At 39.4% G+C, this 66,699-nt stretch overlaps 2 protein-coding genes, 1 long non-coding RNA gene and 1 pseudogene across 3 annotated transcripts; 2 read left to right on the forward strand and 2 right to left on the reverse strand.

Annotated features, from left to right (window-relative positions):
• Positions 1-2,512: 2,512 nt before the first annotated feature.
• Positions 2,513-15,067, reverse strand: LOC112202572 (annotated as a pseudogene).
• Positions 15,068-15,380: 313 nt separating this feature from the next.
• LOC112189613 (methionine aminopeptidase 2B-like) lies at positions 15,381-27,318 on the forward strand. The gene is given in 13 exon segments (XM_024328954.2): positions 15,381-15,536; positions 16,106-16,240; positions 17,133-17,169; positions 17,250-17,438; positions 17,872-17,971; positions 18,065-18,210; positions 18,301-18,392; positions 18,513-18,607; positions 20,604-20,700; positions 21,200-21,289; positions 21,292-21,342; positions 21,454-21,671; positions 26,912-27,318. Coding segments are annotated over 12 exon segments (1,359 nt in total). The 5' UTR covers positions 15,381-15,536; positions 16,106-16,107; the 3' UTR covers positions 27,023-27,318.
• Positions 27,319-51,153: 23,835 nt separating this feature from the next.
• On the forward strand, positions 51,154-51,903 carry LOC112177791 (probable non-specific lipid-transfer protein AKCS9). The gene is made up of 2 exons (XM_024316049.2): positions 51,154-51,524; positions 51,631-51,903. The coding sequence occupies exons 1-2, from the start codon at positions 51,215-51,217 to the stop codon at positions 51,645-51,647; spliced, it is 327 nt and encodes a 108-aa protein (XP_024171817.1). The 5' UTR covers positions 51,154-51,214; the 3' UTR covers positions 51,648-51,903.
• Positions 51,904-62,694: 10,791 nt separating this feature from the next.
• LOC112182824 lies at positions 62,695-63,611 on the reverse strand. Its single transcript, XR_002929568.2, has 3 exons — positions 63,527-63,611; positions 63,331-63,429; positions 62,695-62,990 (listed from the first exon to the last, which is right to left on the reverse strand). It is a non-coding gene; the product is annotated as an uncharacterized LOC112182824 (long non-coding RNA).
• Between the last annotated feature and the right edge of the window lie 3,088 nt (positions 63,612-66,699).

Genomic DNA, 66,699 nt, shown 5'->3' on the forward strand with positions numbered 1-66,699 from the left:
GAACTGTAATTCGAAATCCGTGGAAATAAGCATATTTTGGAATCCAATTATAGTCGCGCCCCTAAGAGAGGGCTCCAAGAGCGAAACCTTAATCTTAGGGATACTTCTGGACGTTTTGGTCCATATAATCACTCTACTTGGGAAGGTACACTACAACAGAAAACCTCATTTACGAGGAACTTATTCCTCGCTGAAAACTGACATTTCATCGCTGTAGTTTTTCTACGAGGAAATTTTTTTTGTCTTCAATTCGTCGGAGAATGCTCGTCAAGAAAAGCTTCAGTGACAAAAAAATAATTTCCTCGCCAAACTCGTTTCGCGATGAAATTAATTTGTCTCGTTGTCATTCTTTAGCGACATTTTTTTTCCTCACCCAAACTCATATTTTTTTCTCGTTAAAAAAGTTCAAGGATTAGAAAATAGTCGTTAAATATGTTTTTCGACAGACTAAATTTCGTCGCTAAATTAATTATTTTCTCGCTAAAAATAATTAATAATTTAAAAACTATAAATAATAAAAAAAATTAAACTCCAGTTTTTGGGACGAAAATCTTTTCGTTGTTATAAATAGCTTTGGGCGAGGAAGTTTTTCCTAGTTATAAACTGTTTTCAGCAAGTAAATTTTATTTCATCGTAACATGTATCCTTCAGCGAGAAAAAATTTTCTCGCTAAAGATACTCAACAACGAGGAAAGCTTTTTGTCATCAGTATAAGATCTAAAGTCTACAGTAGGGAAATATTCTTTTTGTTGCTGTTGTCTACTTATTACAATAGGACCTGTTGGGATACATATCAATTATTTTATTTCACAAAGAGGATTCTTATTCAAGACTAGTTAAACATTCAACAAAATAATATAGGAAATAAAAGCACATAGCAAGGATTTTGGAACAAAAGAAACTTATATTGCAGCAAACATGGTTTACATATGGTCTATAGTACACAACTCTCTTGGTAGTTCATCATGCTCAGACTTGAAGGAAACGATCCAAACCTATATTTCAATGGCAAAAGTACATTGTGGACCAAATTTGCAGCAATTTGATATTGGTCAAGGGAAAGAATGCTGAAGTTGGATACAGTAGCAACATCTTTACTCTTGTCAAATTTGCAGGTACCGCGATCAGTCCCACTGTTTTTAAGGGTAGTCCTTCTCTTGCTCCAAACCACCAGCCTTGACTTAGTCCACCAGTATAGCCTGAGTCACATGAACCGTATTCTTCTGGATCACACTGCAAAATGTACAGGCTCATAAGATAATGCCATGCCATCATAGCAATCAAGTCAACTATAGTGCATCATGAATCCATTAGAGATAAGAAAGCAACCAACTGCCTAAACAAACACAGATTCTACCACCAGTACTGAAAACTTTGCAGATATTACAAAATGAATGTATGTGAATCCTACTTGAAATCCCAATAGACATAAAAAAAAATTTAAAAAAAAGAAAAAGAAAAAGAAGCACCTAAGTCCTAACAAACAGGGTTACGAAACAAACAGGATTACGAGGAGACTCATAATTAGGCAGGAAAAGGATATACAAAAAAACCATCTCAATCAACATTATGCTTTCTGTTTGATCTTCGTATGCAGAGTGCAGATAAAAACTTCAAAAAAGTAAGTAATTCCAACCAACTTAAAATATGTAATGTCAAAATGTACACTCACTCAACCATCTGGAAAAGTTCAATATCTTGAAGTAAAGATACATCGTAGATCTACTTAATATTCCATCAGCAACATACTAATATATACACGACGGAGATTCAGATTCTACCACTGCCGAATTAGCTAGGATTAAAGCCTTAAACTCAGTTAAGAAATTAGCGAAAGCTTTAGCCTTTAGGTTTCGCGGATAACAAGTTCAATACTTTTAAGGATAAACATATATAAGATTGTAAATTATGAGCAAACCTCAGATCACAGTCCACAAGCTGCTGCTCACTGAGACTCACAAGCTCCCCTGTTGTCAAATAATGATCTCCTTCCAGTGCAAGCTCCCCTTATCTACAAGTAATAAATCATCCTATTATGTGATTCTTGTTCCTTCAATCAGTGTGAATTGATCGAGGTAAAACAATATTATGCTGTGTAATTTGGTAGGAAAAGAATAAGGAGTGATCTTTGGCACTGATGAGTGCATGAACAATCAAAGGATGCATAGGTCAAAACTTAAACAAAATAGAAGTCAAAAAGCTTAAGAATAAACAATGAACGCCAACTTAATTGAGAATATATGATATATAATATGAAATAATCACAAACAAAAAAGAAACCAATTCTTTCTCTCTACTCCTATTCTTGTTCAAATGGGCGTGTCAAGTCCTAAACCGATAATGTCACTGAGAATTAACCCACCAAAATACCAAATCACCCAAACTACACCAATATCCGAAAACCCAAAATGCAGGTGTGGGAATGTAAACTGACCTTGTGGAAGTTGAGACTCCAACCTAAAATGTGGAACCGAAATATGGCAGCACTATTGTGGAATGGACAAGTGTGAGTCTATTTCTCCAATGCCCTCTTTCGACCTCGAGACCTACTAGATAGAAACATGCTGAAATTTGGATGGACAAGTGTGAGTTTCCCAGCCGCTTCTTGTTTTGAGAGCTTGTCCCGAAGCTCTCTTAGTTTAGCCTTCTTTAAATTCAAGACCCCAAGAAACTAGAAAAAGGGAAGAAGTCAGTCAAGGTCTTCAAGACAAAATTGCAGAAAACTACTCAAAATTGCATAAAACTACTCAAAGTATTTGATTCCCAGAAAAAACAATAATTCCAGCCAATTAAATGTTTGATCAAATTGTAATTCTGACGCACATTTGGAAGAGTTAAGCAATTAGTTCAAAACCAAGGAATATTTACCAAACAATTTCTCCTAGTGCTTAAGTATCCTATCCATCCAACTCGTTAGACATGAAGAAGTCTTTAACTTCAATGATTATAAAAGAGTAAAAAAGAAATTGACAAGACGACAGCTCAACGTAATATCTTCAACATGGCACCAAATGCAGCATTAGGGTTTTCATCTACAAGCATTATTTATCATCTGATTAAACACTAGACTCAGAACCATTGCCAGAACATTCTTCATGACTCATGTGGGAAAACAAGTTTCGTGATGATGTGGTGATTTTTAGCTGTTTTATATGGCAGGAGAAGTTTGAAGCTCTATATATATATATATATATATATAATAAATAAACATTTTGAAAACACACAGAGAGAAATCAATGAACAAATCATAGATATGAAAAACTTAAGCTACACCTTTGCATAAACTGCGGATTCAAACTCCATCTTCTCATTGGCAATCTTTTCACTCTGTGTTAGACACTTCTCAGCTTCCACTTTCAACCTTTCAAATGATTTGAGTTTTTCTCACAACTTCTTCCTATACAGACAGACATACACTAGCATGAATGAGACAAACAAAACAGTTGCACTCTCAAATGTACAAGCAGTACAACACTGACTCGAATATGAAAGAACTTCACAAACAGAAGAAACTTCAATTAGTTACTTCTTAAGAGTTTGCCACACCCGGGGCCAACTTAGTATATTGATTCTTATCACTATCCCCATGACTGGTAAGAGATATTCTCCAAAGTATCATGTTACATGAAGAGAAGTCGTCAACTACTAACAAAAAAATCTCCTTTATGATTGATCTTGCCACCTCTTCCCAGGAAAATTGGGAGTCTATATTTAAGCTTTTGTTGAAACATTTAGCTCCTAGGCAATATAAATCAGCATATCTGAGGTTAAAAAACTCAGTCTAATGTAGCATACTAGCATTAACTTCTCCCCTAAACCCGATGCATCATAAGTAACGTCAAATAGGCACAACTTTATGCCCTTTATAACAATGTTTGTGAAACTATCAGTCTGCACACACACATACACACGATGCGGGTGACATGGTGGAAGACCCAAATGGGTTTCCTCATAAACAAAAAATTCTTCACAAAACTTAGATGAGACATCAAATTCTAAATTTTCAAAAGGAAAGTTTAAGTTTTTGATTTCTAATTCAATCTTATTTGTCTACCTGCCCACATCACATTCATAAAACACACTTAGAACAACATTATGAAATGAATACCATAAGCTCAACAATGACTATGCAAACACTTACACTTAGCCCAACATTTGCATCCATCAGAAAATCCAACACTGTAGCTGTTGTTTCCTTACTGTTAGGGGATGGTTGACACTTCCACCGCCATTCTAGCTTCGTCCCTTCCTTCTCAAAAGTCCATGACAACTGCCACACAAATAATCACCACAAAAAATTTAAACTTCCCCAAAAATAATCTCAAAGTCTCAATCTTTTTTATTTGATTTGTGAGCACTCACCCTTCTGTGACCATTGCCAGCGTCAGTGAATCCGTAGACAGAATCAGAGTGTTGAAACCCTATATAGCGCTCGGCTAATAAGACGTACTCCGATTCTGGCTGGTCCCACTGGGCGGCTCGGTCTCTAACCGTGTCTTCGGAGGCATGGCAGACCCAGGCGTTGAGGCCGTCAGTGATGGAGAGGTCGAAGCGGGACTCCAACCATGTGCCCTTGACGAAGATGGGTTTGTGTGGTTGATTGAGATCTCCCCGATCGCCATCAGGAAGCCTATTGATCACCCATGAATTCTAGTTTTTCAGTTTGCCCCTAAACCCCAGCCGTCAGCCGAGCACTCAGACACATTTCTTCTGTCCTTTAGGGATTTTTGTTTTGTTACTCTTTTCACTAATTTTTCATTTTTATCTTTGGGCGCATTTTTGTACAACAATATTGCCGCTTGAACTTGCAAATGTCCCGCTTTTTATTATTATGTTTTCGACACCCGCCTTCTCTAATTCTTTTTCTTACCTCAACAATATAAAAATATAATGTTTAGGTTTAGGGTTTAGGGTTTAGGGTTTAGAGTTTAGAGTTTAGGGTTTATGATTAAGAGTTTAGGGATTAGGGGTTAGGTTTTAAGGCTAATGTTATGATAATGGCTAACTAAATGATTATTTTGTAAAAGGTTTTGCATATACAATCTATGTATGAAGATCTAAATATTTTGCATAGATAATCTATGTATAAAGATCTAAAGTTTGAACGGTTAGATTCTCGAAATTAAACTGCATAGTGTGTAGCATCTAGAGTACAACCCCTTATGCAATCATATTTCACGGTCGTCATGCCATCTGTCAACCAAGAGGACATACAAGTGACGACGGTTGACCAATACGATCGGATTCGAAAATATGGTGAAATCGGCTAAATTTTTTACCACACTTATAATTTATTGTAGTAATCTCATCCAACGGTCGGTTTTCCCATTTTGTTTTAATTGATAGTGGTTGCTCTTTGAAGTCTATGATATATAAATATAAGTTTATAAGAGTAACTAAGTTTGACATAGTTGATCGAATTCGAAACGAGAACCAAATTGGATGGATTTTTTACAACCACCATAAAACATTACAATCTCTCCATCAAGCGGTTGGTTTCTCCAAATTCATTTTCCACTTCATGGTTGCTTTAGAATGAACCTCAACAATTTAAATGCAATGTATAAGTCAATACAACTTTAGGAGGCAAATTGATATAGGCCAACGTCTTTATAATTAAAATTGAAATTTTTATCTTATGTCCACGCACATCGATCGATGGAATATTTACAGACGTGATGTAAAAAAATAAACACGTTTTGCAGTCGTCATGCCATCGGTCAACCAAGAAGACATACAAGTGACGACGGTTGACCAATTCGATGGGATTTGAAAATACGGTGAAATTTGCTAAATTTTTTACCACATTCATAATTTATTGTAATAATCTCATCCAACGGTCGGTTTTCTCATTTTCTTTGAATTGATAGAGGTTTCTCTTTGGAGTGTATGATATATAAATAAAAATTAGAATCTTTAAATATTTATTTGTAAATAAAGCCAGCAAGTCCTGGCCCAACAAAGCCCGCAAGGCCCCCGCTTTATATGGACGGGCTTGGATCCTTCGATTTACAATAAAGCCAGGCTTGCCCCGGTCCGTTATTATTTAAAAATGTAGTAAGGCCTGGCCTGACTCGTTGATGAGGCCTAATGCAAAGCACTTTGTATAACACAGACTTTTAGCGAGGAAATCATACTTTTATCACCATTGAATTTGACGGGTTTTACATAATTTTTCGCAAACTAATAATGACGAAATCGTTATTTCCTCACTAATTGCTTCTTTTGACGAGGAAATAGTTCCTTGTAAAACACGGACTTTTAGAGAGGAACCAAACTTTTGTGCCATTGAGTTTGGCGGGTTTTACATAATTTTTCGCCAAACAAATAACAACGAGATCATTATTTCCTCACTAATTGTTTATTTTGGCGAGGAAATAGTTCATCGTAAAACACGGACTTTTAGCGACGAAACCATACTTTTGTCGCCATTGAATTTGGCGGGTTTTACATAATTTTCCCCCAAACTAATAGCGACGAAATCATTATTTCCTCCCTAATTGCTTCTTTTGACGAGGAAATAATTCCTCATAAAACACGGACTTTTAGCGACGAAACCATACTTTTGTTGCCATTGAATTTGGCGGGTTTTATAAAATTTTCCGCCGAACTAATAGCGACAAAATCGTTATTTCCTAGCTAATTGTTTCTTTTGACGAGAAAATAGTTCCTCGTAAAACACGGACTTTTAGCGAGAAAACCATATTTTTGTCGCCATTGAATATGGCAGGTCTTACATAATTTTCCACCAAACAAATAACGACGAAATCGTTATTTCCTCACCAATTGCTTCTTTTGACGAGGAAATAGTTCCTCGTAAAATTCAGACTTTTAGCGAGGAAACCATAGTTTTGTCGCCTTTGAATTTGGCGGGTTTTACATAATTTTCCGCCAAACTAATAACAACGAAATCATTATTTCCTTGTTGAAAGTCGTTTTCGCAATGAAAAAATTCCTCACCTGAGTCTCATATTTCCTCGCTAATAACATGATGATTTAGGAGACCAAACTATGGTCAACTTTAGTGATGAACCGAAACATTCGTCGTAGAAAGTGGTGTACAGTGAGGAAAATATGTTTCTCGCAAAAAGCGTAATGACATTTAGTGAGGAATTGAAATATTCCTCGTAAAAAGTGACATTTACTGAGGAAAATAAATTCCTCGTAAAAAAATTGGTCGCTAAAAAGACTTTCTGTTGTAGTGGTAACTGCCTAAATAGGCGAACACGGAACCGAAGAGGTAAACGTGGAAAGAGAGAGGGAGGCAACGCCTCTGGCCATGTTGGTGGCGCCACCAACACTAAGAGCCATCTAAATGACGCTTTCAAAGCGCCTCAATCAATGGAGTCTGAGCAAAGAGATGTATGTTCTCGATGAGGAGTATCCGGTCATTGGGCACACATTTGTAGAGCTCTTAAAGAAATTGTCACCGCCTACAAAGCATATTGTGAAGCAAGAGAAGCTCACTATCTGGAACAAGAAGATCAAGAAGATGATTTAGAGTGAAGGTTTGAAGACTACAAATCTGGCTGGGATCAATAGATCGCCAATTCTGTTTAAGTCTTTCTTTTTCCAAGAGATGTAATAGGCAATTGCCATATACTTTGTAGTAAATGTCATTGGTTTAGTTTTTCTTCACATAGGCTCATCCAAAATGAGTGTGATGTCTAGGAAGGTTTTGAGATATGTGGTACTTAAGCGAGCTTTGCTCCACCGACATCTCTCTACTCACCTGGTCATATTTATTTTAGAGTTACCGAAAGAAGTCAAACGACTACCTTTATTTTGCATTAGCTAGCATTTGGATTAGATTCTTCTAATGGTTAAGAGACAATGATGTATTCCGTTGGCTTATGAATAAAATTTCGAGTTCTTTTCATTATGACTCCATTTTAATTATGAGCATATTACTTTGTGACTACGATGGCTGGGTCATCAGTATTAATTCAAGGACTTGGAATAGTCCAAGTTCCCTTGCCAAAAGGCACCTTGATTACTGTCGCAGAAACTCTCTACGCTCCTAGGGCAAATCGCCCCTATGAATAGCCAACGGATTCCATGCGAAAACATATGTAGAGAACTGAAATGAGTTCCTTTGCAACACCTCTAATGATTGCGAACAAAGGTGCATCTTAGAGAAGTTTATGTGTCTCTCTAGTGGACTCTATGTCACTATCCGAGCTATTAAATCCAATAAAAGTTATGAGAGAATATCTCTTGGATTTAGACACATATTGACTTTGTCACGACAGGATAGGTCATCCTAGTCATGATATGATGATCCGTCTACTAAAGACTTCACATGAACATCTATTTTCTTGAGCGAAATGAAGCAAGTTGATTCCTGGACTAAGTGTGACCACCGTCGCTGCCATCCACCACCAGCCAAGGGTTGGCATAGTCCTTATCCATGACGCCATGGATAGCGTACATCATGGTGATGACGCCCCAGGTGATGTAGCAATCACCAACTTTGCTTCAAATAGCGTTTCAGACGCTTAGGCCCAACCAAAATCCTCATTGATTACTTCTAAAGCCTCTCGCTCGTTTTACAAAGCCTGTTCCTTAGGGAAACTAGGACTGAGACCGTCCTATGCAAAGGATATGAAAATACTAATTTTGTTCTTACATAGAACCCATGGGGATCCTATGGACTGATTCAACCAACTTGCGGACGTTTAAATATCACATGATATTGGTTGACACGCAAACACGCTGATCACATGTTGTGTCATTGTCTACTTGTAATGCTGCTTATGCTACACTCCTAGCAAATATAACAACGGGCTCACTCCCCGGATCATCCTATTCCATCAATTGAACTTGACGATGCTAGAGATTTTACATCGAAGACTTTCGATGGTTATTGCACTAGGACTAATGTTGGACATTATATTCCCATGAACACACCCAAACGGTCTCGCGGAAACGACTACGATGGTAGTCCGGACATTGGTAATGCGCACCAATTTCCTTATACCCGCTTGGGGTGATGCAATATCGCATGTAGGTATGCTAATTCGTCTATGACCCACCACCACTCGATCTACCTCTGCGTTACAGCTAGTGACTGGGTATAAGTATAGTACTTATGTATCTTTGAGTATGCCATTTATGTGCCAATTGCGCCGCCACAGCGCCCTATGATGGATCCTTACAAACGAATGGGCAACTACGTTGATTTGAGTTTCCAACAATCGTCCGCCATTTAATGCCCTTGCATGGCGATCTCCTTACCGCTAAATTAGCGGATGTCACTTTGATGAGACAATCTTCCCGTCGTTAGGGGGAGATAAGAACATGGATGTTTAGCAGGAACGACAGAAATTGTCATGGTTTGTCCCCACTATGTCTCATCTCGATCCCTACTAAAGTGACGAGATCACACATCTGCTGCAAATATGCCTGCAAAGAAGTATGTCCCTACGAGAGGACATAGCGCCACCCTACACGGAGGTAGGCATGGCGCCAACGCCAAAGAGAGTGGCACTCTGGTGTTACAGGCCATGGCCCCAGCTAGGATGCGTGGGGGGCCCGTGAGTTCGAATGATACTTTGGTACATTCCAATCCTTTGATCATCAAGACTCAAAATTCGTCTCATGAGTATCTTCCGGGTGATGGTTATCGTTGGGGGACGCTTCAACGTCAGAACTTATTCTTGAGAATATAGAGCTCTTTGAAAATTACACTAGTGTACATGAGACGTGGGATAGAAACTCCATCAAAATTGATGATGTAGTCACGCATTTCGTTGCGCATGAGTTTGTTGAGTTTGATGATATCGAACCACGCTCCGTTGATGAACGAATGCCAACGTAGAGAAATTTGGCCTAAATGGAAAGATGCGATCCAAGTTAAGTTGGATTTTCTAACGAAGAGGAAGGTTTTTGAACCAATGATGCCAACACCTCCTAATATTAAACCTATTGACTAATGGGTCTTCGTTAGAAAGCGTGGTGAGAAAAAGAGATGGTAATCTCGCCTTATGGCGCAAGGCTTCTCACAAAATGCCCTGAAATCGACTACGATGAGACATATTCTCTCGTAATGGATTTCATTGCACTCCACTACCCTGTCAGTTTGGTAGTTTCTGAATAACTGATTATGCAGCTTACAAATGTGGTCGCTACGTATCTCTATGGGGATCTAGATACGGAATATACATGAAGGTTCATGGTGAACTTCATTTACCTAAATCAAGTGGCTCTAGACCACGGAGCTTGTTTACAAAGAGGTTGAAATGCTCACTAAAGTGACTACTTGATTGGGAAAGGATATGCCCGCGCGTTTCTATTACAAGTTTCGGATTCTATCGTGGTTCATGTTGCACATGATATTCATTGGAATCCCTTAAAGAGTTAAGGGAAACTGCTGAACACTTGAAATCCGAGTTTGAGATGAAGGATTTTTGGAAGAACATGATTATATCTTAGTTTGGAACTTGAACATCGTGTTGATAGATGCTTCGGCATTTTGACAAGTTCAAGCCTTCAAGCATCCCCATGATCGTTCGTAATCTTGATCCTAAAAAGGATCATCTTCGTCCAAAGGATGATGACGAAGATGTGCTAGAGGCAGGAGTGCCTTACTTGAGTACAATAGGCGCATTATTGTACTTAGCTCAATGCACAAGACCGGACATCTCATATGTTGTGAACTTGTTAGCTAGGTATAGCTATGCGCCAACGTGACGCCATTGGATTGGTGGAAAAAGAAATCTTTCAGTACTTAAGATGTACGATTGATATATGCTTGTTCTATCCCTACAGAGAGACGATGGATTTGGACCCATCACACACCAGGATCGCCGCCAACACTAGTCTGCGTCCACTATCCCCATCCCAAAACAACATGTGTTTTGGAAGGTTTTGCTGATGTTGGGTATTTCTCTGACGCACAACAAAGGTCATTCTTAAACTGGTTAAGTGTTTACCATGGGTAAAGACCGTGATATCTTGGAAGTCTACAGAATAGACCCTAGTCGCTATATCTTCGAACAATGTAGAGATTATTGCTCTTCACGAAGTGGTTCGTAAATGTATATGGATTGGATCCATAATTACGCATGTTCGAACAATTGTAGTTTGAAGTCTACCACAGATGAGCCTACGAGCGTATAAGATAATGTTGCTTGTTTTGAACAAATGAATCAAGGCTAAATCAAAAGCGACAAACGCCAAGCATAATCAGCAACAACAGACTCTTCTCAAGATCAAAGTGAATTAGGTTCAATCTGAGAACAGTGTGGTAGGCTTGCTCACTAAAGTCATTTCCTAAATTCCACTTTCGAGAAACATGTTGGTAGCATTGTTTGCGAAAGTTATCCGAACTCTCATGACCATTGTCATCAGGGGAGATGTCTACATGTATGGTCTCGAAACGTGAAGGGTGTGTTGTGCTTTTTTTCCCTTTCGACCGAGGTTATTTTTTCCCACAAGGTTTTTGTTACTCGGAAAGGTTTTTAATGAGGCAACGAGAGGAGCACCACGTTTGGGCGACACAAGGGGGAGTATTCAAGTAAATCCTTATTGATGTGTTTGGCCTAAACTCTAGGTTACTTGACCTAGTAGTAATAAAGTTTAATTAGATAATCTCAGAGAATCTTAGAGATTCCTATTCAATGTATGATTACTTTCCTTGTATGATTCGGATTCTATGCATTGTAATCCTCTATATAAAAAGGCCCCTATTATCAATGAGAATAGAAAGCAATTCTCTCTCAAATATCGTTTCCCTAAAACAAGTATAATGTTTATGAATATTATATTACAAATATGTTAATTTAATTAAATAAGGTAAAAATCTTAATTTTAATTTTTTATCATAATATTTAAAAATTATTCTTATTATTTGATGATTTTTTTTTATAAAAAAATTCATAATAAATTTGTTTGTCTTGTTGTGTCGCCATATATGACAAACAATCAAATTATTTAGAAGATATTTTGATGTGTTGTGTCGACATATATGACAAACAACTGAATTTGGATGTGATTTCATGAGCCACGTGTCAATCTTTAATTGGCTGTCCAAATTATGGTTGAGTCTTTGTCTCCCACGTGTCATATCTTATATGATGATATCATTTCAAATTGTCAATAAATATGGGGTCATTGTCATCCTCATCTCTCACAAGTTCACAAACACTTTTCATATCCGAATCCTACAAATCTCCATATTCTTTTCCTTTTGATTTTGTCAAACTGTTTATGCAATGAATCATTTGACGAAATGTTTGCTGAAAGATCAAGAAGATGCCATCCATCATAAGAAACCGTCGAAAAGCCATGATGATGTCTGTCACAGCCTTGCAAATCCAAACTATGGAAGATGAGGATTCACAATGGGGTAGTTCTTTGGAAGGTCGTAACTATAAGGCCAGGGATCGAGAGCTTATGGATCTTCAACTCAAAGCTCAATATTTCACGGATCCGTGCAGGTATGAACCGAACATATTTCGTAGGCGATAAAGAATACAACATTGGATCTTTGACAGGATGATGTGCGACATAGCCAACTACGACCCATATTTTGTTCAGAGACGAGATGCTAGTGGGAGAGTTGGCTTATCCACTAAACAAAAGCTGACATGCGCTATGAGGATGCTCGCGTATGACATAACAGTTGACTTCTGCAATGATTACCTAGATATTGCGAAATCCACTGCCACTGAGATTTTAGAGCACTTCACAAAAACAATCTAGAATGTGTACCATGAGACTTACCTCCGCCGACCAATACAGGCAGATTTGTGACGGCTGCTCTACAAAACTGTAGAAAAGGGATTCCCAGGGATGGTCGGGAGCCTTGATTGTATGCACTGGCAGTGGAAAAATTGTACCAGCAGATGGGCAAGGCAGTATACTGGCTACAAGGAGAAACCGACAACCATCTTGGAGGCGGTGGCTTCCTACGATACTTGGATTTGGCACGCCTTCTTCAGACTTCTAGGTTCCCTGAATGATATTAATGTCCTTAGATGTTCACCGTTGTTCAATGACTTATGTCTTGGTGAAACTCCTCAAGTGAGCTACCAGGTAGGTAATAGGTGTTATGGCCAATGTTATTACCTAGTTTATGTCATATACCTTAAATGGGGGTCATTTGTATGAGCAATTAGAAACCCGAGGACGCCATAGACATAACATTTCACAATGATGCAGGAAGTATACAGAAAAGACGTGGAGAGAGCATTTGGTATTCTCCAAGCTCGTTGGGCAATCATAAGAGGACCAGCTCGTGGGTAGAGTAAATATAACCTTCAATACATTATGATGACGTGCATTATCTTGCACAATATGATTGTTGAAGATGAACATGATGAAGATGCAGCAGAGCCATTTGATCCGAATGATATTCGAACCAGACTAAAGAAAGCAGGAATATATGCCTGACCAGAAATTGACACCGATGTTCATCGCAATCCGCAACAACTAAATCAATTCTTCCGTCGTTATAGGAAGGTTAGATGTCCAGTGATGAATAAAAACCTTCAAAACGATCTAGTTGATCACCTATAGACCATGAAGCTACAAGCTGATCAGAACCACCAATGAGGAGTTTTAAATTTATTGCTTTCAATAAGTGGCCATGTTGTCATGATAAGTGGTCATGGCCTAGTTTGGTTGTATTGTCGTGTTGTGTGATTATACTTTGTGTGGTGTGTTTTTACTTTGTGTGATCATGCTTTATTATGAAAACAAAAGTTCAATGCTTTATTACGAAGATGATCTACTTATGAAGATAATATTTATTTTCATAACTTAAAACACAAACATTGTTCAAAGCAACTAACAAATAGCAACAACAACCACAAAAATATAAAATTCAAACTAATAAACCAATATTGATTACATCCAAGATGTCTCATGAAGTGGAGCATAAGTGGTCAAGCTTGAGTTGTCTTCTTAAGGTGGTGTAGGATCTTGAGATTGTTCCGGATGCTTGAGGTTTTTGCTTCCTTATCAATTATTTGTTGTTACTTCCTCTCCCAATAATTCCTCTTTCTTGGGATGAATGTTGATAGATCCACCAGTATCGTGCGAGCATCTTCAGCACGTTGCTCAATTAGTTGGCATTCCTTAAATTGTTGTTGTCTTTGTTGGTATTGTTAGCCAAATAGTCACCCTCAAGTATAAGAGCCAAGTTATAGTGTATGAATTATGAGTAGGGGATATCGTACCCAAGAGATTGAAAAATTACACTCTAGCTAAGGAAAATCTAGAGGATACTAGATGAATATGCAAATGTACAAGTCATAAACAAGGGCTCACAAGTGAACCAAAGTTCATGGTGAATATATGCAAGATGGTGTAGTGGTTTGATTTTTGGCTTTGAAAATGGTTTCGAATCAAATTAACACAAAATGCAACTTGAAATGTTAACTAAGCTATGTTAAACTAGATGTGATAAAATGGATGGAAGTTAGAGCTGTAGGTTGTTCACCATAGCCTCCCTTGCATGCATTGATGTTCAAACTATAAGTAATGCAATCCCAAGTATCCAATTACCCTCTTAGCATTCGGATAAGACTACGAAAGCCTAAACTCCTTTGATTTTATCAATTTCCACCGGATAAGTGCAAAACTAACTACCCAAGAACAAGTTATATTACCGGATAAGTATCAATTACTTGCTCCTAAATTTGACAATGAAAAAATCATTAGGAAGATCAATGAGTTGCCAACCACCCTTAACCTGCCATTTTCTTCTTAAACCTCTCAGCATGAAGTCAAAAGTGTTGGTAGAATTAGGTTTTCCCATGAGTTTCACAATCATAGCACATCGCCATTCAAAATCAAGCTTATTATGAACTTTAGTAGAGAATGAAACGTTCTGGCCATGTTTACCTTGTGAGTAAGAGCAGTCATCATCAGTAAACTCAAAATCCTCCGTCATGGTTTGTCTATAACGATCCACCGGATTCTTGAGTGTGCTAGCATACGTCATCTGAGGTAACAAGGCAGAAGGAGTCTGCATAGAGGAATCCAGATCTTCCACACAAAGAGCCTCTAGATCGATGCTAATGTCACCGCCATTCTTCACTCGCTTACGTTGAATCGACATCGGAGTCGTATCTCCGCCGCTTCCCAGTGGAAGGGCGGAGGAAACAAAGGTTGGGGAGCCACCAGAATGATTAGGTGAACCGGAGAACGTCGGAAAGAAGGAAGTCAACGAGGCCAATCTGAGCAAGAATTAGGTAGCGACAGAGAGTTTTAGAAAAGGCGCGTGAGGCACGTTCAACAATGCTTCTTTATTATAGTAGCACTGAAAAAATTTCTCGGGCCGAGAAATTATTATTTACATAGTAAAAACAAAAGAAATTATTTACACCAAAGAAAAAAACAGAGAGGAAATTATAAGAAATTACGACGCCGTTTGCTGTACAAAAGGCTTTAGCGTCAGTCGCTCTTGTTTTACATAAAGCCCAGAAACGGCTGTTTGAAGCCGTCGTCGTCGTCTTCTTCTTCCAGTTCTTCATCCTTCTCCTTTCTCTCCTCACGGCATCAACAATCATCACTCATCTTTTCCAAAGGTAACATCCATGCCTTCTTATCGCCCGTACGTGTGGATTCAATTAAGTTTTGAGTGTTTTTCATAAGAAGAATGATGTAATACGGTCCTGTAACCAAAACTAGTGTTTCGCATATTTGCCAAAATTTTTGAGGAGAAAAGATTATATCTTTGTTCACTTTTGCTTGTTTTGGTTGATGGGTTCAATTTGAGGATTTTATTTAGGGTTTAGCTGGGTTGAATTAGGTTTCTTGTTTCCTCTCTGTAGTGTCGGTTGATTGCGTTTGATTCTTCAGATTTTGCTGGGTATGTTTTTATTGTCATTTCATTTTGTAACTGCTTGTTTACATTAGCTGTTGCCAATTGAGCTGAGTTCAATTATGGATTTTGTCATGTCATTTTACTGTTAATTTTTAGATTGACTTACAGTTAGCACGGTTAAATTGGGTTCAAAATGATCTGTTTTGCTATTTTTCTCTTTGATTGATAAATTTTTCTCCTACCATCAAGGTTCACAATTTTTTTCTCTTTAATAGGGTGTTCTTTTGTTTTGTATGAATTTAAACTTGAAGGCTTTTTCCATTTAATTAGGTATGGCAGGGGAAAAATTGGATGAAAATATTCCTTGTGAGGAAAATGGGACTGTAGAATCTTCGAATGGCAATGGTAATGGAGAAGCCGCTCAACAATCTCCAACTGTTGAGAAAGATGAGGATGACGACAAAGGTTATATTTTCATATTCAATACCACTGCCATGCAACTCTTATTTCCTCTTTTTCTTTGTAACGTAGACTGATGGGTCACTAGGAGAATGCAGATGGACCTTTGTGAAATCATAGAAACGTAAAGGATGGGCTAAATGATACTAGTTGTACTGGTTTGTTAATAGTCAAACTCGGCGAGGTATCCTGCCTCAGATAGCAACTTTTCTGATTGGGTTTGATAATCAAGTAACTTGAGTACATCCTAATAAGCTATCAGTTTGGTACAGATCAGACTTGGCCTATTCCCGAAAGTAGTGAAGGCCACATTAAGTATGTAGACCACTACTAGACTTTATGCCAACCATCTATATATTTCCTCCTCGTTTGCAAAATTGGTACCATAAACTCTGCATGCAACCACCTTTATTCTTCATCAGGAGTCTGGCTCCACCGTACAATCTTCCCTGCCATTAGAAGAGAAGATAAAGTGTACAAATCTTGGATTGTATGATTGATGTAATTCATTCTAATGGTCCTATTCGAGTTACCTTAAGTCTTGTCCATGTCTTGACTGTTCATACTTTTCCAATTATCCCAACCAGGTGAGACTAACAGTTTGTTTTGGGAATTTGCCATGCAAAATCAGGAAAAGTATGTTTTAAATTATAAGGTTTTCAGAACTCATCACATCTTCCACTCAGTCACAGGTTTTGTACCTAAGAATCCCTAGGGTGGCAAGTGGGTGATCCTCTTCCAGGGTTAAGAGTTCCATAGTATCTCTGCCTTATTATAATCGGAAGTTCTTAGTATTGTGAATTAACTTTAATAGTAAGTGGAGTTCTACCTTTGCTGGACAGCTTTATTGTTTTATACTCCAATTTGTTGATGTGTTCCTAATGTTTTCATTGTGCAGATGTTTCAAAAAAGAAGAAGAAGAAAAATAAGAGCAAGTAAGGAGCATTTCTGGTTTTTATAAGTTTATTCAGAACAATTTCACTAGAAAGCTGATAATGTCTTTTCTTATGTGCAGGAAAAAGAAAGCACAGGCAGAGCATACTGATCCACAATCTTTAAGTGGGCAAACTGATCCACAATCTACAAGTAGGCAAACTGCTCCACAATCTACAAGAAGGCAAACTGATCCACCTTCCATTCCTCTTATTGATCTGTTCCCACATGGGGAGTTTCCTGAGGGCGAAATTCAACAATACAGAGATGAGTGAGTATATGCTGTTTTCTCGCAACTTTACATATTTCAAAGCTTTTAGGCACTTTTCTAGGGGTTGTGATTTTGTAATCCACTAAAAATTATGGTCAAATTTGTAATGTTCTCTGCAACTTAGAATATGATGATCAAGAATTTGTTTTTTGTTTATTTTTTTTGTTTTGTTTTGTTTTGGGGTGGGGGGAGTTGATATAAGTGCAGTGAAACTGATTTCCAATCTCAGTATCTGATTGAGGAATTCATTGGAGATGCATGACCAGAAGCATCGAACACTCAGTAATGGAATATACTCTTATTAGATTTATTATCCTGTAAATTAATTGTATCCCAGTTTTCTAGTTTGCACAATACTTAATCGTTGTAGGTCTTGCATTTTTGTTTCATATTTTATTGAAGATTTTAGCTCAAATTTTGTATTGTGTTTCAGCAACTTGTGGAGGACTACTTCTGAAGAGAAGAGGGAGTTGGAGCGCCTTGAAAAACCATTATATAATTCAGTTCGTCGAGCTGCAGAAGTTCATCGCCAGGTGCAATTTCTTTATGTCAATATGTTGCTTCTTAAGTTATAATATATCCTGGAGAGGAAACCAACTGGTGGCTTTTTGGTAACTTTTAAATAGGTACGGAAATACATCAAAGGGATTTTAAAGCCTGGAATGTTGATGACTGATTTGTGTGAGACTTTGGAGAACACAGTCCGTAAGTTAATATCCGAGAATGGTCTGGAAGCAGGCATTGCATTCCCCACAGGATGCTCTTTGAATTGGTAATCTTTTTTAATATGTCAGCCATGAATTTTATTTCGTCTATTGTCCTTCATATGGTTGTATTTATATTCATTGCTCTGTGTTATCAGGGTTGCTGCTCATTGGACCCCAAATACAGGGGACAAGACGGTGCTTCAGTATGATGATGTGATGAAATTAGACTTTGGAACTCATGTTGATGGTAATTCAATTTCAACTGCTTGACTGTATTTTGATGTCTCTTCAGAAGTCACCTCTTGGTGGTGAACTATCTTACGCTTTGAAGGGCAAGGCATCATCCGAGTTATTGTTGACTTTACAGGTCATATAGTTGACTGTGCATTTACAGTAGCATTCAATCCTATGTTTGATCCACTACTTGAAGCCTCACGTGAAGCAACAAATACGGGTATCAAGGTACTCTTACCTCCTCAGTATTAAACAAATGCACTTTTGAAGATATGTTCTGTTAAGTGTCAATTGACCCCATCTCCATACAATTTCTACAAGTCCATCAAAATCTGTATACCTGTTTGGTTGAAGTCCACGAAAATTATTGCTTGTAAAGTAGTTGTTTGTTGTTGTGAGTTTGGGGATAGGATGTTTGAGTGGATAATATGATGAGTAACTACAAAATGACTCAAATGATCATAATCCAAGAATGGTAGGTATCCATTACACAAAAGTCTATTAAAATTCATTTGTCAAGATTACATCATATATACTAACTTGGTTGAAACATATGTGCAATCAAGTCGTAATTTTTTGGCCTTCTTTTTTACACTGTTAATGAGTCCCCAAGTATTCAGTATTGTGGTGATCAAGTCTATTGAAAACCAAAGGGGAGATTACAAAGGTGTGGGGGTTGATGAGCTTTTGGAGAGCTAGGTTCTTATCATCCTTATGGGTTTCCATTTTTAGTGAATTCAAAATCTACATCCTCTCTTCTATTGTTCAAGACTAAAAGGCTGCTATAGCTTAGTTTTCAGGCTGTGTCTCCCCTAGGCTAGTGTCACTAGTGCTTTCTTGTTCCTTTTTTTTTTGCTGATGTTTTCCCCTGTTCTTTTCGGCTGTGAACTTCTTGTCCACAGCTCCTGTTCCTCTTTCACTTTCACTGGAAGGTGTTTCTTTTTCAGAAATAAAGAGAGGGAAAAAAAAAAACCAAAGAGAAGAAGGCATTCCTAACACTCATAAAAGGATGCGAGATACTGTATCAGTGATAAACAAATTTTGACTGGCAGTATTTGGTATAAATGAGAATGGGGATGGTAGATAGGGTGGGGAGGGTTGACAGGATTGTGTTTTTACAGTGGGCATGCTGAATACTGGAGGGGAGGAAAGATTGAGATGTTGTGAGAATACCATTTTATGTGGGCATCCAGTAAGATTACCTTCAGTCTTTCCTATTTCTGTGCTTTTTTAGTAACATCTCTTTTGAGTGGTTTCTCTGTCTTTCTAAGAAAGTAGTCTTCATGTCACTGACTTTTTGAATCATTCTACTGCTCTGCTGGGGTATTATAACTAGCTTATTAACTAGATTTTTATTATAACATGCAGTTTAATACCCTGTGGTATACATTCTTTTTAAGTGTTTCCCTGTTCTATTTTTGATAATGTCAAAACCTTAGAACCTGTTTCATTGTTACCATACGTACATACTTTAAGTGAGGAAGTGGCGCTAGTGGGTTCCACAACCCAACCACTATTGATTGAAGGGGATTTTGAGCTTTTAGATTTTTTGCAGCCTTTTGTGCCCAAGACCACCTAGAAAGCATTGAATAAACAGTAAGTATAGTGCATAAAAATAGAAAGGGAGCCAAGAAAAAAAAAGTGAAATCCCAAAATACACTTCAAGAGATCGTGGGTGCCACTAAAGCCAGAGCATTACTTAATGTGTGATCAAACTGACGGCCAGGTAACAATGAAGCAATGTCAATACTTTGGTGTTAACATTGTCAAAATTTGAGCAACAGGGATTAGGCAGACCATAGAAGGGACCCTGGAATGCCCTCTTCCAAAAAAAAAAAAAAAAAAAAACCAAAAGGGCTGTATAGGAAATGAATCTGTTGTATGCATGTGTGGGATCTCATCCAACTTGCCTCTCTTCTGTTCATTGGTACTTAAAAGTTTTTTTTTCTTTTTTTTCTTTTTCTTGTTTCTTTTTTCTTTTCTTGCATTGGTTTCTTACTTGGCTCTTGCTATCTAGAGTTCCTAGTTCAGTCCCCTGACAGGTATTGTCATTGGAACACTGTAGACCTCAGGGTTGTAAATTGTATTCTGCTCTATAATTATTACTATCCTGTGATTGATCATCATTACATATTTACAGCATGGAGTTTTACCAGAATTGGACTTTAGTGCCTTAATCAATAAGCTTCTTACACAGTTATTATCGGTCTCATATTTTTTTTAGGAGTCTGGAATTGATGTGCGTCTTTGTGATGTTGGTGCTGCAATCCAAGAAGTCATGGAATCATATGAGGTTGAAATAAATGGGAAGGTGTATCAAGGTAATTTTCCTTCTGTTATGGGAGATAGTTACTTTTGTCATAGTCTTAATGAGTTAATGGTATAATGTGTAGCATTATTACTTCCAGCATTCTTATTTTCTTAAAAAAAGGCAGGTGCACAAGGCTCCTGTAAATGGGGCTGCTGGGAAGGGTAAGACATTTTATGCATGTAGCCTTTTCACTATTTTGTCAGAGGCCTTTTCTTTCAGTTGAACTTTAACCATCATATTACTTGGGAAAAACCATGTTCTTGTGCCTCAGCTTTAAATTAGTTGTGCAAAACATAATTAATGATATAATTTAATGAACTGGCAATAGTAGAGGCACCAAGCAGTTTCCAAAGTTTTGGTTATCAAGTGATGTGGCAGAAGACGTTATGCCTTCTTTGTTGGAAATAAAGTAGTAGAGATTATGCAAATCTTGTATTTTTATTTCCACATCAAATAGAGATTTTGGTGTTTTCTTTCGTCATATAATAAATTATGGATACTTGTGGCAGTTAAAAGTATCCGGAACTTGAATGGACATAGCATTGGACCTTACCAAATCCATGCTGGAAAATCAGTTCCCATTGTGAAAGGAGGGGAGCAGACAAAATGGAAGAGGGTGAATTTTTTGCGATTGAAACTTTCGCATCAACTGGTAAAACCAAGTTTTTGTATTTGGCAGGAATTTGATTTCTGGGTGTGAAATAGATGGTACTTCACATGTGGCTTGCTGTGCTAATTGTCCCATGTTATTTAACTTATTTAGGGAAAGGATATGTCAGAGAAGATCTAGAGTGCAGCCATTACATGAAAAATTTTGATGCCGGCCACATCCCACTGAGGCTGCCTAGGGCAAAGCAATTGCTAGCAACAATTAACAAGAACTTCTCCACATTGGCGTTCTGCAGGCGATATTTAGACCGCCTGGGGGAGACCAAGTATCTTATGGCGCTTAAGAATTTGTGCGATGCTGGCATTGTCCAGGTATGTTCCACCTATCAGCATTTATCCAAATAGTTGTATATTAACTGCTCATGTCAGTACCCATAAAATAACAATTTTTCATTACTAATTGATACTATGAATCATGCCTTTAGTTTGACTTTTGTTATTATGCAATAATCATCCACAGGAACTCATTATGATAACTTATATAGTAATGCATATGTTACAGTTAATGACACACAAGCTGTAACTGTCACTTTAAAGTGAAGAATTTATTTTAGGTCCATGATATACATGCGTCACATGTCGTTTAGTTGTTGCTCTAGTATGCTTTAGTCTTAAGGAAAGGGTTTATATATAAGTTAGCTCTGAACTATAGTGTCATACTAGATATGTAGTCGAGTGTGAGAAGCGAAGCACAAATAATTTGCACTCAAGTATCGTTTGTCCTGTTTTTTTTTGAAATATAAATTCATTGAAAAAGATTAACGATTACAATCGTTTAAGATGGCATCCCTTATCATTTCGGGAGCAAATACAAACCAACTCTGACTCTCACAAGAAGTTTGAGCATGATTTGCAAGTACATGAGCAACTCTATTAGCTTCACGTTGAGCATGAATCAACCTAAACTCTGGGTGTCTACTCATAATCTCCTTCACCTCATTAAGTATAAGACCCAAGCTTGATAAATCAGCTGCACTTTGAGTCAAAGCATGCACTAGTAATAAACAATCTGTCTCAAATATAACTTTGCAATAATTCAAAGTTTCTGCCAACTTCATACCTTCAAGGAGGGCCATCAATTCCGCATGGAATGGTGACGTCAATTGCAAGCAAGGTTTGACCGCCGCCGCAACGAAGTCACCTCTCTCATCCCGTATAACCATACCACAACCTCCTCTACGAGAGCTTGCAATGTAAGCACCATCACTGTTGCACTTAAACCACCCCTGCTCTGGTTTAGTCCAATGCATGACTTGTCTTTGTTGAGTAGCCTCACTACCATTAGCTTTCTTGAAATCGTTATACCAACCCAAGCTTAACATAGCTGCCTCAATAGGCCTCTGTTTTTTGTCCTCCCATAACTGAGAATTCCTATTTTTCCATATAGACCATAAGACCATAAGCACTTGTGCAAACTTTTCCTTTGATACACTTTGAGAGATATCAAGCAGATGATCTTGCACATTTGTAGCTCCAGCAGCATGTATTAAAGAAGCTGCCACCCAAGTTTCTTGAGCATACGGACAATGCACAAATAAATGGAATCCATCTTCATGAACATGATTACACAACAAGCAGTTCATGTCCCCACATAACCCTTCCTACTCAAACCTTATCTTGTAGGCAAGATACCAGCACATGTTCTCCAAGCATGCAACGCCACTTTCCCAGGAACTTTAGCATTCCAGATAGCTTTCCAAAGACTTGTGTAAGGATCCGGTGGTGGTGTAGGGGCTAAGACCAACCCCAATGCAATGTCTCTAGCCACATAGTATGCACTATTTGTAGTAAAAATTCCTTTTTTATGACAATGCCAGATTCGGCGATCCATTGAAGCTCTACTATTTAAAGGAATACCAAGAATAAGATCCACATCTACCGGTGCAAAAAACCTCTCCAATTTCTCTTGATCCCATTTTCTAGTCAGAGGATCAATCAATTCAGAAACAAAACGAGGAGCATCCCTACTTGGAGGTGAAGAGGGGCAACGAGGATAAATATCTGGAATCCATCTATCCTCCCATATTGCAATTGTTTCTCCATTCCCTACCTGCCATCTCAACCCCTGTACCAAGACTTCTCTTGCCTCCAAAATACTACGCCAAGGAAAAGAAGGAGTTGTCCCCAACTGTGCCTTAATGAAATCACCCTCAGGATAATATAGAGCCTGATACAACCGTGCAATTAAAGACTCAGGATGCTGTATTAACCGCCAACCTTGTTTAGCCAGCATTGCAAGGTTAAACCAGTGCAAATTTTTAAAACCCATTCCACCATTGTGCTTTGGAACACATAAACGTTCCCATGATCTCCAATGAATTCTTCTCCTCAGAATCACCCCACCAAAATCCGGCGCACAATTGGTGCAGATCATCACATAAACCAAGAGGCAACATATAGCAATTCATCACATAATTTGGAACCGTTTGAGCCACTGCTTTAATCAAGATTTCTTTCCCGACGCCACTCAATAACTTAGTGCGCCAACTTACCAACTTCTTCGTTAATCTCTCCTTCAAATAGCTAAATGCTGCAGTCTTTGAGCGTCCCACGTGCGTAGGCAATCCCAAATAGCGCTCATGCTTATCTACACGCTGAACTCCCAAAATTTCTGCTAGGTGCAATTGCTTCTCCATATCCATGTGTCTGCTAAAAGCAACACTACTCTTTTGCAAATTAATTCTCTGCCCCGAAGCTATTTCATATGTGTACAAGATGTTACGATATTGTTGGCACTCTTCCTCCGTTGCAGTACCAAACAAGAAACTATCGTCTGCAAATAACAAATGATGCAAAGTGGGAGCATTTGGAGTAATAGTAATACCTCTGATCCATTGCTGCTGTACAAAATACTGAATAAGAGAAGATAATCCTTCTGCACATAATATGAAGATATATGGTGACAGCGGATCTCCTTGTCGAATCCCCCGAGAAGGTTTGACATAGCCTCTCACTTCACCATTCACCAAAAAAGAATAACTCACTGTGGTGATGGTTGACATAATTAATTCCACCCATGCCATAGCAAAACCTAGTTTCACAAGAATGCTCTGCACAAAGCTCCATTCCAACCTGTCATATGCCTTACTAATATCCAACTTCAACGAAAAGTGTTCATCTACCCTCTGATTTGTATGGAGAAAATGTGCTAATTCATTAGCTACCAAAGTGTTGTCTGATATCAATCTGCCCGGCACAAATGCACTTTGTAATGGGGATATAATAGTGTCAAGCAACTTCTTCAACCTGTTTGCAAGAACTTTGGAACATATTCTATACAAAACATTATATAATGCAATAGGGCGCAACTCAGTCATATCCTTGGGATCTGTTACCTTAGGTATCAGCGTCACATGTGTGAAATTCATCTCCGTTGGGAGCACACCAGAAGACAAGAAAGATCTAACTGCCGTACACACATCAGAGCCAACCACCTTCCAATATTTCTGGAAGAAAAAAGGAGACATCCCATCAGGCCCGGGAGCTTTTGACGAATGCATCTGAAACAAAGCCTTCTTAACCTCTTCATCTGAGTATGGAGCCAACAAATCTTGATTCATACTCGTCGTCACTCTTGCCTGAACCGTATTGAGAATTAAATCCAACGCATTAGAATTAGTACCCTCAGTAGAAAAGAGAGCATTGTAGTACGACGTAACAACATCTTCAATTTTTTTTGGTTCTGTCACCCATACCCCATCAGCATTACGCAGCCCTTTAATTGAATTCCTTTGTCGCCTATTTGAAGCCCGACGATGAAAATATGTCGTGTTTCTATCTCCTGCTTTCAACCATAAGGCTCTTGAGCGCTGGAACCAAAAAGTTTCTTCTTGAGTAAGCAACTCTTGAAACCTAGCATTGAGGTTCTGCTTCTCTATATTGGATGCTGGATCATATGGGGCACTGAGTAGTTCATCCAATCGAGACCGGACTGCCTTCATCTCTACCTGTCTGAACATGAAAGTAGGCTTCTGCCATGCTACCAAAGCCTTACTAGTGTTTTTAATCTTTGCAGCTGCTTGACTAAGAGGGTCCCCAGTAACCCTAGTTTGCCATCCTCCACGTATAACGCCTTCACACTCCGGATGTGTAGCCCAAAATTGCTCAAATCGGAACACTGTCCTCTTCCTCCTAGCTGGTGTCGGAGTATCACATATCTCCACCAACAATGGACTGTGATCAGAGATACTAGGATGAAGGTGTTTCGTAGATGAGGAAGAGAACATGTCCCTTAATTCTGCAGTCCAAAGACTCCTGTCCAGCCGCTCCTTGGTTTGATGATCTGACCATGTATATGGGCTGCCAGAGTACCCCATATCAAGCAAGGAACAATCTACTACTGCCTCACGGAAGGCCTGCAGCTGAGCCATTCTACGCTCTCCTCCACCAGACTTTTCGGAGCGTTCCAATATTTCATTGAAATCGCCCACCAACAACCAAGGGAGCGATATCTCCGCTGCCAATCGTCGCATCAACGACCAAGTCCCATTCCGTTCTCCTGTTCTAGCATAGCCGTAGATCCCTGTCAATCTCCATTCTTCTGGAGACCCCCGAGCACCCACAGTCACATCTACATGCCTTGCAGAATAATGGCGTATATTAACCGGTACATCATTCATCCATAGAAAGGCAACACCTGGAGACTCCTTTCCCTTCTCCTTCCCCAAACAATTATCAAACCCTAAGCGAATTCTTAGAGTCTCCAATTGCTTCTGATCACATAGGGTTTCAGAGAGAAACAATATCCTAGGTTTTTCCTGCCTGATAATATCAATTAAAGCTTTTCTGCGATATCCACCAACAATTCCTCTACAATTCCACGCCAGTATGCGGAAATTCAACATGATGCAATGCTAATAGCACCGCCCTTCGCGATGGTACGAAGACCACGTTTAGTTCAGAGCTACGCGGCTCTGTTAGGGTTGTTAAGTATCGTTTGTCCTGTTGACACATAAGGATCTGCGACCACTAACCATAAGTTAAAAGTGGACATTGCTTTCAGCCTTATGGTACTAATCTGCATTTGTTTGTACTGGGATTCATGTATTAGGGATTTCTTGCATTGAATGACTACGGATGAGTTGGTAGAGCATTTGGTGAACTGACAGAAACAGAAAAATCAAGTTAGGATCTGACTACTAGTGATAGGCGATACGAATTTTATAGACATATGGATTCGTATATATAAATGTCTGCTTTAATGTGGGTTATAAGACGGGCATCTCGGAAACATAAATTTTTTCCTTGTTAAATTGAAATATCTTCGGTGAAAATCTCTTTTTCAAATATGCACTTGTGTAATTAGGGCTGCTCCCTGTTGGCAGGCTTTCAAATTTTTCTTATTTTGAAAAATAGTCTGACCAGCTTGACAGTTTCTCGGTTGATAAATGTTGCTGACAACAAAATATGTGCATTACTCCTGTTAAGGGGATGCATTATACTTGAGGGATCATCTGAACTTTATAATACAACTTGGCTTCTGTTAATCTTCTGGTGTATTATCATTTTGCTGAATTGAAATTGATGCAATGGTTTTGTTTTTCTTATGGCAGCCCTATCCTCCTCTCTGTGATGTTAAAGGGAGCTATGTATCTCAGTTTGAGCATACAATTTTACTCCGGCCAACCTGCAAAGAGGTCATATCAAGAGGCGATGATTACTGATGTGGATGAAGATAAATTTGTCTTGCATATCTGCATGGGGGCTGTACCGTGTCTTTTTTCCCTTCCTCCTGTCGTTGTTTCTCAATCCAGAATTCTAATGAACTGAATATTCAGCTCTTCTATGTCTTTGGCAAGTAACGTAGGTTCCAAAAGACTAGGATAACAATTACATTTAAAGCTGTTTTCAATCTTCTTTTTTTTTTGCCAGAGCTGGGCACCATAACTGTAGTTCCTGCTCTCTGAATGATCCTATGAAAATCAATTTTAGTAAAGAGTTTCTTGAGCTCAAGATTAAATACCGACACTTTGACATAATAGATGTTTCGGGCGGCTTTGAAAGACGAGAAGGTTATGATGATGAAAAGTAGTGTCACACGAGTTTTGAGTGCACCTCCATCTCTGCTCTGTGAATGGTCCTGTCTAAATCAAGAAAGACTCTTGGGTGTGGCCGCTGTGACATGTGGCATGGGTTGGCCTCAATTGAAGTTCATTTTTTCAATGTTTATGCCCATACTGCCCTTGATATTGTTAATTACAAAACTACCTACACCGACAATCTGTATGTGCCCTTATTAGGCGGTTGTACCAAGTGTATAAAGATTACCGGATAAGTATCAATTCCTTATTCTTAAATACATAAAGATTTGAGTTTAGATAATTAAGTAAGTAAATCAATCCTAAATACTACTCTCACATACACACTTAGTGTACTATCATGTTTTCAATGTCCAAAACTAGCTATTCTCTAAATATTGTTCATGACAAATACGAAGTATTCAAATTAGCTAGATTCAAATACAAGCATTCACTTCTTGAATTAGCATGTGAAGATGAAAATGGAAAATGCATCAAATAAGACTCAAACATCAATTCATTATAAGTTTGGCTAGGGTTGAAAATTAGCATGTGAAGATGAAAATGGAAAATGCATCAAATAAGACTCAAACATCAATTCATTATAAGTTTGGCTAGGGTTTTCAACCCTAGCCCCAACAAACTAACTACTTACTCAGAAAACCCTAGCCCCCAACAAACTAACTACTTACTCACAATCAAATAGATAAGCTTCAAAATGTTTATGAACATCAAACTACAAAGTAGAGATAGAGAATGGACTAAGTGATAATCAAGTTGAGGATGATGTAGATGAACTCATGAAGGTATTGACATGGTGAAAATGGTGATGGTGATGATGATTCCTCAAGTGATGCTAGACTCCTCTCCTTCTTCTTCAAAGGTTGATGATGGAATATGAGATATAGAGATGATCAAGTGGTGAAATGGTGGAGTGGTGAAGCTTTTTGTCTATCAAATGGAATGGGTAGATGGAAAAGATGATGAAGGTTGTGGTGGTGGTAATGGAGATTATAAATTAATGGTGGTGGTGATGGAGGTTTTGTGGATGAGATGATAGTGGTGACAGAGATTTTATGGAGGAGATGATAGTGGATTGTGTAGAGAATATAGAGAGAAAAAGATGTTATTGAGTGGTATGGGTGGTGTCTTAAGAGTGTAATGAAGGGATGCTTATATACAGAAGAGAGAGAGAGAGAAGTAAGATGATGAATGGAAGCAAAAATGAGCAGCTCAAGCATTGTAAGAAGCATGGAGGTAGAGTATGAGAGTGGTAATAGATCCTAAAAACAAGGAAAATTGGCATGGAAGAGATGGAGTAAAAAGAGGGAAGTAATGATGAGCTATGAGAGTGTAGAGTACAAAAGATGACTTAGGAGAAGAGAGCAGTAGCTGCTCTCTTTATTGTGCATGGGAAATATGAAAATGAAGAGTGTTGGAATGGTTTTGGGTCACCAAAGTCAATTTGGAAACCAAAGAAGAGAAAGTGCATAGGGATGCCTATTATCCAAAGGATAATATGATGGACTAATCTTGCCATAATCTTGTAGGATTCTTCTAGGGCTCTCCTTGATAATTTCAGCATCATCGACCTTCCAAAAATGCACAAGAAATCCGCCCAAAGAAGGTTCTAGGCCAAACTGCCATGTTTTGACTTTGTTTTCTGCTTTTGAAGCTTCATTCAATTGAATCTCAACCGAGACTTCGGAATTGGTCTATAATTTCTTCATACAAAATGTTCCTTCGTAAGTTTATTTCACAGTGGTTTGGCCGGAAATGTTGCCGGAATCCGTACAGGTCCGGTTTTGCAGTGCTTCGTCTTTTAGTCAGAAACTTGGACAGATTTTTTGAAGGCCTTACACTCTGAAATAGCTCTTGAACTCTTCATAATAAATTATCCTTAGGATGTCTAGAATGGATCTGGAAAGTTTCAACTCATTCGGAGTTCGTTTGATTAGGCTGTCGCCCCTCCTTTCTTGTCTAGCTCGATTTCTCCTAGCCGGAGTAGGGAAATGTGCTAAGGTTGACATTTTAGTGTATTTCCATGCTTCTCCATCATTTCCTAGCATGATAAGGAAAATAAATGTATATAATTAATAAACACAAAGGTTAAGCAAAAGTACAAGATTAGGGGAATAATGGAATTGGATTAGTCAACATTAAATTGGACTTTAGAATAAGTAATTTCCATGTTTTAGGGCACAAATATGTATATGAATTATGATCCAACAAGTACTTGCGCTCGAATTGTTCTTGAAATTTATGCATTTGAATTCGTAGGCCATCCGCATCCTACTTATTGCCCTTTTTTTTTAGCTAGCTTCTAAGCTTTCTGTCCTTGAGGACGTGTCTTCCTTGATGAAGTCGTCTCGTCCTCATTTGTGGGTGTTCCACAGTCATCCAAGTCGATAGAAGTAGGAACACTACGGGTGGTATTTTCCACTGTTGGTGTAGGACCAAATTTATTCATATTTTTCAAGTAAAACCAACAATGCTCAAAGCAGAAATCTTTACCAACTGAGTCATAGTACGTCGAATTAACATTCATGAGCTATATACAATATTAAGTAAATAAAATATTACGAAAAAAGATAGCTTAGAATAAATCGATTAATAAATTAACATTCAACATTTTACTTTTCACAACTATATGACAAATAAAAAAATTATTACTACTTAACATATTTCAATATAATTACCTCGTCGTCCATATTTTCGCCGCTTCATCGTTGAAAAGTCTCGACCATGTTAAGAAGATGTTCTAGTTACGCAATCCGCCGGTTTGTGCTCATTGTACTCCTCCGCAATACGATTCCACAATAAATCTGACGTCTGCTCAGTTCCAACAACATCATCACCACCTGTTTGAGCCCAAAAGTAATTTTGGCAAGATCGTTTAGTGGATTTAGCATAGCGGGTCGATAACTGCTGCCCAAAAATAAGCCTACTTGAGTTTGGGTTACAGCTTCACCAATTCCGTGATCCATAAGGAAAACGAGCCCTAATTGGAGACAAGTAGCGGAGATTGAATAGAAAACTTCAATCAATAATCCTTCTATGGCAAGGAACAGTCGAAACCCTAGGTATAAATACCAGGTTTCAAGGACGAATTAGAGACAAATCTTCAATCAACTAATCTCTCAGATTATCAAAGCCTCCCTGGAGCATACCTTCAACCTAGTTGAAACCCGACGACCGTACTTCTAGTCCTAGTCTCTCAAAGAGCCGACTATTAGTGCTACTACCACCGATACTATCAGCGAAGCAAGGGTAACGCCCTCGCAATCCAGCGAAGCTAAAGTCACGCTTTAGCAAAGCCTGTGCTTTCTCTAAACTTCCCACTGATTGCTCTGCTCAACCCACAACGTTGAGTCTCGATTCAATGTCGCGAAGAGATCACAACCAAAGCCCTTACCCGTAAGGCAAAAAGTCATTTTCCGAAAGGCAAGAAAAGAACCCTGTGACGAGGTTGGTGCTCTCCCCGTCCATAACGCTTGAGAAGAAGTCAGGTCAAGGGATTCCCCGACGACTGCACCTCACGGTACTGGCACGCCTGCGCACACACTCAAAAGAGACAGTTTGCACCCATACTGGTTTTGGAGCCAAACACCACCAACGGTGATCCAAGCTTGGCGAAGAATAACTTCTTCATTGTGCCTCTAAGAATCCTTAATTTCTTGGACTAATTTTTTCCAAAAGAAAGAAAAAAAAATGTAAGAACAAGAAGATGGGTGAATAAATGTAAAATTTTGAAGGAGATGGAGGATATTTCGTGTGAGGAATTAGGAAAGAATGTATTAGTATTTATAGAATTTCTTACAATTTATTGTTCCAACGGGTAGATTTTTTTTCACAATTTTCTGGTAATTTGTTTTTTTGAATAAAACTAGAATTAATAACCCTCTATTCAATAGGAGCCGTTGATAAATTTTTCGATAAAATCTGATCCGTTAGATTGCAAATATATCCGTTGCATTAAAAAAAAAAAAAAGAGGACGACATCAGAGCCGTCCATATTTTAAATGGACGAATCTGAATCATCGAGATATATGACCGTTCGGGCTTACAACGGCCTTAAGGGGACATGATAGACCTGGTGGGCCCCACAAGTGCAGCACTTTCTAGATTTCTTATTTCTCCTAGCGCGCATCCTACTCTTCTCTCCCTCCAGAGCGTGGTCTTCCATTTCTCTCTAAAGCGAGTGGAACCCGTGCTGGGTCAGAAGTTGGAGTGGTCCCGACCCACTGTAGCTGGGAGCTGGTTATGAAAAAGTCTCATATTTGAGACTTGGGATAGCACCAAGTCCTAAAATTCCATGTTTGAGACCCCCTAAAAATGCTTGTTGGAGATGAAAAGTCCTATCTTTCTACAAATTCTGGTATGGAACCCCCTAACAGTTTTTTTTTATTATTTCTGTATTATAAGAAAGCAAAAATTAAAATCTCTATAATTTTTTTTACTCCAACTCCAACAGATTCTCTATTTTCCCCCAAATTCTTCTGGAAAATTTTAGGAAATTTTGGAAAATTTTAGGAAATTTTGTTTCCTCTTTCATCACTATCCCTCAAATAAGGATATGTATAGGGAATCAGTTGGAGCAAAAAATGCTTATTTTTCCATAAAGTCGAGGAAAAATATGGGAAATCTATTGGAGTTGCTCTTAGATTAATATTAGCAAATTTCATTAAACTTAAATTTTTTTTTTGTTGAGCCTAGGATTAAAATGTTGACACTTAAACAGTGGCTCATTGATATGGACAAAAAGGTGAAATGGAATTGAAGTTGATAGTTAAAAATAGGGAAAAAAAATGCAAATAGTACCTGACCTTTGGCCCATTTGTAACTTTTATTTATTTATTTATTTATTTTTTGATCGGGTTAGGTGTTAGTAAGTCACACACCCATGCAGTGGTATCCCAGCGCTAGGACACCTGCACCGACATTGCGGCAAAAGCCAGGCAATGCCAGACTAATCCACTGCACTGCAGACGCACGAACCCAAAGGGTCCCTCAAATCTACTGGCCATGAGATGGAGCTGGGATTTGAACGTTAGACCTGGGGGTTCCAAGCTAGGTCATTCGACGAACACACCACACCATGTGGTTGCCCATTAATAACTTTAGTACTTGAAAAAAAAATTATATATATATATATATATATATATATATCAATCACTTTGGTACTTGAAGTTCGGACCACGACCAACATTAGTTCCTAAAACACTATTGGCTATTACGACATTTGTCAATTGATAAATAATAAAGGATAAATAGGTAATTTGAGTTACTAATGTTATTTGTGTTTTTTTTCCTCCACTCTCTAGTCCAAATATAATTCAAGCACCCAAAAATTTGCTCTAGGTGCCCATCTCACCCTTCTTCGCTGAAGTTAGTTTGGTACCTCACGCTTCTTTGCCAGCTGCTTCCTCATTGCAGCCACTTCCCTTGTATGAGGGGCGGGTTGGAGTTTGTAACATATGAGACCCCTTTTAACTATGATATCAACCACAAAGAGCTCCACCCCAACAATTCCATGACAACCCAACCAGAAAACACACACAGACTCACCATCAAAGCCATAGAAGACTAAAAACTCAACCCAATTTTGAGTTGTGATATCAAAGCCATAGAAGACTCACCAAGGAAAAATACCAATACTTTCACTACTCCATCAATGTATCTGAGTCTGTAATAACTCAGACGTACCGTAAATTTTGATTGGGACTTCTAGCTCTAGCAAATTGGGCTACTGGAGAAGATTTCCCGAGAAGCAACACAGAACTGTTTGATCTTGGACTCGGAGAGTTGGACCCTAAGCCTTAAGCCGAATGAGGACAAAGAAGAAGGAAGAAAGATTGAGACTTTAAGCTTCGTTGACTAGTTTTTCGGCTAAGCTTTTGGTGCCAAAAAACATACTATACTCGATCTTTATTTGCAAAGAACAGTTCTTCTCCATGTACTTACTTCCATACCCATTTCAATTCTCTAACTCAACATGAAGAAACTCCTAATCCTTTGCGACTAAGACGAGGCTATTTCCATTAAAGCCCAATCATACCTCCTATGTTCACTTCCCGATCTTGAAGTGAGTTCGCGACAAACACAGGGGCAGTGGCAAGATACGTACAAGAAAAGCCAGGAGAATCATAAGGAGCTTGTGGATATGATGACTGGCCAGGCCGCTCAGAGCAAGCGTATCTTCGTTGACATCGCTAACTAGGCCAAGCATACTGCGACAGAGCTGGCACTTCGCAACGAGGGGTCCAATCTTGCAACCCAAGTTGCCATGCAGAGAGCTGAGTTGGACCAGGCTAAGGAAATGCTGAATCAGGCTTTGGGGGATCCTAACTCCATTCTTGGCTCACTTGGACAACCTTCAGGTACAGGCAAATACATACCTCCTAATGCTCGGGAGAAGATTAGCGACAATACCATCACATCGGCTGCAGTTGCCTCTGCTTCAGCAACAAAAAACAAGGACAAAGCCCTGGTAATTGGTGGTACTAAGGCCACTCAAACTCCTGCACAAAAGAGTAAAACTCAAAAGACAAGGGAGAGCACTCCTCCTGATCCTACTGCATTTACGCAATACGACAGTGATGGGGCAGAGAATGTCTATGAAGAGCTTCCAGGGAATTATTATGGTATTGACTAGACTGGCACTCCGATCAAAATAACTGCCTTAGTAAAGGATGTGGCCATACCAGCTATAACATTGCAGCTATCCACTGTTCCCTGGACAATTAGCCTAGGGGAAGGCACAGTAGCCAACAGCCAGGCTACACCCCTGCAAAATGCTCGCCAGAATGTGGCGATACCTCCCCTTCTCCCGGGCTATGTGAGACGTGAAGAGGTTGAGGAGATGATCAGGCTGACTAATCTTAGGGCCCACCTAGATGGGGTCTATGAGGGACCTTTCCCGTCGCATATAATGCTCGCGCCTTTTCCCAGAGGCTATAAAAATATCATATTCTCTACTTTTTCAGGAGAGGATACTGAGGACGCGGTAACCCATCTGGCCAAGTTTAAGGTGCAGTGCGACTAGTACCAGAATGATGACATCCTCAAGTGCAGGATCTTTGGCACTTCTCTATCTGGCGCAGCTTTTAGATGGTTTTCTAAACTGCAACCTGGATAAGTGGTTGATTGGCCAGCCATGGAGAAGCTCTTCCGAGAGACTTTTGGAGCTATTGAGCCTGAGGTTGACTTAGTATCTCTTAGCCAGATGGCCCAGCAGCCCACCAAGTCCGCTGTCTCTTATCTCTAATGCTTTCAGATCTAGAAGGCCAGATTGAGCATGATATTGCCTGAAAGGAAGTTGGTTAAATTGGCAATCAAAGGTCTGGGGTCTCACCAACGAAAGAAGCAACATGGCAGCATGATTCAGTCAATGGGAGAGCTTATCACAGAGGTCAGTAGCTTTGAGCATCTCCTTAGAGAAACTGATGCTAGGAAGAATGCATCTAAAGCGACATATGTGCCAGGAAAACACCGCACAGTAGCTGCGCTGAGCTACCAGCCGACTACTTATGATCCTTACCACCACCATCATAGTGAAGAAATTTTCCAGGATGAACAAGAGGAAGAGGAGAATGATGTCTTTGCTTTTGAGCTGACAAGAAGGAAGAACACAGCCTTGAAGCAACTGAAGATATCCAAGGAACCTGTCAAACTCAAATCTGTGGCCTTCACCAAACCTGAATTCGCGACGTATACATATGATGCCAATAAGGCACATGAGATTTTAGATGAGATGATCGCCGCGAAGATGGTGAAGACAGACTTTGGACCCTTTCCTCGTCTAGATCAGCTGAAGAGAAAGAAGTACTGCAAATTCTACAATCTTTGGAACCATAACACAACCGACTGTGTGAAGCTAAAGGACCAAATTCAGGTATGGCTCAATAATGGTAGTTTGCAGGTGGAAGCTCCGACGACCGCGACAACACTAGTAGACCTGAACCCTTTCCCGGACACCGATGGTTGATGTAAACTGGACCAAGAAGAACCAAAGAAGGCCAACCTTGGATCTGACCACAAAAGGCCAAGAAGGGGGGATAGAAGAGGACGAGACCCCCGTCAAGAAGAAAGCTAAAGCCATTAGCGAAGCCTCACCAGTGGTCCTTTGTTCGCGATGCAAGGAAGAATGTGGCATCCAAGTGTCACATGAAGAAGTCGAGCAGACATTTCGTTTTGGTTCGTTCCCACCAATCAAGTGGGCCTCACCATCGCGAAACTATCAACTGTCGAGTCCAAGAGAAAAACACAAAATTGAGTCATCGTCGTCCCCAAGGGACTCAAACTTGTTTACAAAGCTGAAGGCAGCTGTAGCAGAACAGAAGCAAAATGACAAGGCTAGGAATGAACACAGAGATATCTTGACCAAACCATACATTCCACCTTCTTCAACATCTTCCATTAAGGAAGGCAAGTGGTCTACCAGAGCGAAGGGGAAAGCAGTGGAGATTAGCCTTTCCAAGAAAAGGAAGTTGCAATGACGGTTCGGAGAGGCCAAGCGGACACTAGAAGCTCTCGATCAAGGCCTGATTAAGCCTTCGCAATTGGTCAAATCACCTGAACAATATCAGAAGGAGATGGTGAACAATATCAGAAGGAGATGGAGGCATTAGCCGCTAAGCCATTGGTGGCTCCCCGCAGTTTTCAAAAGCAAGCACGCTTGGAGTCAGGGGCCTCTAAGCCTAGTGTTTTCTGCAAGATCACTAAAGAGCTAACACCTCCGCCAGCAAGGAAGGAAAGCTCACCAACTAAGCGGCCACATGTCAGGCGCAAGTTGTTTCACGAGGAACCAGACACCAAAACATAGGTCTTTGAGAGACTGGGGGGCAAGGACAACACTGCAGAAGCTTTGCAGTGGAGACCTAAATAAGTCAAAAGTGTAGTGGTCGCGCCCCCAAATCAGAGTACAGCAGGGGAGGCGGTGCAGGAACACAAGCAGTGTGAGGTAAAAGGCCTTACGGAAGAGTCATTGATAGACCGGTTGGCTAAGTAGTACAACACCGACATTCCGCTTGATGAGCCCAAGCTCAACCTTGAGGAGGACATGGACGAGACAGATATAGTTGATACCTCTTGCAACATGGTTTACGTGCTTCTGGAGAAGTACGCACTGCCAGTCGCCGAGCAAAAATGTATTGAAACTGAGGAGAACAGTGAACAACCTCTACAGATTACTTCAGCGGCAACGACACCTGTCGAGGAGGCTGTGTTTCTGGAAACAGAGGATGCCAACAGTAAGGAGTTCTTCATGCGCTTTACAAGGCCAACCCCAGCCATGGTCCAACACATGAGGCCTCTGTACATCACGGCGGAGATTGGTGGTACCAAGGTTGTCAAAATCATGGTTGATACAGGAGCCGCAGTCAATGTCATCACAACAAGAACCATGCATTTATTGGGGATCAAGAAACAGAAGATCCAGTCTACATCTCTCACGCTCAAGAACTTCGCGGGGACTGTAACGAAAACATTGGGCTTATTGTTCCTGCGTGTCAAGGTAGGCCCCGCAGAGGGCGTTTATGCTTTCTTCGTAACAGACTGCTACGCGGCTTACAGTGCCATTCTAGGCAGGGACTGGATCCACCAAAGTTACTGTGTTCCGTCAACTCTTCATCAGGAACTGATTATGTGGAACAGGGTAACAGATAAAGCTGAGGTGGTCAAAGCGGATCCTCGCCCGTTCTCTGTTTTCGCGAATTATGTAGATGCCAGGTACTACTTGGAGCCTATTACTCCATTGCAGGTCAGTGGCATCGATGACAAAGGATGCCCCACAGGGGTGACGGTCTCTGAATTGGCAAAGTGGGGGCTCACGCTCGCAAAGGAAGGCCTGGCCATTCTATGCCCAAACTCTTAAATGATTAATGGATTACGACCTTCACGAGGAAGGAATAAAGGCCTTCCACTCTTTGTACGAAAGATTATCCTCGTACTTGGTGGAAAAAGAGGCCTATGATTGAATAGCGACCTTAGAAATTGTCAACGAGGAGTTCTCTGACCAAGAACAAGAAGACGAAGAAGAGATTCAGCTGGCTCCAGCAGCGCTGGACGATACCTCTCCTAAGGTCAGGGACCCTACCAAGAAGGTCAATCTTGGAATAGTAGATGAGCCTATGGAAGTGGCTATTAACACTTATTTAGAGCCTAGCGAAAAACAGAGGCTCATTGACTTATTACTGGAATTCAAAGACTGCTTCGCGGAGAAATATGAAGACATGCCAAGCTTGTCATTGGATTTGGTATGCCATCAGTTGCCTACACTCCCTGACAAGAGGCCTGTGAAGCAAGAGCCTCGAAGAATGAACTTTGAGACCCAAGTCCTGGTCAAAGAGGAAGTTGAATAGATGCACAAGTCAGGCATCATCAGGGTAGCCAAGTACAATTAGTGGCTATCTAACATAGTTCTAATCCGCAAGAAGAATGGCAAGATAATGGTCTGCGTGGACTACAGAGACCTTAATGTCGCTACGCCTAAAGATGTCTACCCCATGCTGGTCGCGGATATACTGGTAGACGCAGTAGCGGGACATGAACTGTTGTCCTTCATGGACGGAACTGCAGGGTATCACCAGATTCTGGTCGAGGAGAAGACATGACACAAGACCGTGTTCTGTTGCCCAGGGTTCGCGGGTGTTTTTGAATATGTGGTCATGCCCTTTGGACTGAAGAATGCTGGGGCAACGTATCAGAGAGCCATGAACCTGATCTTCCATGACATCATTTGGAAGATTTTAGAGGTTTACATTGATGACTTGGTCGTGAAGTCTAAGAAGAGAGGCGACCATATCGTAGATCTTAGAAAGGTCTTCGAGTGCATGCAGCAACACAAGCTCAAGATGAATCCCGCCAAATGCGTTTTTGGAGTTCAGGCAGGTGACTTTCTGGGATTTATAGTTCACCAGAGAGGAATTAAGGTCCCTGAGGATAAAGCAAGCCCAGTTATCAACGCGTCTCCCCCGCGAACAAAGAAGGAGCTACAGCGATTGCTGGGTAAGATCAATTTTCTGAGATGTTTCATCTCTAACTCTGTAGGTAAAATCCAGCCTTTTTCCCCACAGCTGAAGTTGCAAGGACAGAACGAGTTTGTATGGAACCTAAACATCAAGAGGCTTTTGACAAAATTAAGGCCTATCTAGCGAGCCCGCCAATACTTGTTCCTCCTAGAGCTGGATTTCCATTGAAGCTGTATATTTCAGCAGCTGAGGCTTCCATTGGCAGCCTACTCGCTCAAGATGACGAGGAAGGTGTCAAACATGCCATCTTTTATCTCAGTAGGACACTTACAGATTGTGTAACAAGGTATACTCCAATGGAGAAGCTATGTCTTACACTATTTCTCAGCATGGAAGTTACGGCATGTTATCCTTTACTACTTGCATCATTGCTCAAACCGACCTCGTTAAATATATGCTGTCGCGACCTATTCTGAGAAGTCGCATTGGCAAGTGGGCGCTGGCCCTATCCGAATTCTTGCTACAATACGTTCCACAGAAAGTAGTTAAGGGACAGGCCATCACATACTTCTTAGCACATCACCCTATGTTGGATGTCCCCATAGTGAAAGAGTTAGAGATAGCGACCGCCACCACGACTCGACCAGATTTGGCGCACCTTCCCGAATATGTTGTATGGTATCAAGCCACAATTTCCCTTCAACCTTGGGTATTTTTTTTTGATGGCTCAAGAATAGAAACACTAGCAAGGGCAGGGGTGGTTCTGGAAAACCCAGCAGGCGATCGTTTTTCATATTCTTTCCAGTTGGAGTTTCAGTGCACCAATAACCAAGCAGAGTATGAGGCCCTCATTATTGGCCTAGAGGTATTACTGGAGCTAGGAGTGAGAGATGTCCAGGTACGCGGTGACTCTTTGCTCGTGGTCAATCAGCTTCAAAAGAAGTACAGGTGTGTAAGCTGCTTGCTCGTACCATATTTGAATCGCGCCCTTGAACTCCTGGACCAATTTGATGACATGGGTTTGGAGCACATTCCTCGCGAGCACAATTTCGCGGCCAATGAACTCGCCCAACTGGCTACATGCATTACATTGAAATATGGGGTTCGCGAGCGCATTCTGAAGGTTGAGCAACGCATGCTGCCTTCATGGCTTGTGCGACCAAACCTGCCTGACAATCCGGTCGTTGCGGTCCTGGAGCCTATTAACGTAGATTGGCGCATCCCTTTGATAGATTACCTCAAGCAACCAGATCCCACTGCTGACAGGAAGATCTATTTTCTAGCCTTAAATTACTTCCTCAGAGGCGACAAGCTACGTTGACGCGGTGAAGATGGCATCGATTTCAGATGTGTCTATGGCCGCGAAGCGAAATGATTAATGCGAGAAGTGCATGAAGGCGTGTATGGAGCCCATCAAGCGGGTCCAAAGATGCACTGGCTTATCCGGAGACATGGCTATTATTGGCCCAGCATTTTGAAGGATTGTATCGCATTCGCCAAAGGATGCCAAGATTGCCAGGCACATGGACCAATCCAACACATTCCTAATATTCCTATGCAGCCCATCATTAAACCTTGGCCAGCGCAAGGTTGGGCTTTGGACTTGATTGGCCTGATTCACCCACATTCTTCTCTCCAGCACAAGTTCATCATCATCGCTATCGATTTCTTCACTAAGTGGGTGGAAGCTGTGCCTTTGAAGGAGGCCTCCGGGGCCACCATTCGCCAATTCATCTTTCGCAATATTATTTGCAGGTTGGGCATTCCAAAGGTTTTGGTGTCTGACAGGGGGCAGCGTTCATGGGTGGTGATGTCGAGAAGCTTGCCAATGATTATGGCATCCAATTTATGTAACGTCCCGGACCTAAATTTTACCGTTTACTAGTCATTTGGATGGGAAACGACAATTTCTTTCACTTTTTACTTGTTTAGATACTTTTAGTGGCCCTAAAAGTTGACTTTTCGTTCGGGTCAAAATTTGAGGAAACTTCCTTCATGAAAGTTGTAGAGGACGTTAAACCGAGCGCGTGCATATGTGGTGCGTAAAATTTGGGGTTCGTATGTAAAAGTTATAAGCGAAAGATTAAAGTTATTGTTTACGGTTACTGTTCATGGTAAGTTTCTATAAATAGCTGAGTTACTGTGGTAAGTTTCCATTTTTGGAAACCTACCCGGCTCTTTCTCTCTCCTCCCCCGACATTTCCTTCCTCTTCGGCCCGATTCTTCCTCCTTCGATTTCTCCCTCCTCCAGCCGACCCACGGCGAAATCCGGCCATCCCCAAGCTCGTTTCCTCCCCCTTGACGCATCTGTGGTGGTATTTTGGGGAGATTTGGCCGGAGGAGCTCGATTTATTGCTGGGAAGATTACTGTAGCAACTTGCGGGTTTTGACGATTTCCGGCGATTCCGGCCGTCTCCGGCCACCAAACCGACGTCGAAGGTTCAGTTTTTGACATAGATCATTTCCCCTAAGGTCTTTCATTTCAATTTGCAGTGTAGAGGTCGAATTAACGATTTGAAATTTCTAGGGTTCTTGGAGTTTTCTGGAAAAATTTCACCAGCCGGTTTCGACTGTTTAAAGGTAAAATTGGGTTGTGTTGTAGTTGAGAAAATCGATCAGTGTGTTGAGTAGGTGCTATCGGAGGTAGTGGCCGCCAGCGCGTGGGGCCCACGCTCTGCCACTGTTGGCGGCGCGTGGGGGCGTGTGTGGGCAGTGTTTTAATTTAAGTTTTTAGCCCTTTTAAATTGTATAAATGTTGTGGAGCTTGTATGTGAAGTTTGGTGAATTTTGGAAGAGTTTGGATAGGTTTGTGAATTCCCAAGTTTTGGTTGTCGAATTGTGGGAATCCGACCTTCGGGTTTCCTTTGTTCCGATATGGAATACTTTAATCGACGGAGATAGATTAATGGTGAAGTTTGGATTGAATCCGGAAAGAATTGGTGATGTGGGATTTCGTAGGGTTTTGGGATTCATTATAGAATCGTACTTGTTTATCGAATTATTGTTTACTGAATATAATTGTGTACAGGACGAGGTACCGACCCATCGCTTGACGAGGATCCTTACGCTTGGGTACCACGTTAGCCGCATACTGTGAGTGGACTTTTATTTTTCAAAGAATGATGCATGCATTTATTTTATTGGTTCCGAGCTTATAATTTGTTTATAGTATTAATTTCCTGAGTATATGGTTAATTTCAGGAAGGGTTTGGTTATTTGAATATTTGAAGGTTTTATGGCGTGCGGGGTCACGTCATTGGATTATGCTTATTTTCCTTTATTTATTTATCTCCGATGGGATTTCCGGATTTATACTATTTACATTTTATTTATATTCGGTGATTTGTGATTTTTAATGAGATTTCGATGGAGTAAATCTTTATACTTATTTATCTCCTATTTATTTCGAACTTTAGATTATCTTGGCGTGTGGGACACGTCATGGGAAATTCTTTTACGGGATATGGGGAAGCTTTATGTATTTGTGGTTTTACTTGGTTTTCGGGTTTCTTATGCCATACTTAGGGTGACTACTATCATTGCTAGCATTGATCTTCCGCCTTTGTGGCAAGGTGATGGGATCACCGAAGCCCTCCGCCTTTGTGGCGCTGATTACAGTCTCTGTGACAGTAATTCTGAAGCCCAGTATCCTATCGCTACACTTAGTGGCGGAAGGGTATATTACGGGAGTAATGGGAGTATTTTGGCCTGGGAGGCTATCACCCGAGTCTGGGTGGCTCACCCGTATGGCTATCGTCTTCCCCTACTCTTTATACTATTTTCGACTAGCGGGGCTAGTCCGATTTATTTTAGCCAGCAGGGCTGGTTCTATTTCTTTGAGTATCGGAGTTTCAACCTTTTCTTTTATTCGTTTGTGACTAGCGGGGCTAGTCGGCTTTCAAGAGCGGAACTCCTCTTTTTATTTTTGTTAATCATTGCATGCATCGGGAATTTTAAAGAAATAAATGTGGGAAAGTATAAAATCCCTTTTGTTTGAAATTGTTTATTTTTGTCCACTCACACTAACGTTTTTATGTACTTTCCCCTGGGTCCTTCGGTTTCAGATGCCCAGTTCGCAGTGTAGCTGTTCGGCTTTAGGAGTTGAGGCTTAGCACCACCGCTGTCATCTATCCCTCGTAGGTTACTTGCTAACCTACTATGTGCATCGTTGTTCTTTTGGTTCTAGACTGCTCTGATTACTAAGGGATATGTGACCCAAACTTGTATGAATTATATTTGAGGTCTATGACCTAACTTTTGTGATTGTAGTAACTTGCACCTTTCGGAGATTATGTATGATGTTGTTAGCTTTGAGATGGGATTGGTTGAATTTAGGAGCAGGGTGGCTCCAGGTGTTGTGGTTGGATTTATTAGAAGTAAATTTTGGTTTTCCGCAGGATTTTGGGTTATTCATTTTTAAGGGAGGTTATGCCGAAATTTTTGGTAAATCTCCTTTAAAGGTGGGTCCCGCAGGGCCACTTCGGATTCCAGGGTGGAATTCGGGCCGGACCCTGTCAATTTATCCATAGTACGCCTTATTATGCTCAATCCAATGGTCAAGCAGAGGCCAGTAACAAGATCATCATTACTCTACTGAAAAAGCTGCTTGTGGAGAACCCTTGCCAGTGGCACGACACATTGTATGAGACGTTATGGACTTATCGTACTTCTAAGCGGAACCCTACTGCCAACACCCCTTATGCATTAATGTGTGGCCACTATGCGGTTCTCCCTTTGGAGATCAATGTTCAATCTCTGCGCGTCCAAGATCAACACCATTTGATTGGTGAAGATTATGTCCAGGCTATGTGGCAAGAGCATGAGGACCTTAGTGAGAAGCGCTTAGAGGCTTTGGACACCTCGGTAATGGAAAAGCAGCGGATCGCCCGAGCCTACGATAAGTGGACTCGTGGTCGCAGTTACAAGGAGGGTGAGCTCGTTTGGAAAGCAGTCCTTCCATTTGGCGAAAAGTTGACTGGCTGCGGTAAATGGACTCCTCGCTGGGAATGAAATTTTTTATTCACCAAATTCTGGAACGCAGGGCTTTTCACCTCAAAGATTTAGACGGCGACCTCCACCGCAACCCCATTAATGGCAGGTTCTTGAAGAAGTATTACCCCAGTGTTTAGGAGTTTGAAGACCCACCGGATCCAGTTGTTCCTGGGATTGGGGGGCAACCATAGTCTTCTTTGGCTTGCTCCATCCTTTCCATTTAGGCCAATCTGTGGCCTCATCGTCATGCATTCGCTCCACCTAAGAACACAGGGGGGGGGGCAACACTCTATGTATCTAGGCCATTTGATTGCGACCATTACATGGTGTAGTAACTTTCAGTTGCTTTTCTTCTAATCAGGCTATTGTGGGTTCGAGTCCCACTAGGCGTGCCAAAATGTTTGGCTCCAAAACTGGTATGGGTGCAAACTGTCTCTTTTGAGCATATTTGAGACTTTTCTTTCAATTTTCTTGACAATATGTGTTAGGAATATATGTAAGGGCCTATACCAGAGGCCATATTATATCGTAATTTTTAATAAAATAACAAAACTCAGAAAATTTCATACATAAAATGGCTTTGCGGCCAAAAGCAGTATAATGTGTACAAGAAAATTACATTTGCGGTTTACAAAGCCAAAAATGGCTAAACACCATAAGGATTTCAGATCTTCTAAGAGCTTCTGGATCTTGCGGCAGGAAGAGGCAGTGAGATGATCATTCTTACTCTTCCTCTCTTCACCCACATCTCTTGACTCCGGGCTGCACCTGTTATCGTCTGTACTGGAAGAAGAGGGAAGGAAATAATTCATCACAGCCCTTCCAGTTGGCTATCCTCCAGGATGGAGATGGAATCAGCGCGTCAGCGCAGCCTAGTTGCCTCATCTACCTCCAGGGAAAAAACAGAAGTCGGTGCATCAGACCCCGGAGGTAAACTGCTGAAAAAGAACGGTCGGCCTCGAGTGGCCTTCCGCCCTTCTTCGTTTTGCTCAGCGCAGGGAAATTTGAGGAGAGTGGATCCCCAGAATATGGTATCCTGCGCTAGGAGCCCCTCGTGTTCTTCAGTCTAATTGGAACCAGTGAATCAAATCCGGAGTTCCAGAGACCAAAGACATGAGGTTGAACCTGAGATTAGGCCATAAGGCCTACCCAGGCATTGAGATTAAGCCATAAAGCCTAAGATTTAGAGGCTAAGGGTGAGATCATAAGGAGAAGATTTCAAAAATAGAAGGAAAAGGAGCAAGGCCTGCAGAGTTATTTTTGGGTTAGCCATGTTTGTGTATTTGTTCACTTCTCCAAAGTATAGCTATTTATAGGGCCAGCCTCAGTGGCTTCAACCTTTCGATGGGCAGTTGAAGCAATTTCAACGTTATCAATGGAAGTATCAATAGAATTGAACTAATCTCGGAAAGGAAAGAAATTTGAAGACGCGTGGGAAGCGGAGCAGTCTTCGAGGAGGTAACCGCTCTATTTCGAGATTATCTTTTCAAACGATTTTAATATGAAATAAAGGCAAAATTGAGCACTTAACTGCCTGTAACTCCAAAAATATTTGGGCCAGGTAATGTGGGCTGAATATTTCACCAAACCATAAATAATGATATTAATATTAATATTGTTCATACAAAATAATGGGCCTAAGATTAGAGGCCTAAAGCCCTCGGCCTGCATAAATCAGGCTGAGGAAATGTTCATCTAGGCGAAAGCTGGCATCAGCAGCAGCTTGAGAGGCTTGTTAGGCCGCCAGGCGAGCCTGGTCCAGTTCTTGGGACAGCGCCTCGAAAGCGGCTAAGGGTTGCTCCAGTTGGGTTTCCTCATGGGCGAGCCTGGCCGTTACAGCAGTTAATTGGGCCTGAAGATCTTGAATCTGGGTCCTGAGATGGTTCCTCATAACCGTCAAATCCCTGATGAGAGTACCCCGGTCGCCTAAGAAATCGCGCGAAGTGTACGTCTGTTGAGTGAGGGTCAGATAGTGTGCTTGGGTCTGCCTGGCCTGCGCGGTCACGATCGTCTTCTCATTAAGCCATTGGGGGAGATCTTGCAGCAGCTGATCGATATCAAGGAACTGGGTTTCAGTGATGGCTCCTCCGCGGAGAAGTACCCTTAGATACTCCAAAGCTCTTGCGGGCTCGCCGGGCGTCAGAATATCGGGTCCCAGGAGACGACGTAGACCTTCTCTAGCATCATTTATAACTCCAAGAGGAGTCACTTCAAGTACGCGAGCCAGCCTTTCCAGTCTGGAGGGAGGAGCAGGCGGTGGATTTGGGGCAGCAGCAACAGGAGCCTCAAGAGGCTCCGCGTCAGGAACCGCTTCTATCACCGGCTCATGGTTCACTTCATCTCCTACTTCAGGTGCTTGGGGTGCATCAGGGACGGGTTCTTGGTTATCCACGTCCGCGCCATCTGGTTCACTTCCCGATCTTCTTGCTCAGTCTCTGTTACACCTTTTGAGAATTTACTTAAGGTCTCTTTGATTTGGACAAAACCTTTAAGGGACACGACCAGGGAGTCTCCGACCTCGCCTTCTCCGCCGACTCCCGGTTCATAGACTCTGCCTCCGATGACAAAACACTCTGGGACGTTGAAACAGTCGACCTCATCAAAACCCTTCATCGCCACACAAACTACGTTGGGAGAAACAGGGAGAGTTGGGAGGAAGAAGAAGACAAAGAGAGTGTGAGGAAGAAGAAGAGGTTGAGTGAAAGGACCATAATACCCTTCAAAGTTTGCCAGGTGACTAATGCCGTAACGACCAACAGTGTTTTAGGTACTAATGTTGGGTCGTGGTCTGAACTTCAGGTACCAATGTGATTTTTATTTTTTATTATTATTTTTTTTCAGATACTAAAGTTACTAATAATGGATCAAAGTTCAAATAGCAGTGCTACAGACACCAAAAAACTATACCAAAAATCAATACCAAATTATGTGGCATCTGAGTTGGCATCTTACATGTCAAGACATTCAATTTAATAATTTCCAACAAATTTCATTGATTTTATATAAAAACTAATTAATCATCCTTGCTCCATCACTGCATATCTCTATTTCTAGAATGAAAACTACCACCACTAATAGTAATAGATTATTATTCAATTGCTGGTCAACTAATGAATTCAATCACACACAACTTCGTATTCTATTTCTTATGTTTTGACTGATAGCCTTCTCCTACAATTGCATGTTAAAGTCTCCATGATTGAAGGGTTTTGTTTAGGATTCTTTCTTTCTTTTTCTGTTGTTTATCATATACATTTTTCTAATTAAACAACAATAACTTTTAATTATTGCTCTTTTTATTTTAAAGAATAAAAACAAAATAAGAATACATGCTAAAAATAATTTGATGATATGGCACCTGCCACATCATTTAGTAGTAATATTTGGTAAAATTATTTGGAATCTCAAGCATTTTTGAAGTTTAAATACTGTTTGCATTTTTTTCCCTTAAACATAATTAAACATGAATGATGAACTGAGGAAGTATAATGTTATTTTTGTGGTGGCGGCTTGCTCCTTCCCTCTTTCACCATCTCGTCCCCTCTCTATGAGTGTCGTGCCTATTCCTTGGCTTATTCCTCCATGACTATTAAGTAACCTCGTAAATAAAACACTCACGTGTTCGATGACGGCGACGTCGACAGTTAGGATGGTTTGGTTATTTTGCGTTGCTGTGTTTTTATTGTTCCACCAATGACATACAAAGTAGAGGGTTTAGTTCTTGTTCAAGGCTGCGTTTTGTAAATTTGGTCATAAATTCTTTAAATGAAATGGTGACATATGACATAACCATAATCCAAGTCAGGGTTCTCCAACTGTCAAGCCATCTACAGGTCCAAGTCGGATGTTCATCCCATGGAGCGATTCACATTGATCACAAAAAATCAGTGTTTTAGGGTCTGAAATTAAGAGCATGAACTGACCGTGAAGGTTTCATGACTTCAATTTTATATTTTTCATGAAAGAAAAGAAAACAATATTTTTCTTTAAACTTACTGAAATCTGACAACTTTTGTTGTTTTATATCATTTTCCCAAAACTACTCACCTAAGAAATAAATTTTGAGAAAGGGTGCAGCTATTGTCACCTTACTATTTTCTTTGTTCACCCTACTTGTTCATTACACCCTACATTTTAATTTCAATTATTAAATTTACTTATCTAACCCATTTATGTTTCTAAGAATATCCTCATATGACATATCCAATTAAAAAAGAGGTTTCTTTTAATGAAAATCTATCATTTAATTTATACTATTAAAAAAATTAAACTCTATTGAAGTTTCCAAATAAAATCATAATCTGATTTACTTCCATTTTAAAAAAAAATTTCTTTTAGTTTTGATGTTCGTCTATTTTAATCTAGAGAAGTTTTAAATACACATCCCTAATTACTTAATACACACTCCATACTTAATACACCACTCATTTAATTTCTCATTCTAATAATTTACTAAATACACAGCCCAAAATATCTAAAATACCCTTAATCTCAAAAATAATAAAATATCCTACTTTTTGACTATACTAAGGTTAGTATTTAATATGATTAGTATATTCTAGTATATTGACATTTATTACTTGTGTTAGTTATTGAGAAATCCATAAAGATTTATTATTGTTCCCTTTAAATAGATGCATATAAATGGGCTTTGTGTTATTTGAGCTCTCATCCACCAAACACCATGTTAATCAAGTATAAAATTATGAGTTGAACATTCAACCAAAACTATACCAGCAGTTTCTCCATAGTGGCGGAACTAAATAGTTGTCATTAGAGGGGCCAAACAAATTAGCAATTACAAAGTTTTTTCACCTGTGATGTTTTATATTAGAAAATAAATTGATTAATCATAACTTTTAGAACAAAAAAGGAAATTAACTAAAAAATGGGAGTAAAGCGATATGTTTTAAAAATATTTAATGCCATTGATTTTGAAATTCTAATTATTATGGTCTCTAACCTCATCTAATTACAATTTATTGAAGGAAAAATTAAATTAGATAGTTTCTAACTTTATTCTTGTATTAAATTGGGAGGCCATGTATAGAAATTTGTTGTGTTTATCTAACTATTTATACATAAATAGAATAATATAAAAGGAAAATATGACTATTTTTTTCTTCTTCTAATGCATAAATGTCTGTTTTGGTCATTTAACCTACCTACAAAATCTAATTTGAAATATAAAATAATAGGGATGTGTATTAAGTGATTAGGGGTGTGTATTTAAAATTTCTCTTTAATCTATGTCAAAAGATTAGTATGTTAACACAATGAGCGATGAAGAAGAGATTGATTTTTTTTTTTTTTTTAATTTTTACTTTCTGTGTTCACAAAGATTAGTATGTAAATATATTATAAAAGAATCTATAAGGATTAAATAGGAAAATAATTCTCGCTCTCTCTCTAAGACACCAAAGAGCGGGCTTTCCTGAGGTCGTGATGTTCTGTCCGGCGGCGCGTCCTTGTGACGTCGTCGTCGGACGGGGCTGTCTGGTTCAATGGTTCGCCGGAGGGGTCGATCGACGGAGGCAGTGGGTTGGAGGTGTTGGGCTGCCGGCAACCGCAACGAGTGATGCAGATCGTTTCCGATCTGGGCTCGGGTCGTGGTTGAGCGTTGGCACTTCTTGTTGGTTGGTGGCTGATCACAGACGCGGGGATTGGTGGCCGCTGGTATGGAGGTCTGCTGCAATCTTTTCTCTCACTAGAGATTCATGGAGTTCTGACGGGTGGTTGACATACCGACCTGGGGTACAATATGGATCCGATTGGGATCTGGTGTGCTTCGTGGTCAGGTCGTCATCGTCAGCCGGAGTTATATGCAGGTTGCGGCATGGTGATATGGCGGCGGTTTCGATCTGGTGGCGCTTGGGATGGTTGCTAGCCTTCGTTGCAAAGGGGACGGCAATTTGGGTTAGGCCTGTGTTGTTGGGCCCCTATTGGAGGACTGCTAGGGTTTTCTTTTGTGTTGTTTATTTCTTGTATTTAATTTACTGCTTTGTGTTAGTAATAAATCCCTACTCTATAACAGTAGGGCGGGTCAGGCTTTTTTTCTGGGTGTGCACTCTTAGTGCCTTGTTTGTCCTAGAGAGGAGGCTAGTCTTTATCAAATGGACGCAACCCCCTAGTGGCAGGATGAAACGTAGTGTCGTTGGAGATTCTAATCGACAGCATAGTGGGAAAGCAGATTTCATTGTTTTATGGCTTTATATGAGCTTTATCTTTCCGGTATGTCACCGTTGTAAAGCAAATGGAGTTGCCCAGTTATCTGGTATGTCAACCCTTGCTAGTTGGTGCATGTTTGAATACATAGAATTAGTGGGAGCTCCTGTTATTATCCAGGATGTTCTCTCGTTACTAATTGTTCGGGGTTTAGGCTTTACGTCCCCCCTTTGTATTCAGCAGTTTCATTAATGAAGGCTTGAGGGCAGCTGCACCAGCCCTTATTTCAAAAAAAAAAAAGAGTATTGTAAATATTTTGATGAAGTGCACAAACTATCTAGAAGACCATATAAAGTCGCAATGTAATATCTCTAATAAATCTCCCAAAGAATTTATATGTTTAAATTATAATTAAACTATAATATTGTTTCAGCCGGCCTGGTCCCTGAAGTAAATCACAAGTCTAGCTAACGACCAAGCATGCGTGGAAATTATTCAATATTTGGAGCCATTATTTCCTAGGAACAATGAACACGTACAGGATTTGAATATTTGGCCAGATTCCTTGTCTCACTATTGATGCCGATCGCGCTACTTTAATGGTGAAACTGACTCATCTCATTTTTTAATTTCCACAAACAAGATGGGGACTTTAGCTTTCAGCCATTGATGATCAAATAATAGTTATGGAGTCGGTGAACCATTGGACGGGAGAGAAAGTATGTTAGATATTTAGATGCCTAGGTTCAAATTAGTTTTGACTGAGCTTGTTCTTCTTAGAGCAACTCCAACAGATTCCCTATATTTTGATTTTTCTCTACTTTAGGGAAAAATGAGCCTCTTTTGCTCCAACAGATTCCCTATAACCATCTCTATTTTAGAGAAAGTGAGGAGAGAGAAAACCAAATTCCCTATATTTACAGCAAACTCCAAAATTTTAAAGAAGAATATGGAGATTTTATAGATTACTGTAAACTAGGGAATCTGTTGGAGTTAGAGAAGAAAAATAGGCTAAAGGTTTGACTTTTGCTTCTCTATAATACAAAATTTATAGGGAAGCTGTTGGAGTTGCTCTTAGAATTGAAACAATAAATAAATAATTTACTTCTATCAAATCTATAACCAATGGGTATCATTATGATGAGTACATGAAGTTGACCACCATATGAAGATTTCTTACCCTCCAACTAATACTTCAAAATCAAGATATTCGCGATCATGTACTAGACCAACAAGTAATCATAATTCAATAGTATTTTGTCTCCACAATGTTGATAACATGATAATGACATTTGACGTACTTAAATTAAACTCTTGTGGAAGATGGTATTATTTAGACCAGCTCGGTGTCTTCCAACAGTGCAAAATCCATGCCAAAATGGAAGTTGATTAGTAGTATCTGAAACTAATTTAATTGAGAAAGAAAAAATGTATAATCTGAACACATGCATTGGTACTTTTTCCACCACTTTGTCTAGCCTGATTAGCACTTTTCTGCGTGTCCATGATGATGATCGATATGATAGAAAAGTCATTGCCTTCACACTAGAGGACTTGGAATAGTTTTTTCCTAACACTTTCCTAGTTTGCCAATCTCACCCATCTTCTCGATCTATATAAAGGGGAGTAGTGTATACTGATAACGCGCGCCACAAACTAAGACACAAGGAAAACAACTAGAAAGAAAAAAAGAAACTGAGATAAAGAGAAAATGGAGAGGGCAGGCTTAGTGGTTGTGATGATATGCTTGTTGTGCTTGGTGGGTGTGGTTCCTATGGCAGAGGGGGATACAACTCCAAGTCAGTGCAAGCAGGAGAAGAATCTTCTCGTTGGTGCATGCAAACCAATTATTTTTGGACTTCAACCATCTGCAGCCTGCTGCCAACGTGTTAGGGTTACTCATGCCGAGTGTGTGTGTCCATACCTTAGTCCCAAGGTTGCGAATTTAATCAATGTGAAACGCAGCATCAAGCAAATCCAAGGTTGCGGAAGGACTGTTCCCCACAACTTCAAGTGTGGAAGTGAGTCTCTCTCTCTCTCTCTCAATTTGCAGTGACTTCATGAATAAGCTAGTATTTGATTGTATTTATGTATATATCGCTCCTGACATTCTCATTTTCTCTGCAGGTGTCACCACTCCATAAGAAGATCAAAGTCGATCCTACAAGAAAAAATAATATATATATATATATATATATATGTATATGTATATGTATCTCTCGATCTTGGCTAGCTTTCTCTGCGGCTAATTAGGTGATTTACATATACATATACTTGAAAGTGCATTGTGTTTGTGCCAATATGTATCAATAATTAAGATCGAGATTGAGAGGAGGAAACTAAGAAGAAATGGATGTGTGACATATATTCTATAAATAACAAAATTCAGAATTTTATTCAGTTTTTCCTATTTTGCATGATATTTTTGTTGTAATTAAGTATAATATGTTTACGATATAGAGGGGTTCTAGGTAATTAAGGATCCCAAACCCTAAACTTTAAATTAATTTGTACCCTTGAAATAAACTATTTCCATGTCCTAAAAATTGTATTCAGTATTCACACTTTTGTTTTTACAAAACCTATATTGTAGAAAGAACAAATAATAATTTAATTTCGCACAAAAATATACTTCTCCGTTAACATTTTTTCTCCACCACCACAGATGTTTCTGTGAAGTGATGTGTTGCAACGACATAATTTCTACCGAAGCAACATAAATCTACTTCTGATCATTTTCATGTCTTATAAGGTAAACCTTTAACAATAGGTAGCTATAGATCGAATCTCTGGATTGAACAGCTAACCTTAAGACATTCCACATAACATAGGTACCCTGGTCCCCATGGCGTTCATAATCTCATCATGCATGGTTAACCATGGAGATTGACTTCTTTGTTGTATAAGAACGTTCTTTGTTGTATATGCAGAAACTAGAAGACCATATATTCGTAACACTGTAAGATCGACGTCTCTCCAAGAATTTACATGTTTGAGTTATAATTTAACTATAATTTTATTTCTGCCGGCCCGGTTCCTGAAGTAAATCACAAGTCTAGCCAAAGACCAAGCATGCATGGAGAGCCATTACTTCCTGGGACACACTGACGACAGGATCTTAATATTTGGGTGCCAGCTAGCACTACTAGCAAAATAATAATACACACGGATTTATTGTAGTTAAAAACTATAGATATCCGTGCAAAATATAAATACTAACAGAAATCCGTGTGAAATGAGCATAATTGGGTCCACAATAATTTATACAATAACAATATCAACGGAAATCCGTGTGTATAAACAACAGTAACAGATATCTGTGTAAAAATTAAAACATTGTCACACGGATATCTATGTGAAAATCAATTCACACTGATTTCTATATGTATTATAAATTAGTTTACTTCAAAATCATTAAGTTTTTATGTTATGTGAATTATGGAGCGACGGATTTCCATTACAATAAGTATTTGATATAGATTTCTGTGTGAAATGAGTAACACACAAATATCTGTGTGAAATGTTGACACAGATATCCGTGTGAAAAGAGCATAATTGGGCCCACAGTAATTTATACAATAACAATATCAACGGAAATTCGTGTGACTAAACAGCAGTAACAGATGTCTCTGTAAACACTAAAATATTTTTACACGGATATCTGTGTGAAAATCAATATTTCTGTACATATTAAAAATTAGTTTATTTCGAAATCATTAATTTTTTTTGTTATGTGAATTACGGAGGGACAGATTTCCGTTACAATAAGTATTTGATACAAATTTCTGTGTGAAATGAGTAAAAACGAATATCTGTGTGAAAATATTGACACAGATATCCGTGTGAAAAGAACAATTGACTTCAGAATTCCGTGTGAAAAAGTAGACTACACACTGAATTCCGTGTAAATAATCGACTGACAATTGACATGACAGTTGGTGCTTACTGAGGTAAAGACACACGGAAATCAATTGCAAATGTGTAAGTATTTCACACGGATTTCCGAGGCAATTCTGCTTATAATTAACAGATTGATGAAATTTGGCCATTGTTCTTATGTTCTTCTGTTCTTCTCATCAAACCAGCTGCTGATGCTGTGCTCCCTATTGCTGTTGATTCTCTTTTCAAGTTTATATTTCAATTTCTCTCCATCTCATCATGTATATTGCAAGTAGGTTTAATGGTTTATTCATTTTTGTGATATTGATAATAATAGCCATATTCTTTAAAATTTCTTGTTTGGATCCTTACTTTAGATTTGTGTATGTAAACTAAATCGATCATAAATAGGTGGTTGTGAAATAGGTTGATTGATTTATTAGTATGTGATATAAATGATTAGAATTTACTACTTCAATGCTTAGAGTGGTATGGTTTAAATTTTTCAAAGAACATATATAGGTATAATTTTATACCAATTGATTTTCTTTGAAAAATTTATATCATTCATCTTCCTATAATGTTTATACTTTTGCATTGCACAAAAACTTAGTACCCGTTTAAGGATTTGGTATTGGAATTTGAGGCCTCCATGCCAAATCCTTAAATTGTCCCATTTTTGGACAGTTTGGTAATGACGTATTATGTATATTCTATGATACCCATTCATTGTTACATGTTATTGGAAAATTCGACCGGCCAACCCTATGATCCTGGTGTGCATATTAAGTTCGTGCACATGTAGGATCATAGGCGGAGTGCTGCCGAATTTTTCAATAATATGTAGCGACGATTTAGGGATCATAGGGTTAGATATAATATGTCATTTCCGAATGGGTTAGGTTCTACACCTTAGGAAAGAAGATATAAGGCGATAGTTGATTCATTCATCATGTGCATTTTTTTAATAGATTTTTTCATTATGCAGTGGTTCTCTATCGAAGCGGCTGAATAGTTGAGGAATATGGACAAAAATTGGGTGTTTCTGGATCGAGGAAGTGATGAATATATTTTTGGACTCCGAGCATTTATCAATCATGCACAAAATATCCCCCCTGTTCCGAATAGAATTTACCGTCCTTGTAAAGAGTGTAAAAATCAGTGGAGACAAACTGTAAAAGATGTGGAGGACCATATACGTTGTGTAGGCATGTGGAATGACTATGTAAACATTCCTTGGACCTCACACGGTGAGGAATTACCCGTAACAAATGAAGTAGATGTAACACGTCCCTCCTCCTCCCAACAAGTTATGCCAGACCATGATATGGTTGATATGTTACAGGATGCATTTGGGTTTCATGATGATATAACCAGGCCTCAGTCTTCTTCAGAGCCAGTTGGACGTCCAGACTCTGGTCCTATGGCAGATGCCAAAAAATTATACAAACTACTTGACGATGCAGATACTGATCTTTTTCTGGGTGCACGAATAAAGAAGCTTGAATTTTTAGTGAGGTTATATAAGATAAAGTGTTTGCACTCAAATAGTGATGTATCTTTTTCTGAAACTTTGGATCTATTGAGAGACACATTTCCGCCGCTAAAAATCTGAAATCAAGAAATATGCCTTTGAAAAACTTGCAGATCACTGGAAGCATCACAAGTCAAAGTTGAAGAAATTGTATTGGTTGCCCAATCAAGGGACTGAAGAGCGTTTTCGCAGCCCTGATAATGCCATTGACAGAGATCAATGGATAAGATTTGTCACTCATTTAGATGATGAGGATACTAACGTAATGAATCAAATGTGTACATTACATTAAATAATATAGATGTGAATAGAATCCATATGAACTACTAAAATAATTTTATATATGTTTAAGGAAAAACATATTGTGTGCCTTCGTCAAAGCAACTGACGGAGAGGGAATCAAGGAATCAGTGATTACCAACAATCAGCGCAATTACGAATCAATCAGCATTCAGTATCATTAATGTAATCGATATTTCTGTTGTAATTCTATCCCTATATAAAGGGACTATGAAATGAAATGAGTAGACCAATTCCAATGTCATTTTACTTTTACACGTTATCAGCACGCTTAGAGCAAATAGCTAAGAAAAAATTCAAAAAACCAAACCCTAGAATTTTTTTTCCTTCTGCCGCACTAAAAAAACAAAATTTCTATTTTCTGTCCAAGACTGGCCGCCTCCAGACCGGCCTTACCTCCCTTCCTGACCTCTTCCTCCTGCCAGCCCACATTGGCCTCCAGTGAACTGCAACACCGATCCAAACCGGCTTGCAGCCCTGCACCACCGAGCCATCTCCAGCGCTGCACACTCCGCTAAAGCCCCTGCCTAATGCTTGCTCACCTGCAGCCTAGAGCACCGGCCTCAGTCCACGATCTCTGATCTCTGCAGATTGACAAACCAGAGACATCCTCTGCCTTTTCCAGATCGGCCTCCTCCTTTTTCGGCCCTCCCTGCCTGCAATACCCCAGTCTACACGGGTCTCACCTGCGCGGCCCAGCCTCGAAGGCTGCCCCGCCCTGCCCTGCAGTCGCTGCCACCAAATCTCACCGGCCTCACCTCACCAACCCACCTGCAACGGCGCTGCTCTCTCGCCCAGCCCAGATTTGCGTGAGTCCTCCGCCCAGATTTGCAGCAGCACCACCGGCGAACAACATCAGCACCACAAACCTGCAGCGCAGCCTCGCCTAGCCTCGAGCGGCCTCCCACCTCGCCTAGCCGCCTCAGCCCACCATCTGTAAACCCAGAAGGAACAGAAATAGAAAAAAAAACAAACAAAGAAGACTTGAAAAAAAAAAACAAAAAAGAAAGAGGAAGAAAAGAAAAAAAAAAACAAGCCCAAAGAAAAGGGTGGTCCAACAAAAAAACAAAGAGGAAAAGAGGAAAAAAAAAAACAGGCCTTGCGGTCCAGAAAGAAAAAAAAAGCCCACTACTGAAAAGAAAAAGGAAGTAGCCCAGTTTTCCTCAAGTCTAAAAACATCGTTACGCACGCCTGCATCAACACGCGCGTGCGCTAGGATTGTTTTATTTTTTCGAAACCAAGTATGTTCTCTTTAATTTATTTATTTTCATACGATGGTATATTTAATTATTTATTTTCATACGATGATATTTTTAATTATTTATTTTCTTGAGTATGCTTTATATTTTATTGTTTATGTTTTTATCATGAACTTTTGAGCATGTTTCGTTAGATAATATTGATCCTCTTAAAGCATGCCTTGTTATTTATGTTTTACATAATTATGTTTAAGCATGTTTTAATTATGCTATAGTTTATACTTTATTTTGAACATGCCATATATATCTTGTTATATATTATTTATGCAATTGTGAGCATGTTTTGTGAATTTTATTTACTCTTATTTAATTATTCCTAAGCATGCCTTTAATTATGCTATTGTTTATATTTTATTTTACGCATGCTATATTATTGCTATTATTATGTGTAACATATATTTTGGTATATATTTGTGAAATTTGAGCATGCCATGTAATTTATTTTAATATATGCTATATTTTTTTATTATTATTTACGTGTTATGATTATTACTTGTTTAGAATGATATACAAATAATTGCGTTTTGCCATGATAATGAAAGTTCATGCGCATTATAAATACACACTTACTGTGATAAAGTATTTTCACATAGCATCGGAAAAAAATGTGACCATTACGAATCTTGGTCTTGAAATCTAATTCATAATTTTGGAAAATAATTCACGTGGATGTCTTTATGACTACGTAATTTATATCTTCCCTCTTGTTTATGTAGATGGCTGATCCAACTCGACCTGAATTTGACGTCTTGGACTCAGATGGACTTGAGTACCACCGTTGGGTTTCTGATGTAGAAACTGCCTTTGTGGCAAAAGACTACACTGTCACCATTACCGACCCCAAAGATGATGAACTATCTAATAAGATGAAAGCAAATGCCTTAATGTTTCTGCGGCGACATATTGATCCTAGCCTACGCTGGGAGTACCTTCAGTTGAAGACACCTAAAGAACTGTGGGATGCCCTTAAGGGACGTTTTGGGAACATTCATGACATTTTGCTCCCAGAACTGGCCGTTCAGTGTAATGGAATCCGCTTGCTTGACTACAAAAGGGTCAATGACTTCAACAAGGACATGTTGCGCCTTAAGGCACGTCTCAATTTCTGTGGAAGGGAAATCACAGAAGATGATATGATCTACAAGACTCTTACTACCTTTCCTACTTCAACATTTATACTAGCGAACCAGTATAAGTTGGAGTATGACAACAAAATAATCACAACCTTCAATAAGTTAATAAGCCTAATGCAAGTGGCTGAGAGACATAATGAGGTTCTCTTGAACAACAATGTCAGGCCCACTAGGACAAAAAAATTCCCGAGGCTAAGTATTAAAAAATGAAAGGTGAAAAAAAAACTCCAATGCAAGGGGGTTTAGACGTGCTGATCCCTACCCAAGTGGCAACAATGCACCACGTGGAAAGGGACATGAGGATCGTGAAAAAAAAATGCAAAAGAAAAGAGTTGACAATGAACCATGCTATAGGTGTGGATTCATTGGGCATTGGTACAAGAACTGCCAAGCAAACAACAGAGTAGCAGCCAATTACAAGAGGTATAGAGAGTCTAAAGAACAATAGGCTCACTATATGGAAGAAGGAGGTCATGACCTAGACGTCAACCTTACAATTGCAGACTTCAATGGCAAAGAGGAACTTGCTAAGTCAATGGATGCTCTCAATCTTAACTGATCTGCTTTATTCATTTTTCCACAGACAGTTGTGAAGACATAATGCCTCATTTTTAATTAGACTATTATTTGGTCTTAAAGAATGGTTTGATGAATTAGATTTCTGAACAAAGACCTTGATTTGATTATAGTTGGCTTATTAATAAATTTTGAATTTTATTCTGAAGCACTGAATTTATTCAAATTTATTTACTGCACATATTTACATGGTTCGACATAGTACTATAAAAATGTAAAGCAATACATCTAGAGAAAAATTATTAGAATAAAAAGAATATCATTCTACGCAAATAGAAATACTCTAAAGAATATGAGCTATATGTTCTAAATACCTCCCATTTATTTGTAGGAATGAATGGAGGAGAACTTGAGTGCTTAATTGATAGTGGGACTACCCACACAATATTAAGAAATAGGCCATTATTCATTGAATCAATAGCCTATAATTCCTCTGTGACTACGATGATTGGATCATCACAAGTAATAAAAGGGCGAGGAACTGCCAAATTTTTGCTGCCTAATGGCACAACATTTCAAGTCACAGACGCTCTATATGCACCAAGAGCTAATCAAACCTTGTTAATTTTCAAAGTTATTTGTGTCAACGGTTATCCAGTAGAAACACACTGTGAGAATGAAACTGAATACCTTGATATTAACTCTAATGAATGTGGAAGGAAACGCATTTTAGAGAAACTTATGAGTCAATCTAGTGGACTGTACCTCAATACAATTAGGATCATTGAATCCTATGCTGTCACCAACAATGAAATGTGGGACACTCACTCATACAGGCTTTGGTATGACCGCCTAGGGCACCCCGGTCGTGACATGATGATCCGTATTTTAAAGAACTCATATGGACATCCCTTCTTTCGAGTGAAAATAAAATGTGAGAAAAGTCCGCCACACTGCAAAGTGTCGGTCCTAGTACTGCTCAAATGCAGCCATTGCCTTCTAAAGTACCAGAAGCACTACCTCCCTCCCATTATGCCTCATTGACTATTTCAAAGGCACATCACTCGTTTCGCAAAGCCTGCTCTTTAGCAAAAACAAGATTGAGACCTTCCTATGCTAAAGATACAAAACAAAACATTCCATTCTTACAAAGGATACAAAGAGATATATGTGGACCTATCCATCTAGAATGCAGACCATTCAAGTACTTTATGGTTCTGGTGGATGCTTCAACAATCCGATCACATGTCGTTTTGTTGTCCACAAGAAATGCTGCATTTGTAAAACTCCTAGCACAGATTATACGTTTAAGGGCTCACCACCCTGATCACCCTATCAAGTCTATAAGGCTTGATAACGCTGGAGAGTTTACATCAAAAGCATTTGATGATTATTGCATGTCTATCGGGATCAATGTAGAGCATCATGTACCCCATGTACATACATAAAATGGTCTCGCAGAAGCCACCATCAAAAGGCTATAGATGGTGGTTAGGGCATTGGTTATGCGCACCAACCTGCCTATATCTGCATAGGGTTATGCAATATTGCACACCGCTTTACTCATTCGTTTCAGACTCACTGCTAGCCAACCATTTTCTGCGTACCAGTTGGTAACTGGATATGAGCCTGACATTTCACACTTACGCATATTTGGTTGCGCAGTATATGTGCCTATTGCGTCCCCATAGCACACTAAAATGGGTCCTCAGTGACGATTAAGTATTTATGTTGGATACGAATCCCCAATAATTATCCGCTATTTGAAATCCTTGACAGGCGATCTCTTTACCGCTAGATTTGCGGATTGTCACTTTGATGAGACAGTCTTCCCATCGTTAGGGGGAGATAGGAAAAAAGATTTTCCAAAGGAACAACAGGAATTGTCGTGGTTTGTCCGCACTCTGTCTCATTTTGATCCCCGCACTTCACAAAGTGAAAATGAAGTGAAAAGAATAATCGATCTTCAGAACATAGCAGATTCGATGCCTGATGCGTTTACTGATATCACAAAAGTGACGAGATCACATATACCAGCTGCAAATATGCCTGCAAGGTTAGAAGTCCCCAACAAGGGGCACGATGCCGCAGATAAAGGCACTGCAACCACACTTAGTGGAAGTGTGGTTGAGGCCGTGGCTCCCTAAAGGAAGAGGGGGAGGCCACTTGGTTCGATTAACACTCACCCAAGGAAGAAGAGGGCGAGTAAGGCACAAACTGATCCATTAATCATCAATGTAGAGAATCCCTCTCATGAGATTGTCTCTGATTACAGTTATGTCTATGAATCAATACTGGAGGACGCTCCGATGTTTGAAATGATTCCAGAGAACAAAGAAATCTCAAAGGATTATGAGAGTGCGTATGAGTTGATAGAAAGATCTTCCATACACATTCATGATATATACTGTTGCTCAAGGAATCATAGAGCACGATGATATCGAACCACACTGTATTGCAAAATGTTAACAAAGAGCAGATTGGCCTAAATGGAATCAATCTAGGCAGAATTAGATTCTCTAACAAAGAGACAGGTATTTGGTCCAATAGTGCTAACCCCACCAAGTGTAAAGCTTGTAGGACATAAATTGGTCTTTGTCAGAAAGCGTAATGAGAAGAATGAAGTCCTGAGGTACAAGGCTCGCCTTGTGGTGCAAGGTTTCTCACAACGCCCTGGAATTGACTACAAGGAGACATACTATCCCGTAATGGACGTTATGACGCTCCGCTACTTAGTTAGCTTAGTAATTTCTGAAGGACTGGAAATGCAACTCATGGATGTGGTTACTACATATCTTTATGGAGATCTAGATTCAGAGATATATATGAAAGTGCCTGATGGCCTTACATTACCCAAGTCAAGTGACTCTAAACCACGGAGTGCATTTGCAATTAGGTTGAAATGCTCACTTTACGGATTGAAACAATCCGGGCGGATGTGGTATACCCGTCTAAGTGATTACTTGATTGGGAAGGGATATAAGAACAATGAATTATGCCCCTGCGTATTCATAAAGAAAACAAGTTCCGAATTTTCAATTGTAGCAATATATGTCGATGATATGAACATAATAGGTACTCTTGATGAAATAAGAGAAACCGCGAGCTATTTGAAATCCAAATTTGAGATGAAGGATCTTGGGAAAACTCGATTATGTCTAGGCTTGAACTAGAACACCGAGTTTGTGGAATACTATTCCACTAGTCTGCGTACGTCCAAAAGTCAGGCAATTTAACATGGACAAAGCACATCCTGCTAACACTCCTATGATCGGTCGAAGCTTGGATGCAAAGAAAGATCCATTTCGTCCAAAGGAAGATGACGAAGAGGTGTTGGGAGCTGAAATTCCCTATCTAAGTGCAATAGGCGCATTATTGTACTTAGCCCAATGTACTCGACCAGACATTGCATTCTCAGTGAACTTGTTAGCTAGATTTAGCTCAGCGCCAACGCATCGTCACTGGAATGGTATCAAGAATAATTTCTAATACCTAAAAGGAACCATTGACTTGGGCCTGTTCTTTCCCTACAGAGAGACAAGAGGGACCGCAGATGGAACTGCAATCCCTAAAGGAAATGTTGATGGCGAAAACGCCACTCACTACACTAAAATGCCAAATGACGTTTTGGTAAGTTTTGCTGATGCTGGATACGTCTCTGACCACTATACCACAAAGTTAATCAGACAACTGTCAAACGACTGTTGTCTGAATGAAAAACCTGCTGTTGTCTAGTAGCCTGATGTCTGATTGACCTCATTCAGACAACTGTCGATAAACAGTTGTCTGTTGCTCAGTCACACAACACATATAAGCAAAAATTTGTTGTCTGAATTTACCCAAAATCTAATGCGTGTTGACTTAGACAACTGCTTGTTATTTTGGTGTTGAGTGAAATTATTTTAGGACAACCATTTTCTAAATGTTCTGTTGTGTCTGATGAATCTCCAACAACACAAATATGTGAATGCTGTTGTCTGAAATGAACCTCAAACAAGACTTCATCTTGCCGCTGTTGTCTCATGATATATCGACCAAGCATGTTTCTGTTGTGTGAAAGATATTTAATATAACAGGACATATCTGTTGTCTGAAATGAACCTCAGACTACAGATACTTTTTTCCCCTGTTGTCTGAAATGTATTTAAGATAACAGATTGCGAGACGTAAGTGTTGTCTGAAAGCATTTGAGATAACAATGTGCCGGAAGCATCTGTTGTCTTGAATGAACCTCAGACTACACATACGTTTTTCCCCTGTTGTCTGAAATGTATTTAAGATAACAGATTGCGAGATGTAAGTGTTGTCTGAATGCATTTGAGATAACAATGTGCCGGAAGCATCTGTTGTGTTGAATGAACCTCAGACATCAGTGATAGTGTGGTCATGTCGTTGCAAGGAATTTCACACAATGTCTCCTTTAGTAAAACTGTTGTTTGAATGTTCCTCAGACAATAGGTATTATATGTGTAGTCTGATGATACTGTACTACCATAGTTAATAGCCTTATATATGTTGTTTGAATTGAATTGAATAAGCACTACGCGTACTGATTCTGGAAATGGGCAAATATGAAACACAAATTAGTTCAAATGTCATTTACTAGCACATCATTGTCATACATTGCCAAAACACACCGAAACTAGAAATAGGGTACCCAATTGTATAAAGTATTTCTTACATACCAATTCAGAGTACTAGCTAATGATCATGTCCAACCAAAACATAACCACAAACTTTGAACTAGGTCTCCAAGAAGTACCAACACAAATCTTACATATATGTTTTAACCACAAACTTTGCCCACTCAGTTCTGACCACATCGATATCCTCCTGGGAATATGCTGCTTTACTTCTTCTCTCCCACTGAAACAAAATGGTTTGTACTTAGTAGTTGACATAATTCCTAAAAAGAATCTATAGAACTCAATTGTGCAACAACAATGAATCTATGCAACACATATATATATATATATATATATATATAAGCAACTCTAACCAGCCAATAAAACAAGATTCTATAGAACTTCTAAGCAATACACAGGTAATTGACATGAACAGAATGGACTAAATAGAAGAACATTAATTTCCAGTGAGCAATCAACAACCAAAACTACATATACATATCCACCAGAATACATGCAAAATCACAGTAACCCATATTTCAATAACCATAATCCAAGCGACCTCAACTAGTTTTGCTTACCTTGCTGAAAAAGTCCAAGTTTTTATCCTCCACTATTTCCTTCATGTATCTCATTATAAAATATCCACAATCTTTGTCGGTCTTTTGCTCCGGAATACCCTAAAAATATTATATTAAATACCAACTATGCAAAAAAAAATCTAGAATAGTCAACTTCTTAGAACTAAAATTATAAAAACTGTTTCATAAATTGTACCGCACAGTTTTTCCAAGTAGTTGCTTTTCTGCCTTGCCTTTTGACTTGTGCATTATATATTTTGATGCCGCTTAATATTAACAGAATTTTTTTGTTAATTCACAGAATATACACAACTACAAACATCAGTTTAAATTACGAGAATTACTAAAAAACATTCACTTACTTGTCAACAATGTTCTTCCACTCTCCCGTAATTAGTCTCCTCTTTAATGGGTCCATGAAGTAGACAGTGTCTTCTTCAGAGTTTATTACAGTCAGCATCCAGTGACAACTTCAAAGCAAAAAAACCAAGTAAAAGTCACATTTGAAGATGAGAGAGACGTCAAATCACAATATTCAGCAGCATATCAGTTTCATAATGCATGTATACAATATTTGAAGAGTGCATACCCTGAGTTATATGGCAACAAAATAATCTGGCCACGCTTTGCCTTTTTCAGCCTATCGGCTATTGCACGGGAACGCTCAATTGGATTGCCACACCCAATGGCACCAGTTTTTGTACTGTCCATAAATCCAACCATATCCACCATCTTTGACTTCTTCAACACACCATAAAGGTGGCTACAAATCAAAGAATGCAACATGAAACCACAATTTTTAGGAGACGTATATTCTTAGATTCCAACTAAAGCTAGTAGATTACCTCATATAGATGCTGATGCAGCTACCCGATACTTCCTTCATGGTGGCAAAGTTATTAACATCGTTTTTATTCACACAAGTTTTAAACAAATGTCCAAAAATCTTTTCATCAAAATTGCAGATAATTGTCTTCCCATTTGTGAGTGTTTCTTTGGCCCATATGCATACCGCTTTAAGTGAGGGAGGGAGGGTTGTTGGCAATGATGCCATGTCTATATCTTCTTCATGATACTCATCTTCTTCTACCCTTTTTCTCTTTCTCATTCCTCTACTCTTTGCTGCCATTTTCTTATGAAACAAAAAAATGGAACAAATCATTAGGGACAAGTCATTTGCAAAGATTTACTTTAAGATACATTTAAATCAAGTTAAAAGTAGTATTTGTTACCTGAAACTCTACTGGAAAAACAATAAGGTTTTTAGGCCAAGCCACATAAGTCCCAATAGCATCACGAACCGTCATTATTTCGTTTTCGATTGGAAATGGAAGCTTGGCTTCATCCACTAGAGAGCGTACAATCGATACACGCATGTTTCCCTCGCCCAATGGAACACCATGTATAAGCTGGCTGTTGTTTTCATTATTGACTTCTATAACTGTAGCAATAGCTACAATGTTCTCGGTTGAACCTAAAGCTAAATGGCACTCTTTCCCAATTGTCTGTGCCTAAAAAATGAAAAAGTACATTTAATGAGACACTAAATAAAATAATTGAATGTATAACCTGGCAGCATAACACATCAGCAAACTTAACAATATAATAAATTTACAATTACCTTAAATTCACCCTCCTGGATTTCCAGATCAACAACCACGGGACCAATTGGCTGACCCTTCTCAATAGCATTCAAATTCACACCATCAATGGGATTCACAACTTCCACAGGCTCCTCAACATGAGGTTCTAAATCCAAAGACTTTCTAACAGTGGAGGGAATATGTTTTTCAATTGCGTTGGCAGCCTTCTCATGCATATTTGAACTTCCTTGTCCAGAACCAACTTGCCTATCAATGGTGGAATCTTTGGGGGATTCAGTTACCATAGTCTTCCCCAACACCCTTGCTTCTAACGTCTTCAACCTCTCCTCCCAAATTGCTCGTTCTTCTGCTAGTATCTTCTCCCTTTCTTGTTCCATTATTTTCTGAACACTTAACCTAAGACTCTGTTCAACACTTTGCTTTCGGCGTTTTGGGAGGTTAAAGTATGCAGCTTGCCTCACATTTGCCCCTACACCTCTAATTATTCCAGTATGCTCAGGATTTCCTAATGCTAAGGTTAACACATCATCTGAACCAGAAGTGCTTAACTCTCCCTCAGCCTCTTTTTTCTTCAAATCAGCCTACAAAATATAAATGATGAGGTTTAGATATAAGCAAGTACTGATGTGGTAAACATTACATTTGCAATGCCTTTTCACAAACCAAATAGAAACTTACAATTTTTTTGGCCTTCTCCTCTACTAAAGGATCTTTAAATCCTCCATTCTTATCTTGACGTGCTTTGATCCACATGGTTGCACGATCAAGTTCAGCTTCATCCATAGTTGCAGACTACATAAATTGATCAAGTCAATATCTATACCATTGTACATAAACATTAATGAATCAATAAACACAAACAATGAAACCAAAAATTGATTACTGACCAGTTCTTCCTCCAATCCAGCGTACCCTTTACGTGACAGCCGATGAGGATACTTACTTAAGGCTCATTTTAGTTTTTGTTTCTCATGGAGTTCCTATATATCAATGTCCAGTCAATGCTATCTTAACTTGTAAACACTAAATGCAAAACAAAAATATTAGGTTATAATTGTTATGAGTTAACTTACTAGAAATGAGTCAGATAACCTATCTTGTACAAAAATCTCCCAGTCATCTTGATTAATGAAAAGATAGTCCTCTGGTCGAGATTCGATAATTTCAAGGTTATCTCTATGTGGGAGAATGTAGCGGGTGGTCAAATGACTCTTGAACTCTCTCCATTTTGCTCCTGCTGAGATTAAGACCATTCTTTTGTGTTCTGGACGCAACAAAAATGCCAACTGCATACAAGAAAATAGCAGAAAGCACACATCAGGAAGTACTTTAACAAATAAGCATATATTTAACACATAATAGATACCAATAGAACCACACACAAAAAAAAAAAAAGTGCAGTTCTCATACCTTTATGCCTTCCCAGATTTTATTTTTTTGTTCCATTAAAACATCCTTCCATGTAGGTATCGAGATTGGAACCTTCTTGCGAGCTAACACCCCAATATATGACTGCATTTCTTTACCAGCTTTCCCTATGGGTTGTCCTTTCTGGTTGAACTGAACTGTCATCCTCTTTCCAATTATTTTTCGTCTCACTATACGAGACATTGTCACACACCCTCGTTTAAGCAACTTCAGTACTTTCCTTTTCATAGCTCTTTTACCCTTCAATCTCTTTTGTAGTTTCAATGACAACTTTGATGCAGCTTGAACTGAAGTTCCCCTTGATGTTGCTCCATTGGATCGCTTGGTATTGGTAGAC

This window comes from Rosa chinensis, chromosome 1 (genome assembly GCF_002994745.2).
Source record: "Rosa chinensis cultivar Old Blush chromosome 1, RchiOBHm-V2, whole genome shotgun sequence".
NCBI classification, from domain to species: Eukaryota; Viridiplantae; Streptophyta; class Magnoliopsida; order Rosales; family Rosaceae; genus Rosa; species Rosa chinensis.

Excerpts from the sequence above, each read along its gene's own strand:
- LOC112177791 (XM_024316049.2), top strand. The coding sequence starts at position 51,215 with ATGGAGAGGGCAGGCTTAGTGGTTGTGATGATATGCTTGTTGTGCTTG.